Below are 72089 nucleotides of genomic sequence, written 5' to 3' on the forward strand. Positions count from 1 at the left end.
GGAGGGTATTGACAAGGAAATGTGTATAGTCGTCCGGATCGGACCAAAAAGCGAGGACCTGCCTCCAGGTTAGAAATAGGCCGTGGTGCAGCTGTCCGCGTAATCCCCCTCCCCATAAATAGGACACTTCATGTGTTTATCTTTTTGAATGCCCGTCTTCATTAACTCGGTTGGGTATATAATCCAATTTGTTTTTGTTTCGTTAAGGATTTAATATAATTTATTCAGTACTTCCGTTCAATTTGTTTATTATGAAGAGCTTTTATACACGTGTTTGGTTAAGCACGTTATCCAACTCACATGAGAATAGCTGCTACAGTGTTATACACGTGTTTCTTTAAAGACCTGATCCAATTATATTCAGCACGCCTGATGAAGTAACATATTGTGAAGAGCTTTCAGTCACTTGTTTCAGAAAGTCACTCTTGACAGGACATTCCCACAAGCTTCACGTCTCCTGAACAATTACCTTACTTTTAATTCAACCTTGACTATATCCCATTCAAACCTCGTGAATCGATCGATGTCTTCACTTATTGATACCGTACTTAATTATATTAATAATAAAACGTTTCTGAGATAAAAATCAGTCGATTGTCGTAAAGTACAAATTAATGTTGTTCTCATCTTTAAGATCAGTATCTTCTCTAGAAGTTTCAAGTGATTCTTCGTGTTCCTTTGTAGACAGTTTTCCTGTTTGTTATCTGTGTTTTTGTTCAATTGAAATGTGTTTATTCAACCACTGATATGTTTTATAGGTTAAATGGAATAGACAATGAAATGAACTGGGGTTTAATGTCCTACTTTTCTGCACCAACCGGGATAATGAAGACAGATTGTCCTATGGGAAAAACAAGCGCTACGAGCTCTTATTTCGAAATTCAAATGTCAACGATTAATTTAGATTCACGGTAACGCGTCCCATACAAACGACTATATAATGTTCCATGCCAGGCCATCCATCCTTGGGGGTTGTGTATTCTACTCGTGTGACGCGCTTTGTTGGTCGTGGAAGTTAAAGATCAATAAAAGGGGTTACATATGTAAGGGTTCGATAAGTAAATCTGTGTTTGAATAGCTGGGGACAAAGAGATGAATAGAGAGAGAGAGAGAGAGAGAGAGAGAGAGGGGGGGGTTAATGTTCACCTGAGATATTTGAACTGATTGTTATGATATACGATATCAATCTATTGATGTTAATCATATCTTGATGATTCACGATCAGCTATAAACCAGGACATTAACTGACCGGTCATAGACGACTGGAATGTCACCCACAACGACCTTATCACTCCATGGCTAAATATCACCCATCGTTCCCATCCCTATTATTGACAGACTTTATTTGTAAGACGCTGGCTCGCTAACCTGGAGGTCACGTGTTTGCCATCCCGACCACCAACGTTAAAAATGAAATGAGGTTTAACGTCCTACTGGGCTAATGAAGACGGGCATACGTCATACAGTGTGCTATGAGGAAAAATTTGCCCAGACAGCGGCACTACAGCCTACTCTTATATCGAATTCCAACTGTCAAGGGATCTTTTACGTGCACGTCAATGTGTATACATGACCTCGTTTTTTTCGTTCCATCCGAACGATTAGACAGCTGTCCTTATCAGGCCCTCTGTCCTGCATCACCCACATGGGGGAACCATGCCGGATGAACTTTCCCGGCCAATGCAGGGATCGAACACCCGACCTCCGGGCTAGCGAGCCAGCGTCTTACCCACTTGGCCAACGTTACAAATATTTGATACTAGAGGTCATCGCCACCAGACCTATGGTTCCCACCGGTCCGAGCTACCCCTATACACCAAATTATAATCTGGGGACAGCTCTAGTGTAGCCATAAACCCTAAACAAACAAACAGACGACGGTCACGGATGTTAGAATAGATTTGTGCCTTATAGGATTTGATTCATGTACATCAGCGGTCACCACGCCCCTGCAGCGACTACAGGAATATCATGCTGTACTTGATTGTTTTAACAGAGACGTTCGCACCAATAAATAAACCGACTTTAAATATGGTGTACTGGATGAACTGAACTAGAGGTTAGACGTTTTAACTCACACGACTGGAAGTACAATATAATGGTTCCAAAAAATGCCTGGATAACTATCAGTATACTTTCATTTACATTAAAACTTGTTTACTTGATGAGAGCTATTTAGTGACTTGTTAAATCTGTAATCATGGTTTGGCTGTGTACCCGGTTTGGCATGGTACCATATCATTCGTCACAGTTAAAAGATATATGCCCTTCAGCTTGACGTTTTTATATTAAAATAATAGGCGTGTATAACGTATTTACATAATGTGTACTAATAAGTAAAAAAAAAAAAAATGAAATGTTTTTTTAACAACCGAACTTTCTGTACCAATAAGATGGTGAAGACGAGTGTATGCTATAACGTATGCTAGGGCGGACATTTGGCCAAACAAGTGGTGCTCCCGCGTACTCTTCGTCAAGTGTACTTTTACGTGTAGTTCACTTCCCAAGCATCCTCCCAACTTCACTGAGTAAGGGGGGGGGGGCGCGAATGGTTAGCATGTGCTCGCAGTGTCATAAGATCTGCCATTGAGTCAACTGGCGTGGTTTCGATCCCGCGTTGTACGTGATAAGGATTAGGGTCGCCTGTCCAACCTCGTGGGTTTTCTCCGGGTCCTCCAGTTTCCTTCCACTGCTAAAGGCCCCTACAATGTGTTAGTCCCTAAATGAGCTAGTTTGTGTCGAGTGGACGTTAAACTCCATTGCGCTCTCGCTCACTCTCTCTCGCTCACTCTCTCTCTCTCTCTTATCCGGATCGAACCCGTGATCGACTGCTTAAGCAGTGGACACGTTAGCCGAATCGTTCGGCCGAATCAATCGGCGCCGAATTTTATTCGGCCGAATGGGTGGACACACTAGCCGAATGCTTCGCCCGATTCAACCTGTCGAATGCATCACCTTTCACGTCACATGATTAAACATGATGGCGTCTATGTCTTCAATCTATCACGTGACTTCTAGATATGAGTGGTGATTGGCTAATGAATTCTATATTCGGCCGAATGCTTCGTCGAAGCGGACACACCAGGCGAATATAATTCGGCCCAATATATCAAACCTGTTTGATTCGGGCGAATCATTCGGCCGAATGACTGTGGACACTCTAGGCGAATTTCGACGCCGATTGATTCGGCCGAACGATTCGGCCGATTCATTCGGCTAGTGTGTCCACCGCTTAAGTGATCTTGTTCCATACCCATCTGGCTACAATGGCCCCGCAACGAAACCCGATCAATATGAAATACAGTAACAAATTGTCGGCGATATCACTTGGGTGAAACCGGACGTTAAGTAATGCTAATTCACACATACGCAAATCAAAGTGTTAGACAAGATGGGCGGTTGAAAACAATATGGACAGTGATAAATCAATAAATCAATAAATAATAATTGTTGGCTGTTCTAAAATACGCACAACTACTCGCGTCTAATGAGTAAGAAGTCGGGCGATATACGCCATGTAAAGTCTAGTCGTTCGGAAAGGGGAAAAGGGTTTTAAAATAACACCAGGATGGATTTACATATTTATGAATAACATGTCGGCTACTATTAATCCCGAAAGGGTTTCCAAAATATAGCATTAAAATACACGCTTGTATCCAAGTACTGTTTGTTATATATTGTATTAAGATTATGTTATGTTGAGACAGTCTGTATACATATTCTGTTTGTTTTATGTTATGCTGAGACTGTCTTATGTTGAAGCTGTCTTTATTCGCGTACTGTTTGTTGTATGTTATGTTGGGGCTGTCTCTATTCACGTACTGGTTGTTTTATGTTGAAATTGTCTGTGCTGTATTCATGTACTGGTTGTTCTATGTTATGTTTAGATTGTCTGTGCTGTATTCATATACTATTTGTTCTATGTTATATTGAGGCAATCTGTATTCATGTAGTGTCTGTTCTATTTTATGTTGAAATTGTTATGTTTGTTCTATGTTATATTGTGATTGTCTGTTGTATCCATGTGCTATTTGTTCTATGTGATGTTGAGATTGTACTGCATAAAGTTTCATCATATTTATCGACGATACTCTAACTCACTCGCTCGTTTGGTGCTGACGATACAAGAACGTTTCATCATCTTTATAAACGATATACTAACTCACCCTCTGAGATAATGAAAACGGTAAATATTTTGGTGCTGACGATACCTAGGGTATATCATCTTCTGTATCGACGATATTCTAACTCACTCGTTTGGTGCTGACGATACAAGAACGTTTCATCATCTTTATAAACGATATACTAACTCACCCTCTGAGATAAAGAAAACGGTAAATATTTTGGTGCTGACGATACCTAGGGTATTCCATCATCTGTATCGACGATATTCTAACTCACTCGTTTGGTGCTGATGATACCAAGAACGTTTCATCATCTTTATAAACGATATACTAACTCACCCTCTGAGATAAAGAAAACGGTAAATATTTTGGTGCTGACGATACCTAGGGTATATCATCTTCTGTATCGACGATATTCTAACTCACTCGTTTGGTGCTGATGATACAAGAACGTTCCATCATCTTTATAAACGATATACTAACTCACCTTCTGAGATAATGAAAACGGTAAATATTTTGGTGCTGACGATACCTAGGGTATATCATCTTCTGTATCGACGATATTCTAACTCACTCGTTTGGTGCTGACGATACAAGAACGTTCCATCATCTTTATAAACGATATACTAACTCACCCTCTGAGATAATGAAAACGGTAAATATTTCGGTGCTGACGATACCTAGGGTATATCATCTTCTGTATCGACGATATTCTAACTCACTCGTTTGGTGCTGATGATACCAAGAACGTTTCATCATCTTTATAAACGATATACTAACTCACCTTCTGAGATAATGAAAACGGTAAATATTTTGGTGCTGACGATACCTAGGGTATATCATCTTCTGTATCGACGATATTCTAACTCACTCGTTTGGTGCTGACGATACAAGAACGTTTCATCATCCTTATAAACGATATACTAACTCACCCTCTGAGATAAAGAAAACGGTAAATATTTTGGTGCTGACGATACCTAGGGTATATCATCTTCTGTATCGACGATATTCTAACTCACTCGTTTGGTGCTGACGATACAAGAACGTTCCATCATCTTTATAAACGATATACTAACTCACCCTCTGAGATAAAGAAAACGGTAAATATTTTGGTGCTGACGATACCTAGGTTATATCATCTTCTGTATCGACGATATTCTAACTCACTCGTTTGGTGCTGATGATACCAAGAACGTTTCATCATCTTTAAAAACGATATTTCTAACTCATCCTCTGAGATAAAGAAAGGTAAATATTCTGGCGCTGACGATACCTAGGGCATTCGATATTCTAACTTATTCTTTTGGTGCTGACGATACCAAGAAAGTTTCATCATCTTTAAAAACGATATTTCTAACCCATCCTCTGAGATAAAGAAAGGTAAATATTCTGGCGCTGGCGATACCTAGGGCATTCGATATTCTAAATTATTCTGTTGGTGCTGACGATACCAAGAAAGTTTCATCATCTTTAAAAACGATATTTCTAACTCATCCTCTGAGATAAAGAAAGGTAAATATTCTGGCGCTGGCGATACCTAGGGCATTCGATATTCTAACTTATTCTTTTGGTGCTGACGATACCAAGAAAGTTTCATCATCTTTAAAAACGATATTTCTAACTCATCCTCTGGGATAAAGAAAGGTAAATATTTTGGCAAGTGTGTGTATGTCTCACCTGTCTGATAGGTACATGTTTTGGCGAGTAATCGTGACCTGGACTATCACTCTACTAGACAATCCACCTGTTTGTGTTGATCTAGACAATGTCTGAGATTTTTTTTGTAATTTCTTTTCTCTCATGTAACGTGTGATGTTTCCCATGGCACCTGTTGCTATGTAATTGCTTTTAATATCAGGTGTAAGTCTTCATATTGGCACTATCGTTACATGGAAGCCAATTGGCAGGTAAACTCAGAAATTAGGTCAGGTGTGAGTCTTTATATTAGTACCATCTTTACATGAAAGCCAATTGGCAGGTAAACTCAAAAATTAGGTCAGTTTTAGCCCCCGTCACAACTTTCTTCTTTTGTTGTACTTGGCAGAAATAGCTAAATGCGTTTTTTATATGACAAAAGAAATTGTAAATTTTCTAAATTTCCAAAACAAACGAGAAATAGTTTTAGATGTTTTTATTTACCTTTTGTTACTTATTCATTTATAGAATATTCTATTTTAGTATACCCGCCTTCATTAGCCCGGTCGGTGCAGAAACGAGGGAGGTTAAACGCCATTTCATTTCATTGTAGTAGGTGGCTTAATTGGTTAGGTTGGATGGTCGAATTGTTTACCAATCTGATTAAATACAGGGCCCTTTTTCACGAAAACTTAAACTAAGATACAATCGAAATTTTAAGAAATACTGCAATTCGATTGGCTGACCAGTAAAATCAATTTGCATATATCCAATGAAGTTGCAGTATTGCTTAAAATTTCGGTTGTAACTTAGTTTAAGTTTTCGTGAATAAGGGCCCAGATCTATATTTCGTTTCGTTTTCTATACTTTCGATGAACTACACTACATGAAGATCTGACCGATTGTAGTGGAAGGTCACATCAGAGGTAATACGAGCAGCCTTTGACCCTATGACGTCAGACATTTGATCAATCAATCAGCATTGATGTTTCTAGTGGATTACCCACAGTTCCGTTCACTACACGCCAAAAGCTCGCTGTAACAGACAGTTTTATTGGATAAACCCTCGCATCATCAAGAACACGTCAATGATCCTAGTGTAGTAAAAACAAGTAAAACGAAATTTTGAACTATAAAAAAACGAAACGAAACGAAACGGAATAAGATCTGTGTTTTAATCAAATTGATTACAGGGTACGTTTTCGATCATAATAGAGACTTTTGGCAAGCGGATTTTTCCCATCCGTATCCCGTATCCGTATCGTATACGTGATACGTTGCGTCAATGTAGTTTTAGAGTTTTGGCAGATTTTAGAAATTTTTGGTTTCACTAATGTATCATTTCAGAAAGTTTAGCCCGTAGATCAACCAGTATGCAGACAGGCGGGAAAAATATGAAAATTCCGAGAACAACCCATCAAAAATAATGATTAAATTCAGTCGTTATCACTGTTAAAATCACATCAAATATACACCTTCGTGTTCTAGGATACACATAGATTCATAAAAACGCTATGATGCAACATTTCAGCGTCTAAAAGTAGCAAAAACGACGGTAAAAAGACGACAGTGTTATACGGACCATTTCCGTATGAAAGCCGTTCCATACGTGCTGCCGTATCTGTGTGCCGTATCACGTATGAGAAATACACAGACATTGATGACGTCACACGCAAAATCCAAACGGATACGCGATACGGACCAGGAAATTACGCTTGCCAAAAGTCTCTAATGTCTTTTATTTACTTATTTGTTTCATCTAACTACCTGTGTAACTATATTGTCGCGATTTTAAACAGACTTGAACTGAAATGTTGTCAAATGAGGAATCGTATATAAATATTATCGCGGAATTACCAGTACGCGCGTACGCGCGTGCGCGCTGTATCATAAGGTCTGTCATTGAGTCAACTGGCGTTGTTTCGATTCCCCGGATGTACGTGACAAGTAGTAGGGTCGCCTGTCCAACCTCGGGGGTTTTCTCCGGGTCCTCCGGTTTCCTTGCACTGCTAAACACCTGTCTAGGTGCCATAGATTAAAGAATTATCTCCTGTAATGTTAAGCCTATTTATTAATACCAAGGTACATAATTATAATTACCAAGATATAAATTTAATGAGGAAATTATAATTCTTCTGACGTCAGTGGTATTAGATATTAATTTAATTGAAACATTAGTAAGCTATATTAAAAGCGAATTATTGAAATAAAATTAAACCATGTGTTAGTCTCGAAATGAACTAGATTTCCCCTCTCTCTCGCTCTCTCTCTCTCTCTCTCTCACACACACACACACACACACACCAGCCAGTACGCAATGGTCGATTACTGTAGGCCTACTGTTTTTCGTTACATCTGATAAACTGTACGTTGTTCCTTTCCAGGTTCTCCGCCTTCCACCAGGGTGGAACCAAGCCCGCAAACCCAGATGAACATTTTCGGACAATATAGGTATCAAACACGGGGCCTAAACGTCTTTTTTTTATCGTTTAAATATTTAATTCAAAAATACAAAATGGCTAAAAGGAACAAAACTCAACCTCAGTATATACTAGCACTGACTGGAACTCTGGACGTATAATGAAAGCACGTGGCTTCCCATGATCACTGTTTTTGAAATAGGGACTGGTTCTACACACTGTTCTTCGTCTTCTACCCGAGGCGAAACTCTTAAAAAAAAATTCCCACGATTCGGAAAATTCGAGTACGTTCGGCATGAAACGTAGCATGCTTGTTCTTTGTTTGAAATGACGTTACCATTCGAAGATGGCTGTGATGACGTCATCGGCGGTTACTGGTTCACATTGTTCGCTCATATGTCATGTTCTTCACTTAGAATAGTAATCAAGGATTGATTTTGGGACACAAGTTTTGTCGACATAATGTCAGTGGTTGGAGGTCAAGTTGAGCATGTCTAAAAGAGTTATCTCCCTGTAACCGACAGCATGTAGCACAAAATAACGACCTCTCCTGTTGTAAATGTATAATACACGTGTCTTAATGTATACTGAGAATTTGTGTGAAATGAATCTGATAAACAATGAATTACAGTGTTGCACTGTGTCTAGTTGTTCTGATGAGGCAAGAAAAATCCAGGTTGCGTTAACACATCGGCGTTTACGTAAAAGAACCATCAAAATAAGAGTAGGTCCTAGCGACGCTGTAAAAAAGGGTAAAAAGGGCTCATAACGCAATGTCTGTTTTCATTTGCTCAGATGGAGCAGACAAGTCGGAAGAAATACACATTATATTTGATTTCATGACCAACCAGTGACTAATCGCAGACGTAGGGTGATGACCAATAAAAACCAGCTAACAGACGTTTGCAGAAATATGTTGTTGGATTTTTAATATCACAAATACTACTTATTACTAAGTGATATCACAACTAGACTTCTATAATCTTTATCGAACAATGATTCTCTATTAATTAGATTGGATCATTTCCAGCAGTGGTCATGACAAGTACATTACATAATATTTTATATTATATCTAATATTTCTTAATTTTATCGCATGAATCATAATTATATATACATTTCATTGTGAAAGATGTAGGCCCACTGTGTTTGCCCCCAAGACTGTCAACAAATAACTTGACAGGTATACTGTAGATCGGTAAATATTGAACAAGTAAAGACCACTGGGGATTGTAATCACGATATGACGTCATATACACCAATATATCGATTACATACGTTTTGTTTATTACTTCCTTTGTCTGTGTATATTATGTGTTGTGTCCCCGGGTTTGCCTTTTTTATGTGTTTTATTTGTGTGTAGTGTTGTCATCCTATACTTGGTAGCCGTGGTGGCTCAGTGGGTAAGGCAATGTCCTCTATCCTGTTTTCCGGCCGTGGTTGCTCAGCAAGGTGATGCCGCTATCCTATTTTCCGGCCGTGGTAGCTCAGTGCGTACGGCGATGGCTCCTTATCCTATTTTCCGGCCGTGGTTGCTCAGTGAGTAAGGAGATGTCTCCCCCGCCTATTTTCTGGTGTTGTTTCCCCGTGACAGTGATGTAACACAAAGGGTAATGAAGGGACCTTTTTATTCGGATAGCAGAGCTACAGCCTACTGTTTCGAATGCCAACCGTCAAGTGTTCTTTTAGGTGCACCGTGTACTGTACCACGTCGGAAAACCCCTAAAGAACTTTCGCGATAAACACATGGATCGAACATCGGGGCTACCGGGTTAGTGAGCCAACGTCTTAATCACTGAATCCCCGCGGCTGTCTGGAGCTTGTAATTATGATGTGACGTCATTGTTACAAATAGATGGATTCGATATTTAATAAATTGATATAATGTGACGTCTCACGATGACAGAATACAGTGTAATTGAGATAATCAACAATCAACTGTCTAAAATTTTAACACCTTTTGAATTTATTATGATGAATTTCTCACATAAATAACATAACTTTTGTTTTAACAGTAAGTTTACTGCCGCCAATTTCTGACTTTTATGCACTGACAATAAAATGAAATGAAATGGAGCTTAATGTCTTACCTCTCTACACCCACTGGGCTAATGAATTGTTTCATATACAGGAATATACAGGTCACAAATCTATGGAATACAATTACTACTGACCAACCAGAGATACCATTAATTAGGCCCTTGGGTACTATACCGACATGCCTGCATCGCATTAAGAAAGTAAGATTGTTACAGACATGTAAGTATTTTCCTTCTGTTCTTCGTATCTGATCAATGAGTTTGACTACCACATCTCCATACTGATGTCTGTTAAACTGTTTCAATGGCATTTAGTAATTGAACTGGAATATACAGGTCACAATTCTATGAAATACAATTACTGCTTATTACTGAGCGACGTTTCGACTAGGCTTCTCTAGTTATTATTATCAAGCAATGATAAAATATTAAATATGACAAGACAATATATACGTGTAAAAAAACAAAATAATTGGGTAATGATGACCACCCAGAGACATCTCTGCATCGCATTAAGAAGGTACAGACAAGCAAAGGTCATGCTATGTCCTATGATGGAAATGTAATGAAATGGGCTTTAAAGTCCTACTGTTCTGCTCTGACTGGGCTAATGAAGATGGGCTTATGCCATACAGTGTGCTATGAGGGAAATTTTGCCCTGGCAGCGGCACTACGACCTACTCTTATATCGAATTCCATCCGCCAAGATCTTTTATGTGCACGCCAATGTGTACACGGGATAGCGGTTTTCGTCCCATCCGAACGACTAGAAAGCTGTAATTGTTAGGCCCCCGTCCTGCACCACTGACAAGTGGAAACCACGCCGGATAATCCCGATGAACTTTCTCGGACAATACCGGGGTCAAACCGGCGACCTCCTGGCTGGCAAGCCAGCGTCTTATCCACTTAGCCACGGCGCCTACGTCCTATGATGTACATTTTGTACGGGGAGTGGCTTTTTTGCCTACTCTTAACCGAATCTCAACTCTTAAATATGCTTTTATTTATGTTCATAGGTCGACGTATATTCCATGCGAGGCTCTATGTTCTACGCCATTGCCAAGGGAGAAAGCACGTTGGACATTACAAGGGTACTTTATCGCCCAGCAGCGTTACGATCTGGTCGCAGTAAGCTAAGTCACCGTACCTCCCCACTGGATTGGGATGGATATAAATGGGGTTTAGCGTCCACTCGACACAAACTAGACTATTTCGGGACTATTATATGGTTCAATTTTATTAAAATCGTTTGTGCGTAGGTGTATTTAGCTGTTTGGTGAAACCAGAGGACCCGGAGAAAACCCACAAGGTTGGACAGGCGACCCTACTCCTTGTCACGTACAACCCACGCCAGTTGACTCAATAACAGACCTTATGATCTAACTCGCACTCGTTAAGCCAAAACCCAAGCTTCAGTTGAAACAAAATAAAAAATTACAAGAGATATTTGATTATATTAATTTATTTATGTTATAATCATAATATAGGTATTCTATGTTGGATTTCTAGACTAAGTAAATAGAATAATGTGATGGTGTTTACACGTATTATAAATACTTTCCTGAACTCCAGATAAAATCATTAAAACAAGGGACTTAATCATGAAAACTTTAATTGACAGTCTATGATTGATTTACCTAGCCGTTGAAAGATTTATCTACCCTAGTACTTATTTTTAAACTGATCGGATACTGTAGAGTGAATGGTGGTGTGTTTGAAGTCTTAGGGATTTGAATAATTTTATTCTGAAGACAAACTGTACAGTGCCAGCTTGTGAGTGCGGGGGGGGGGGGGATTAAGAATTATTAAATGAACAGTAAGTGATACGGTTTTCCTTCTGAACAAATAGTTCCTCTTAATTTTTTTTTTAAAGATGGATAGGGAGAAATGGGGTTTAACGTCCACTCGGAAGACAATTTATTTGAAAACCCATTTCACATAACCATAATAATATATAGTATACGGCCGAATCAAAAGGGATATATAACAAGCCAAGATATACATACACTGTAAATAAATCAATCTAGATTGAGATACTGAGCAACCAAACACCTCCAAGATGTTCATGATTAAGGCCCTTGACTATTTAATTAGTTATTACCCTTTTCTCAAAGGTACGTCAAATAAATCTAGTTACATATACATAAATACCTGACAGTCTAGAAGGTATATTGAAACGGTGTATTACATCATTATACATAAAAAGGTATATAGTATTTATTGTACTGACTGGACAGTCCAGAAGGTATATATTGAAACATTGTATTACATTAGTTCATTATTATACATACAAAAGTATATAGTATTTATTGTACTGACAGGACAGTCTAGATGGTATATTGAAACAGTTTATTACATAGTATGTCCTCTACTGACAGCACCTGTTGCGTCATTCATGAAAGTCCCGATGCGCTATTTTGCATTTAATATCAAGAAAACAAATTCAATATAGATAATAGATAAAAGTTATGACAAAGTTCAAACTGTTTTTAAAACAACGGCCACAATTTTAAAAATGTATATAATTCGTCGATCATAAATCGACTATAAGATAACAAGAGATGATTATTATCTATAAAAGTTCATGTTGTAAATTGTTTGGCGATGAAAGAAATCGATTTATTAATAGATCGCCTGATTTGTAGTTTAAAGCCCGTCGGATATTTACGATTCGTTAGGCTGCAGACTAAGATACTATTTGATAAATTGTGAGATTCGGCTCTTGCGGAGAATTAAAGATGCATTATGTAAAAGCTAAAGCTGCCTATTGCAGATCTTTTTTGTGGTTTCAAACGTTATATAAACTGCTGTATTATTTAGACATTTATTCACATGCCAAGCCTATAAACAACTCTCTAGAGCATAGGATGACCGAGATTTAAATGGATTGAAACACGGTCCCCATTTAATAATTTAATTTAAAAATGGTGTATTAGTCTCGATTGTCAATTACCGTTGCTACGATAATAAACAATCTATGATACATCTTTAAGCAGCCATAACTTCAAACATAAATATCCATTTCTCATGATCTATTTTAGAAATAATAAATATTATAACAAGAACGTCCAGCTTTTTGTCTAAATCTTACATAATGCATCTTTAAATGTTAGATTTAAAGTTGCATTATGTAAGATTTAGGTACAAAGCTGGACAAATAAGCATAAACTGCCCCGGACACAACAACAGTCTATTCTCACATCTTCAACTTTTGCAAAGTTTTATAATTTTGTATTATTTAACATTTAAAGATGCATTATGTAAAATATTACAAAATTATAAAACGTTGCAAAAGTTGAAGATGTGAGAATAGACTGTGTTCGGGGCAGTTTATGCTTTGTGGTCCAGCTTTGTACCTAAATCTTACATAATGCAACTTTAAATCTTAAATTATTTATAATATATAACATTATTCTACTCAATTACAAAAAGTTATAAAAAGTTACAAAAGTTGAAGATGTGAGAATGGACAGTTGCTGTGTTCAGGGCAGTTTATGCTTATTCTCACTCGAACACAGGAATATATCACTAGTTATCTTTATAATTTCACATAGGTAATCGCAGTTTTAGTAAACATTCGGGTTACTTTAGGTCAATTATAATGTTAAAAACAAAAGGTCGGACAGTTGTGGTGCTCGAGACAAGATATGCTTAATCTCTCTTGAACACATAAATATAGCACTTCGTGTTTGATGAGTTCACACAGGTAACCAAAGTTTGTGGGTTAGGTTTTAGAATATTTCTACCACTCACACTAATAGTATTGACACGATAGTTTGAACATTCGGGTTATCTTGGGTACATTATAATGTTACAAACAAAATGGTGGGCAATATTATAACATGGTTTGATTAAACAAAATAATTGGTTGGGCTAAGTTTTAGAATCAATACAGATCTATATTTCGTTTCGTTTTTTTATGCTTTCAATGGCCTCTACTAAATAAAGATCTGTCCGGTTGTAGTTGACGTCAGACATTTGATTAACCAATCAGCGTTGATGTTTCTAGTGGGTTACACAAAGTACCGTATACCTCACGACGGAAACTCGCCGTAACAGACCTTTTTTATTGGCTAACCGCTCACATCATCCAGAATGCGTGTTATATAACAACTCTTCCAGATCCTAGTGTAGTATAGAGAAGTAAAATGAAATTTTGAACTATAAAAAACGAAACGAAATAGGATCTGTGTTTTAATCAGATTGAGAATCTGTTTACCACGTGCATGAACCGTATAGACACGGCACAGTGAACATCCGGGTTATCTTAAAGTAAATTGTACTGTTAACAACAATAGTGGACAGATTCTATGATCGTAATATTATAACATTGTCACCTTAAACAATATAAATCCTACAGATATTAATTGTGTCCTTCAATATATATTGCACATGTTGGGATGTTATCGACTTACGGTTTGCTACTAGGTGGGTTGCGGTATACGAGAATGGGAGCAGGGCACCCCGCTGTGTTATAAGACCACCCTTCTATACCGCGCGTGTTTACCGCGCTGAAGTCGAGCACCAGTCTAATAGAGAAGCTCAACTGTATAATATGCTAGTTTCGTTTTACACAAAGAAATAATTTACAAGCGTACGTTTAGTACCAGATTACATTTAATATCAAAACCAAGATGGTGGTATTGTTCGTGTTTATCGTCAATAGATAAATAGTTCTCAGTTATATACAATCGACAATATTTTAAAATCCCAAAAAGGTTCGTAAAAATAGCAAAATCAATTGTCTAATTATCTTTTATCCCGTGTTGACCCGATCATCAATGGTTACACATTGTTTAACATCAGTGGCGTATACATTCATGACGTCAAAGATCTGTGTTAAGATGGTGGCTGTTACGTCATATTCTTCGCCATTAAAGTAGTTCTCACTGGTGTATGAATATATATCGGCGTCCGTGCAGTCTGTGTATTCGTTAAATAAATCAGGAGACCACCTGAAAAAAATTAAAACAAATAATTATGAAAGTTTCATTCACATGACGGACTTAATTATATGTCAAAGAAAAAACTTCAAATCAATGGAAAGTCTCCCCCCTCTCTCTCTAAATCTTACACACGTGCAAATAAGATCATAAGATCTGTTATTGAGAATATTGGCGCGGTTTCAATGCCAGCTTGTTCGTGGGTTATCTCTGGGTTCTCCGGTTTCCTACCACTCGTAAAACCCCATTTGGGCAAACGAATTACTGCAATAAAATTGAACCATACGTTAGTAGCGAAATGAGCTAGTGTGTGTGAGAGTGTGTGTGTGTGTTTCGATATTTATAGATAACGGAAAGCGAGTAAAAACAGATACAGACTGAGAATGGACCATCCCTCAATAGAGTCGCGTGTCAAACAAGGGTGCTTATAATACATTAAAATACTTTTCGAAGGATTTAAAGCAAAATTTTGATATAAAAACAGTTTGAATATGTTTTTGGTGTGGAACAGTGGGAGCTTGTTTACCACGGTTGGTGGGTGTATAAAACAAACATCGTACGCTATATCAGGTATAACTGATGGGTGCATTCTCTACACTTGGAAGCAGGCCCGTAAATAGTTGGGGGGGCACAGGGGGGTCGAAGCCCCACTTTCTGCCAGAAGTTTAGCCTCCCCCTCCCCCCTGTGAAGAAATTATCGACCATAAAAAAATAGATGTAAATTGTCCGTCAATTTTACAGCACCCCTGAGAACACTTCCCCCACCCCTCGTTGCTCTGAGCTGGTTACGGCCCTACTTGGGTGACTCACAGTAATTTTAATCCGACTCAGTTCACTCCACTCTTCCTCATGAGTATATATCAATATTATTTATCTTCAAATCTTATACATCTCTTAACGAACGTAATAAAACATTAATGTTTTTTTATTTACTTCACGTCAGTCATCAATATTTCATATCTAAAAAAACACTTTTAAAAAAGAACAACGCCATTAAAATAAGAGTTATTTATAGGCTGTGTGTATCGTAACGGGAGATAACTCTGACCCTACCACCTCGCGCTTATCGTAGTGGGAGATAACTCTGACCTTGCCACCTCGCTCTTATCAGACTTCAGCAGTTATATTTAACAACTCGTATCAAGATCAGATAAAATTTACATCAATTTCCTCCAATTACTTCACTCGAAAATAATATCAAGTCGTTTAACAGATAAATTATATAAAAACAAACATCATTTAAAACAGAAATACATCGTACACGTGTTTTCATATTGACACAATTAAAATGAAACCGGGTTTGACTTTTCTGCACCAATCGTGATAACCCAAGACTGGTATAACCCAAATAAAAACTAATTTGTTTAAACAATATTATCTAGATTAGAAACACGTTGTTTTATTGACAGGGGGTGGGGGGTGGATGGTAGAATGGTTAGTGTGCGCGCGCTGTATCATAAAGTCTGTCATTGAGTCGACTGGCGTGGTTTCGAATCCCCGGTTGTACGTGACAAGGAGTAGGGTCGCCTGTCCAAACTCGTGGGTTTTCTCCGGGTCCTCCGGTTTCCTCGCACTACTAAAGACCCCTATGCGCAAGCGAATTATTGAAATAAAATTAAAACATATGTTAGTCCCGAAATGACCTAGTTTGTGTCGAGTGGACGTTAAACCCCATTTCTCTCTCTCTCTTTTATTGACAAGATACTCATTAAGTGTGGCGCGTATATGGATGGATTATTAAGCGCATCCCCTATATACACTATTATTATGCTTGTTCCTTGGATGTAGAGGTGCGTGTGTGTGTGTGTGTGTGTTTGGGGGGGGGGGGGGTGCCAGGAAAGGTGCGTTGCTACTGTCTCGTCGTTTAGAATTTCAACTGTCAAGGATTTTTTTACATGCTCGCCAAGAAGTACACGGGGACTTAACCACCTAGCCACAGTGGCTCCCCAATGACAAGGGAGCCCAAGCTGGGAAATCCCGTAGAACCTTTCGGGTTCTCCATTATCAACCAACTGATAAAACCTTTCGAGCTGGTCCATAAATAACCCAACTGTGTCATGTGAGTGTAAAGCACGACACGCCCCATCCGATAAAATCCTTTATTAATGAAAATAAGTGATATCTCTTTTAAAGTCACGTTCCCATAAAACGATTATAATGTTCTGTACTTATTTCATAATCTTCTTATCATATTACATGATTCACAGTTGTCTCCCGTTGACAAACTATCTCATCAATTTATAAACACTGTGTCTAAAATAGATACCACCAGATGGCGTCTTAAAACATTTCATATCAAATGGAATTAATCAATTTCAAATAGATTTAACAATCCCAGAAGCCGATCCTCTCTCGACAGGCAGTTTATCAAAATTACATAAAAATGACATTAAAACATACTTTGTATAATTTCTAATGAATTCATTTTTTTAAAAAATTAAATAAAAAGACATTAGTTTATCAGTTTAAAAGGAAACATGTAATTTAATAAACGAGATTATTGGATTTAAATCCAACTTTTACAAAATAATTTAGTATATTTTACTGAAATATTTGAGATTAAGATAAGATATTATTTGCAGGGTTCATTGCGTCTTTATTCTACACTCTATGGTATGTGTCAGTCTCCGTTATCCCAGGGGAACTACATACTAAACTTAGGCTGTCTGTCTACAGCTGGCTCCGCTTGAGAACAGACACTAAGCTAGTTCACCGACATTTTAAGTCCTAAATCGACGATTTTAGTCGAAAACACTAAGTATACTTCGAGAATTTTGAGAAGTATTTATTCTGCTTCCATTTAATGGAATTGAATAGGTTTATATAGTCTTTGTGTGTATGCCAGATGTGAAACTGAGTAGAACCACATTAAAAAGCAATATATATGGCGGCCATTCAGGACAGAGATTTATTCTCGAAGTATGAAGTAGGTGGATCCCTGTGTACAGAATGAGGGGAACTACATACTCCTCGCAGTGTTTCGTTTGATTAAACCTAATCCCACTCAACACTGCTGTGATGAAAGCAAACTTCTGTTCCAAATTATGACTGGTCAATAGTCCCGATTAACAACCAATACCTAACTGCGTTAAGACTATCATTCGGGTATAAACCGAGCTCCAAATATATTTACATAACGTTACGTCATGACTCGCAAAATTTATTGCAGAAAAACTAATTGCGTGACAAACTAGGCTATCAAAATGGCTACAATGTTAACAATACTGTTTGGAGACGAACAATACTTTCACCGTTTTAGGGAAGTTTTAGGGAAGATTCCAGATTAAACGAAGGGCTGTCATGTTGCTGTACTCCCCCAAAAACTCAAGTATCAGAAGTCAATCCAGCAAGGGCCAGTGAAGGATTTCTAAGGCCATTGCTTTAGGAATATGAGGAAACTACGGTATCTCAGTAAGGCAATGACTCGCTTACCAGCAGATAGAGAGAGACCAAGAGAGGGAGAGAGAGAGAGAGAGAGAGGGAGAGAGAGAGAAAGAGAGAGAGCGTCCATTCGACATTATTGTGAACGTGGAATCCCTCACATATTAAAAGACTCTTCAATTCTTTAATACTGGAAATGTATAATAATAATTATCTACATACACTTACAGAGCCGCGGATAACCCGCTAATACATGCTACACATTTGGATGGGCCTAAAAGACTAACGTATCAAGTACAATCACATATTTATATGGAATTACTTCTAATCACATGGCTAGACCAAGTATTGACATAAATAAGCATTGATGTAATAATTTACAATATAAGAAATAAAACAATGGTAAATAAAACAATAAATAGAATCATACGATTGCCATGTTCACGCGACAGGCCATATTGGCAATTACTTTCTATCTATAGGAATTATAATAAATTAATATGTCATTAGCATTACATAACATTTCATCCTTGGCTAGTCACCTTTTAATAGTACACACACAATTACTGTTTTGAAGGAATAGCATAGTTATTGTCCTAAGAGTTTAAATGAATTCAGTTTGAAGGCTTTCACTTTAAAAATTAAAAATGTATTATCAGAAATTTTCTAGATTTTAACTATAACATATATAACCTGCATGGTTATAATATTAATAGAATGTATACATTCCTAATTATATAATGTACATGCATATTTATATGTCAGTAAATCATATTAAAAGTGGATTTTTATACGCCCACATTTTCATGGGGGTGTAAATGTTGTCGTCGCCCCTGTCCGACCATCCGTTCGTCCACAATTTGTTTGTGGACACTCTACCTGTCACAATTCTTATCCGATTTTGACGAAACTTGAAATATAGGTTTATCTCCAAAATATATTAGTTTGTATCTGATCGAAACTTCATGGATTATTGCCCCTGTTGGTACGAAAAATGGAACTTAAATTATATGTTTATATTCTGAATTTTTCGGTTCCTGTAGATATTCACGCATAATGTCCTGGATTATAGCGCCTGATTGTACAAAAAAATCGCTTCTTTTTTTAGCCCGTTCTCTGTCCATCTCTTCCAAAATGTGGGCGTATCTTGCATAGCAACCGCCTGTTTTATATTCAAGAATTTTTTTGTGTTTTTATCTTTTTCATGCCTCCAGCATATACTTAATTAAATCAACTTGTCCATAATATCATAATTTTATTAATCGGACGTTAAAAGTATAATCAACAACACGTGAATCATATTTCAAAAACTACTGAAATGGCCACTATCCGCTGGTAAATTGGGGGGAAATGGATTCCCAAATTTAACAGTGTTATATATGGCGGGGGGATATCGCTTACACAATCAACTTCTTTGATTATATAAAACCTTTTAATAAATGGCTTCCCAAATTTAACAGTGTCATATATGGCGGGAGGAGATCGCTTACACAATTAACTTAAAACATTCATGTTTTCTTTGATTATATAAAACCTTTTAATAGATATTAGAAGAGTTTCAATTACAGTTTATTAAAACTTTTAATAAAGCTGACTAGTGTTTCAATTAAATTAATTTCTAATACCACTGACGTCAGAAGAATTATAATTTCCTCATTAAAATTTATATCTTGGTAATTATAATTATGTACCTTGGTATTAATAAATAGGCTTAATATTAAAGAAGCTAATTCTTTAATCTTTGGCACTTTGAAATTCTTTAGCAGTGGGAGGAAACCCGAGGACGCGGAGAAAACCCACGAGGTTGGACAGGCGACCCTACTCCTTGTCACGTACAACTGGGGACTCAATGTTAGACCTTATGATACAGCGCGCACGTGCTAACGATTCAGCCATCCACCCCCCCTAGAAATGGACACAGATGGGTTGCAAAGCATAGAATAATGTAATATGATTGGATATAAGCTGATTTACATTCAATCGTTTCTGTTCTTTACTGTAATTTCTAATCAGTTATGTTCAGTGACATTCAGCAAAACTGTTTCGACAGCCACGGTCAGGGGTTATATATATCAAAATGAAATGGGGTTTAACGTCCTACTGTTCTGCTCCTATTATATATATTCCAAACATGCATGAGTTTACACTACGACATCCACCAAAGACCATAACGGGAAGTTTGCTTATACATACATTATGCAAAAGCTAAATCTGCCTATTGCATGTATTTCTTTAGGCCTTAAATGTTATCTAAATTATTAATTAGACATTTATTAACTTATCAATAAGACACAAATCAACTCTCGATGTCATTGCTAGCTCCCGGTATTTAATGGATTTGAATACATTTTTTTATGGATGAAATAACCGTAAAAATGGATAATCGAGACATTGTTCATTATCGTAACAACGTTAGTAATGGCGATCAAGGCTTGCCTAAAATTGAATCGCTACTATTTTTGGTTCAGAGTGAAGCAATTTGACTGAAATTTTCAACATATTCTCTTTTAATTATCTATTTTCGAACTATTATAGCGATAACTGTCAGCTATTTATCTAATCTCATCTAATGTCCCTTTAACGAACTCCGGTGTATTAAAACTTTAGTTTGTGAACGGCATATTGCATCATACACCAGATGCCCATGGATGTCATGACTTTAATGCCTGGTGTTGTTTTAATTTTTTCGGTTTAAATTGCATGTCAAAGTTTGTTATTTTTAATAGCTTCATCTGGCCTTTATGTTTCTAATTCTTTGGAATTTATTTTTATTTTTAGATCTGTGTTGCTGAACTAGTAAAACAACTCGAAGTACATCAAACCACCAGATGTAAGATGCTGGGAAAAAACTATTAATTTAAAAAACTGAAAAAAATATGCATTTCGTCAGGCTAGACACAGCACAGGTGGCGAGGTTTTTTTTTTGTTTTTACTACCGAAAGGGCAATATCCACTATAAACAATCTAAAGTCTTAAAGCCAGAAATGCTAAATAATGAATCTGTATAAACAGACTTTAAATATATCGATAATATATACAGTGTGCTATGAGGGAAATTTTGCCCGGGCAGCGGCACTATTGCCTATTTTCATATCGAAATCCAACTGTCAAGGGATCTTTTACGTGCATGCCAATGTATACACCTGACCTCGGTTTTTCGTCCCATCTGTCCTGCACCACTGACAAGGGGAAAGCACGTCGGTAAATTCCGATGAACACCCGACCTCCAGGTTAGCGAGCCAGCGTCCTACCCACTTAGTCACCGTGGCTCATACTCGGCAGAGAGTGCAATCTTTCAGAAATTACCATACTATTACATAAAAAATGTGCTTTGTGTTCGCGTGTATGCTGATACTAATATCTAAGCATAAAGTGTTATGAATCTTATTCAGACCCGGTATAGAATACAGAGAGAGAGAGAGAGAAATGGGGTTTAACGTCCACTCGACACAAACTAGGTCATTTCGGGACTAACACATGGTTTAATTTTATTTACATAATTCCCTTGTGCGTAGGGGTCTTTAGCAGTGGGAGGAAACCGGAGGTCCCGGAGAAAACCCACGAGGTTGGACAGGCAACCCTACTCCTTGCCACGTACAACCGGGGATTCGAAACCACGCCAGTCGACTCAATGACAGACTTTATGATACAGCGCGCGCACGCTAACCATTCAGCCATCCAACCCCCCCGGTATAGAATACAACATTTAAAAACTTTAATTGATAAATCTCGTCCCGTTTGTAATAGATACCCGTCATGAAATTTAAAAACTCACAGGCATGAATGGAGGGTGGATGCAAAAGTTAAACTTGATGTAATCAAATTACACCGTTTAGACTTTTATGAATCAAGTATTTCTTTTTATTTCAAACGCATTAACAAAAGAAAGGAGAGGTCGCATAAGTTCGACAATGCTCTCATCAAATTACGCACTTTCAGCTTTTTTTCGGAAAAACATTTCCATGATGTCAGTATCACAGGCACTTGAAGGGATTAAAATAAAACTTCTTACTACTGCTTGACTGTAAATTATAGTATATAAAAGGTATTTCAGCCGCCATCTTTGTTTTCACGTCTTCAAGACATTTCGCCTGCTATCATCTCACAATACTCACTAGTTCTAACACTTCCCGTCGTTTTTATTGCCAACGAGGCCTTATTTGATCATTATTCAGATTCCGATGTAATTAAATTGGTCATTTTACAGCGTTATAGTCAAGCAGTAGTAAGAAATTTTATTTTAATCCCTTCAAGTGCCTGTGGTCAGTATCTATAAATGTTAAACATACATTCAATCTGATTAAAACACAGATCCTATTTCATTTCAAAATTTCGTTTTAACTGTCTTCACAATACTAGGGTCTGGACGGGTTGTTATATAACAGGCGTTCTAGTTGATGTGAGGAATTAGCCAATGAAACGGTCTGTTACGGCGAGTTATGGGCGTGCTCTGCACTCAAGAGTGGGTAAACCCTCAACGCGGATTGATTAATCAATGTCTGGCGTCGTAGGGTCAAAAGCAGCTCGTATGACCCCCGATGCGACCTCCCAGTACAACTGGTCAGATCTGCATTTAATGAAGGCCATCGAAAGTATAAACAAAAGAAACAAAATATAGATCTGTGTTTGAATCAGATTGACATACATTATGACGTCACATTAATAATGACGTCATTGTATTAATCATATTAAACATACATTATGCAAGAGCTAAATCTGCCTATTGCAGGTTTTTCTTTAGGCCCGAAATGTTATCTAAATTATCAATTAAACATTAGTTAACGTATCTAGACCATAATCAACTCTCGATGTTTACTGGATTTGAATACATTGTTGATGGATGATTTAACGTCAAAGTAGATAAGCGAGACTTGTTTTTTTATCGTACCGAGGCAGGCCTAAAATTCAAACCGGTTCATAGTGGACCAATTTGACTGAAATTTTCAGCATATTCTCGTTACGTTATCTATTTTTTAACTATTATAGCGAGAACTGTCATCTCTTTGTCTTATCTTCCATAATGGCCCTTTAAAATGGTATTATACTTGAAGGTAGGTACCCAGACAATAAAACAATAAGCCGACAGCGGTTAAATTTTCTCAGTTTTCCCTAAAGGTTGTTATATTGTGTTTATGTGGGTAAATATATACATCGTGGCAATATCTTTAAACTGTCACGTACAAGCGCGGTTTCAAAACTGTGTCACTTGACTTCTGATTCATAGCGGACGTCAGACCATTTGGCCGCACAACTTTAGACATTCTAGTAATTATAGTTCAAAGTACACCAGAATGCGAGAGAGAGAGAGAGAGAGAGAGAGGGAGAGAGATAGAGAGAGAGAGAGAGAGAGAGAGGAGGTTTAACGTCCACTCGACAAAACTAGGTCATTTCGGGACTAACATATGGTTGTTTTTTATTTCAATAATTCCCTTGCGCGTAAGTGTTTTTAGCAGTGGGAAGAAACCGGAGGACCCGGAGAAAACCCACGAGGTTGGACAGGCTACCCTATCCCTTGTCAAGTACATCCGGGAATCGAAACCACGCCAGTTGACTCAATGACAGGCGCTAACAATTCGGCCTTCCACCACCACCACCCTACGAAGTAAACCAGGGCTCTAATTCTAGAAGCGATTCACGGAAATCCGATATGGTTTCTTTCTTAACTCCATAATCTGGACAATACATACATATCTTATGCACAACGAATCATATATTGTGTTACAAGGGCGTTCAAAAACATTCAAGAGTTCAATAGGCGTAAAAACACAAAATAAAAAAAAAACATGTATAAATTTTTGAAAAGATCGGGAGATAAATTTTATTATAGTCTGTAGAAACTGTTCACGGCAGACGGACGGACAATAACGACAGAAAAAAAAAATCACATTTTAATAAAAAGAATAGTGTTCATTACTTTGAATGGCTTTTTAAGATATAATCTTAAATGAAAAAAAAATGTAATTATTATTATTATGTAAATATATTAAGCAGAGCTTAAACAATTTTGTAACATTACCATTTTTTTGTATGTTAAATCTGAATCGAATTATCTCCTAAGCTGTTACATTCAGAGTTAATTACGCATCAAATGACGTGTTAGTTTGGGTTGAATAATAAGTTAATTTGCATAGATCAAAACCGCTCCCCCCTGAAAACCACCAGCAGTGAATTATTTAAAGATTATAAACACCATTGAGTTTTAATACGGAGATTTACATTTTTTTTCAGATATAAATTAACTGCAGCTGTTGGGAGAAAAGAGGATGAGGGATAGGTTAGAGCACAGGTCAGGATCTCTGCTTCGCTGGAATTTACATAATACATATATTGTCACGTGTTGTAATTGTAAAGTTTCCATGTTACGTGGCGTAAGGCGATTAATAAACTACAACAGGCTGTAAACAGGGTCTTAACATTTCATTAAATTTGATTTTATGCTTTAACGGCTTTTAGAGCATATTTTAGGACTACACTATATGGAAGACCAAACAGCTCTTTATTCTTAGTTCTTAGTTCTTAATTCATAGTCCTTAATTTTTATTTCTTCATCTGTTGTCGTATTTCGACATATGTACACTAAAATTAACATTTGTATCTTAAAATCAATATTTGTTTCACAATCAGACATTTTTCATATCAGATTGGTAAAATTTATTGTTGTTTAATTTAATTGTATTTTAATATAAAGATAAAATTTATTTTAGTAAATTAAAAAAAAAAATCTGCATTTACATTTCATCATAGACATACAACGAAAAACAAATCTCGAACAACAAATTTCCAAATACAAATCTCCAAATACAAATCTTGCAAAATATTTCTCCAAAAACAGTTCTTCAAAAAAAAAAACCCCACTAAATAAAGAGCTTTTTTTTCTTCCATACACCACACAGCTTACATGTGGTATGGTGATATTGCGATTGTATCCAGGGTTTTAGCTGCTCTTAACATTTCATTAAATCTAATTTTATGGTTTAACGGTTTTTAGAGCATATTTTAGGCCAAACCACCACGTGCTAGATTATATATTTAAATTTTCTAGAAGTCGATTAAACGGCTGTTATTTGTCAAAAGAGCTCAGCACTACAACAAGTATTTCAAACAAAATAGCAAAAGCATGGCGTATCAATAATCAAAATGGCGTGAAAACCCCGAAAAGGTTACAATGAATGTAATTTTACGCTATTTAACTTTTATAACATTTTTTTTTTAGCATCTGTATGTAAAATATTCACCAAGCCATGTCATGTATGATAGACTGCTAAGATATTTTGAAAGATTCGTGCCACATGGGATTCGAACCGGGCCATTCTATTGGTAATGCTAGATTCCGACTAACACGATTCGCGCTAGGATTGAAATCGTGGTTTTAATGTGGAGTAATCGTAGTGATCCTATCAGGTCTTATCATATATTGAGGTCTGTCGTAGCAATCGTGTTGATCGGATCGAAACGTATCCGAACGTATCTGCACGTACCAGATCGTGCACTCAATAGGGACAATCCTATCGTTACGCATCCCACCACAGTGGTAACCTAGTATACGTGCGGGGGGGGGGATGGCTGAATGGTTAGCGTGTGCGCGCTGTATCATAAAGTATGTCATTGAGTCAACTGGCGTGGTGTCGAATCCCCGGTTGTACGTGACAAGGCGTAGGGTCGCCTGTCCAACCTCGTAGGTTTTCTCCAGGTCGTCCGGTTTCCTCCCACTACTAAAGACCCCCACGCGCAAGCGAATTATTGAAATAAAAAATTAAACCATATGTTAGTCTCGAAATTACCTAGTTTGTGTCGAGTGGACGTTATACCCCATTCTCTCTCTCTCTCTCTCTCTCTCTCTAGTAATCTTGCGGACAAAAGGACATAGATTACACAGACAGATTAAGTGAATGGATCCGCGGGCCAACCGTAAGCGTCCACTGCGCTGTACACTCCCGGGCCTGTAATGATATACTTGACTCAAATTGAAAAACAAACAGAGAAAAACTTAGCAATGATGCGATTGGTCTTGACAGTTGTCTGTAACTTGAATGGCATAAGTCGACGGCGATAGTCTGTCAGTTGACGTTACAATAAAAAATAATATATTTGACCGATAATAAGGACGATAATTCGGATTGATTTTCTGAAAACGCTAAAAATTAACAATTTCTTTCACTCCATGCCGAGACAACCTTATTTTGAATCTTTGTAGCCTCGATTGTCATTGTTCGTGTTGTCACGATGAGTAACAAAGTCTCGATTATCCATTTTTGCGTTAAATCATGAACGGACGTTGAACAGATCAGATTCAAATACATTGAAAATCGGACAGATAAGATTGCATCGGGAGATGGTTAAGGTATTTTCATGTTAATAAATATCTAATTAATAGTTTATATAACATTTCAGGCCTAACATAATGTAATGTTCTTGCATAATGTATGTCTAATACAAAAGTAATAAAATATGTCTCCGATTTTTGCTATAATTAAATAAGATAATTAACTATATTTTAGTAGATAATCGTTTACGTAGTAATTCAATTATAATCTAATTTAAAATTCTGTTGAAGTTTTTATTTTTTATGTTAGATAATATTTTACTTAGTGAGTCAATATGAGTGAACTTCATTACTGAATGGCTTCTCAAGATATAATCTTAAATGAAAAAAAAATGTAATTATTATTATTATGTAAATACATTAAGCAGCGCTTAACCAATTTTGTAATATTACCATTTTTTTCTTTTGTTTTTTTATATTAAATTTGAATCAAATTATCTCCTAAGTTGTTACACTGAGAGTTAATTACGCATCAAATGACGTGATATGTCAATATGAGTGAACTTCACTCAGTGAAGATATGGAACCATCGGTCGTTACTGATATCAGTGACACGCAGACACGCACCTGTACGGCTGGTATTCCTCTTATATAAATACTTATATAAATCCTGTTTATTTTCATCTGACGACCACCGGGAGAGAGATGGTTTAACGTCCACTCGACACAAACTAGGTCATTTTGGGTCTAAGTTATGTTTGAATTTTATTTCAAAAATTCGCTAGCGCGTAAGGGTCTTTAGCAGTGAGGGGAAATCGGACGAAAACCTACGAGGTTGGACAGGGGAACCTACTCCTTGTCACGTACAACCAGGGAATCGAAACCACGCCAGTTGGCTCAATGCAAAACCTTATGATACAATGCGCGCTAACAAATCGGACAAATGCCAATGGCGCATCCCTGCTTTAACCGTACCATTAAATGACACCCTACAGTTATAGTTATAGTCCAAGAGCCAGTGACGAAATAACTGCCTCATAAGTAATAGAAGGTTTGACCATATTAATTGGCTGCTATTGATAGGGCAGATTCAAAACACCCAGTCTTACGAGGTTCCAGTGGGGCATTTGGCTGGGAGGGGCAGATAAAAAGGGTCAAAAAGGGCTAAAATTTGCCTCATAAGTAATAGGATCAGAATTATTTCTAAAATGTTGCCATACAATGTACGAATATAAAAAATATAAATCTGAACGGAAAAAGTGGGGCCATGCCCTTTTCTGACTGCCTTAAGAAGTGTCGACGGGGGGCCAAAATTTACTACAGTTATAGTTAGAGTTACGGATCCCGCGGTGGCTCAGTGAATAGTCTAACACGTGCGCTATAAAATATAAGGTTTGTCATTAAGACAAGTGACGTGGTTTCGATTTCCAGCTTAAATATGATGAGCCATATGGTTAACGCGTGCGCTTGGCATCATAAGTTTTGTCATAAGTTTTGTCATTGAATAAAGTGGTGTGGTTTCGATTCTCCGCTTGTACGTGACATGGAGTAGGGTCGACTGCTCAACCTCCTCGTGGGTTTTCTCCGGGTTCTCCGGTTTCCTCCCACTGGTAAAGACCCATACGCGCAAACGAATTATTGAAATAAAATTGAACCATATTTTAGTCCCAAAATGACCTAGTTTGAGTCGAGTGGACGTTAAAGCCATCTCTCTCCCTCCCCCTCTCTCTCTCTCTCTCTCTCTCTCTCTCTCTCTCTCTCACTTTGAAGAATATTATAGAAAAGTTTAGGGAGATCTAAGGAAGAGTATAGTTTCAGGCGCATTGGGGATGTTCAAGGATATACCCTCAAACCCCGCCCGAGATCTGTCGCTCTCTCCAGATAACAATCTAAAATTAAACTCGACTAGTTGTTTTTTGGGGGGATGTAAACATTTCAACATGTCCAGTTTCAAAAGATAAAAACAACAAACAGAGAGATTCTCTCTCTCTTTCTCTCTCTCCCTCTCCAGATAACAATCTAAAATTAAACTCGACTAGTTGTTTTTTTGGGGGATGTAAACATTTCAACATGTCCAGTTTCAAAAGATAAAAACAACAAACAGAAAGACTCTCTCTCTCTCTCTCTCTTTCTCTCTCCAGATAACAATCTAAAATTAAACTCGACTAGTTGTTTTTTTGGGGGGGATGTAAACATTTCAACATGTCCAGTTTCAAAAGATAAAAACCACAAACAGGGAGATTATGTCTGGAATCTTGTCGTCGTTAGAGACCGTTATTACAACACTCAAATACCTTGTTAAAAAAACATTTCAACATTTCATTAAATTAACTCAAACGCTTTGTGGAATTTTAAAACTCTTGTAAAAAGCGAGAAACCTGGTAAAAGAACTCGCTAGATATCTGTCTGTTAAAACTGTTAGCTGTGCAAGTGGGTGTTTGCGGTAATTAAAATCATGTGGAAGTCTCCTGGGGTCTTGGCGGTAGACATGCCTGTCTGGATTTACGTTTCGGTAATAAACATTCTAAAACAGAAATTAATTGTTTAAGTTGCCGATAGTGATGCTGTATTAAATTTGAAATTTTGTGGGCAACTCGGCAGGGTAATAGTATGGAAGCCTATAGGGATCAATAGATCGATAGATATCGCAATATTAAGTTGGTAATATATCAACATATTGTGATTGTTCTGATGATTTTATCTCTGAAAAGACAATTTTTGCCGAATTAATTGAGTCAACGCGCTATGTTATATGTCCCCATTTCGTTTTAAATGTGCAAGTTTGCGTAAAGATATTGCTATTCTGAAGCTTTGTCAACATATTCCAGAAAATATCGCCTTGCGCTATGTCGACGTGTGCATTTAAAACGAAATGACGACATACAACATAAACTTATTCAATTAACTCGGTAAAACTTGTCTGTTGGCTCTAAATCATCTCAATTATCGCAATATGTTGACATATATCTCGGTATTGACCGTTATACGCTTGTTGGCTAACTGTTCAACTAACATATGGTTTAATTTTATTTCAATAATTCGCTTGTGCGTAGGGGTCTTTAGCAGTGGGAGGAAACCGGAGGATCCAGAGAAAACACACGAGGTTGGTGAATACAACAGAGCACAAACCGAATTAAGGCGATAAACATGTGAGTAACCTAAAGACACCAGGGGGAGTCACGTGGCTAGCCTGGAGGTCGGGTGTTCGATCCCTGCATTGGCCGAGAAAGTTCATTCAGATTTTCCGGCGTGGTTCCCCCTTGCCTGTGATTCATGTCATTGGGCCTGACAAGGACAGCTGTCTAGTCGTTCGGATGGGACGAAAAACCGTGGTCCCGTGTGCACGTTGGCGTGCACGTAAAAGATCCCTTGACAGTTGGAATTAGGTATAAGAGTAGGCCGTAGTGCCGCTGTCCGGGAAAAATTTCCCTCATAGCACACTGTATGGCGTATGCCCGTCTTCATTAGCCCAGTTCGGAGCAGAACAGTAGGACGTTAACCCCCATTTCATTTCATTTCACCTAAAGACAACAACAGAACTCTGTACTAGGTTCCCACTGTTGAGCGATAAGTTACGATAGGATTGTCCGCGGTCTTGTCCTGCAGATACGATCGAAACGATTACTACGACTGACCACAATATATGATAGGATCACCGCGATTAATACCATGACTTCAATCGTAGCGCGAATCGTGATAGTGGGAACCTATCAATACATATTAACTCTAAAATCCACGATGGCGCAATGAGAAAGAGCGTCAACTTGGTTTGTTGAGAAAGGAATTGACGTTGGCTGAACGAGTTAGTCACTGGCTCGCTAACCGGGCAATCATGGTTCGATTCAGGTATTCCCAGTCAGATTTCTCCGTGTGGAGGCGGAGGGTCCGGCAAGGAACAACGTCTAGTCGGATGTGAAGAAGTCTGCAGCCGAGTGTACATGTTGTCGTTCACATAAAAGAAACCTTGGCAGTAGGCATGATGTATATCTATTTTCATTAGACCGGTTGGAGAAAAAAGTAGGACGTTAAACCCCATTTCATTTCATGAACACGCTGGCTTTTAACCCTTTCTCTGTACCCGAATTGATGTAAAAATAGTAACCGTAATGTTCATAAGACAACGTTCTCAGTGACGTCACATGACGTCAATATTGTCTCAATACATAAAGGGTATATACGCCTCATTTTAATAGCTAATATTTCATAACATATTTCTCATAATATTTAATAGCTAACATTTCATAACATATTACTCATAATTTTATGACAACTGTCTGATTTTCTTCCTTTATTATCTAGTTACAGTTGGACACAATACTGTGGTTATTTTCACTCTAACAAAGGTCATACTGCTGGGGTTATTTTCATTCTTAAAGAGGTTATACTATGGTTATTTTCACTCTTAAAGAGATAATACGGTGGTTATTTTCACCCTAAAAGAGACCATACTGTTGGGATTATTTTTACTCTTAAAAAGACAATATTGTGGTTATTTTCATTCTTACAGAGACGATACTGCTGTGGTTATTTTCAATCTTAAAGAGATAATACTTTGGTTATTTTCACTCTAAAATAAATAATACGGTGGTTAGTTCCACTCTAAAAGATATAATACGGTAGTTATTTTTATTCTAAATAAAGTAATATTGTGGTTATCTCTAAAAGAGACCATACTGTTGGGATTATTTTCACTCTAAAAGAGACCAAACTGCTGTGGTTATTTTCACTCTTAAAGAAATAATATGGTATTTATTTTAACTCTAAAAGAGATAATACTGTGGTTATTTTCACTCTAAAAGAGACCAAACTGCTGTGGTTAAAGAGGGAGGCCTAACAAGGACAGCTGCCTAGTCGTTCGGGTGGAACGAAAAACCGAGGTCCTGTGTACACATTGGCGTGCACGTAAAAGATCCCTTGACAGTTGGAATTCGATATAAAAGTAGATCGTAGTGCCGCTGTCCGGGCAAAATTTCCCTCATAGCACACTGTATGGCGTATGCCGGTCATCATTATTGCAGTTCTGAGCAGAACAGTAGGACGTTAACCCCCATTTCATTTTGTAGAAGAAAGGTCAAAATAAAATAATCATAAAGATAAACGCACTAAGAAAGACAAATTTAGAAAATAACCTGTCTTAGTGTTTCCTAGCTGTCTTATTTTTCAGGAAGAAAGAATAAGACAAAGTGTAATACTATAGAGGTTATTTTGGTACTATGAAAGGTGCTCTGTTTAAAATATTGAAGTGGTTAAACAAATGGGTGACAGCGAGAAATCGGCTAAGTAGGTATTTTGCAAGATTCAACTTCTTTAGACTAACTCACAGACAGACCCTGGCATCATCAATTGCTGAAAGTAGGTTACTAACGTCCAGAAGTCTGGTGCGCAGATTAGTACAATTAAATAGAATAATGTTGACGTACTTGCCCCGCCCTAATAGCTGACATACTTTCTAAAATATTAAGAAAGAGCGAGGTTAAATTTCCCTTTAGATACCATTCGGAGTTCCTGGGGAAACATCATACCCACAGTCTCCTCGGCTTAGGGGCCAGGGTCAAGACACTATTTAGACATCCTAGGAGAGACATCATTCGGAGTTCCCGGGGAAAATCATACCCACAGCCTCCTCGGTTTAAGAGGCTAGGGTCAAGACACCATTTAGACATCCTAGGAGAGACATCATTCGGAGTTCCCGAGGAAAATCATACCCACAGCCTCCTCGGCTTAGAGGCCGGAATGGCTCTCGCCACAGAACACGCGCTAAGTGATAGAGAACTTATATTTAGCTTATATTTAATGTCATAGCTATGTGTGTGTAGTTCCCTGTATATAAACGTTGTATTATGGATGTTATAAGGATATAAAAAACATAGTTAAATGAAACAAAGTGTTCCAGAGTCAAACAGTTTGATACACAACGTGACGTCAAAGTTAGTTCCTAATTGATCACAGCGTAAAGTCCTACCCAGACACAGCATAGTGTCACAAAAGTTGGTCACAGTAGACTAACATACGATAAACTTGTGGTTACGTGCCATCTAAACACTACCACTGAATTTCAATTTTAAAAACTCGTGCGCAACCTTCTATTTCATATCAATATAAAAAACATTTCAAAGCATTCTGGACTTTTAACTCTGGTGATAACCTTTTGTTAACTGTATTACAGCCTTTTGTTGGGATAAAGTCTAAAATTAGATATATGTTATACTGGCACGCGCGGGATAATTGGTTACAAAAATATATAATTATCAGTTTCCGGCAAGTTGCTTTAATGTTGACTGAGGTTTGCGGTAGCTGTTATAATTTTTGAAGTTTTATCTTTAAGTGGTTTAATCCTCGAGTGCCCATTACACAAAATTGTCATTAGGAAGCATTTCGAAGGAAGATATTTAAATATGAAATTAAAGAAGAAAAAACCCACACAAAAATGTGTGTATGAAGAATATATGATCCGTGTAATGTAATACAGGGTTTCAAATGTCATTTTTGTGGAGAAAAAAAACCAAACTTTTTTCTGGCTGAGAGGCAAAAAACAAAATGTATAAGTCGCTGGGACTTATATTCCCACAATGACGCACATTATGTTTATATAAAAATAGTATTTGATGACACCAGGGCCCTATTTAGAGTCCCTATTATAGTGCCCCATTATGTATGTAAAATTCAACATAAAAAATGCTTTCAAATGTAATTTTCTGAAGACATAAGCGTCATTTTGCTGAGAAAAAACAACAAACGGTATTTTTTCTGGTCGGAATTCAACATAAAAACGGCTTTTCAAATGTAATTTTTCTGGTTGGAATTCAACATAAAAGCGGCTTTTCAAAGAAATAATCCTAGCCAAACGTCATTTTGCGGAGAAAAAAAACAACAAAATGTATTTTTTTTCTGGTTGGAAGAGTAAAATAACCAAACTGTACAAGGCGCTAGAAAATACATCCCCTTTTAGAATAACTCACAACATAAGTATATGAAATAAGATATCTGATGCCTGCTACCAGGGCCCAACTTAGAGTCCCTAAAAACTAAACAGATTGCAGTTCTCCAATATATATATACGTATGTGTCATTCAGTATAAAAATGGCGTTTTAAACGTCATTGTTCTAAAGAAAATATCCAACGAAGTGACATTTTGCGTAGAAAAGACCCAACCAAGTGTCATGTTTCTGGTTGGAAGGGTAACAACACGCAAATTGTATAACGATTATAAATTGCAACATGATCGAATGCTTGATGACGACAGGACCGGATTAAAACCATCATAGGCTATAAACACTGAACAGATTATGGTGTCACACGATATTAAACCGAAAAATAAATGTTCATATTTCGAAATGAAACAATAGATTTATTATTGAGCATCTCTTTGTTGACTCGTTGACTCTGATACTGTTGTACCAGTGATCCACGACCAGTTCGGATCTAGATACACTCCTTCTATTGGTTCCCCCACCCCTTTTATTGGTTCCCCAAAAAGGTACCTTTTTTTTCTTTTGTCTTAGTGGTTAATCCATACAGATCGACAGCCCAACCCCTCGGTTCAATAAAAACAGCCGGTTCAGTAAGAACAGCCTGACCAATAAGAACAACCGGTTCAATAGTAACATGTGATGAATGTGATATTATACTGTTTTAAAATACAGATGTGCCGTCATCTTTGATGTTGGCGTACCATTATTTCAAGCGTACAATATTTATACTAGTTTAAAAATTGGACCCGCGTATTTCATTGAAAAGCACGTGCCGGATAGTGTCTGTATTTGAAGTTGTTTAATGGTCTCGTGCAAGACATGGCGTAATATAAATATAGCACTCATGACATATCAATATATTACTTAATGCCGCGCACTCGACCATTAAATTACACTTAATAAATATCTTTCATAAAATAATATTTACCTGTCTCGTGCTGGTTGTGTGTACCTGTCTTCACGTGATCTGTGTTCGCCCACAATGGCGTCTGTTTCACTGGGTTCTGGCCAATACATTTTTTTTCTGTTATCTTGCTTGAACTTTTAAAGTTAAAAAGGTTTTCTGAAAATAACAACGGATCATTAAACTTGTGTTTTACACGGCACCAGAATCAAAATCGTTCTTCACAGGTACCCTTTCTAAAAACATTTTTGGAGGAAAAAGAATATTATTATAACCCCCGCCCCCTATCCACACACACCCACAACTTCCCAACCCATAACGGTCGCAGTGAGTATGGATTTCTCAACGTTTCAACTAGATACACAATTCAAAAAAGATCAACAATGAAGATCAATGACCTACTAATGATATAAGCAATCGACCGGGATGATCTGATTCCTTGCTGGAGGGAAAGGATGCGCCGGAGATCGTGTCTCTGCTCGCTCCATTCACACTCTCAAGTGGGTTGAATTTTACAGTTGTTATTATAATTCGACATTCAGTTGTCCTTGGCCAGACAAAAACAAAAGAAGCCTGTATATATATTTGACGAGGTAATTGAGTTCGCCTCATGTTTAAATAAATATATTTCAAATATGTCTGAATGATTGTCTGTAGGAATTAATGCAACAGGATGCAATGAATTATATGACGAGAGAAAGACAGGCGATATTTAAAGAGGAGATTCAAACCATTAACAACGAATATAAATATTTGTAAAGTCTCTGTGAGTCATATCAAATTTCCCACGTCTTAATCCTCCATGCCAAAATATTCTCAAATTCTGTATTTTTAAATAATTAAATCAAATTAAACCCCGTGTAACCTGAAATATGTCGGCAATGTCAGATCGACGGCAACCCTATTTTGTTGGAGAGATATAAATTTATTTTGCAGATCTTCAATGCCTAGTATTACTTTAAAATCTCCACAAGCCTATTAATACTTTACGATCTACAAATGGGTAGTAATACTTTATGATCTTCAAACTACTAGTATTACTTTAAGATCTTCAAAAGGCTAGTAATACTCTAAGTCTTCAAATGACCAACTGACTAGTATTACTTTACGATCGCCAAACTACTAGAATAACTTTAAGAACTTCAAATGACTAGTATTACTTTAAGATCTCCAAACAACTAAAATGACTAGCATTACTTTAAGATCTTCAAATGGCCGTATGACTAGTATTGCTTTAAGATCTTCGAATGACTAGTATTACTTTAAGATCTTCAAACGACCAAAATGACTAGTATTACTTTAAGACTTGAAATGACCAAAATTACTAGTATTACTTTAAGATCTGCAAACGGCCAAATGACTAGTATTACATTAAGACTTGAAATGACAGAATGACTGGTATTACTTTGAGATCTTCAAATGACTAATATCACTTTAAGATCTCCAAACTACCAGTATTGCTTTAAGCTCGTCAAACGACCAAATAACTAGTATTATTTTAAGATCGTCAAACGACCAAATGACTAGTATTACTTGAAGATCTTCAAATGTTCAAATGACTAGTATTGCTTTAAGATCTTCAAATGACCTAATGACTACTATTACTTTAAGATCTTCAAATGACCAAATGACTACTATTACTTTAAAATCTTCAAATGACCAAATGACTACTATTACTTTAAGATTTGACATGACCAAATGACTACTATTACTTTAAAATCTTCAAATGACCAAATGACTAGTAATACTTTAAGATCTTCAAATGACCAAATGACTAGTATTACTTTAAGACTTGAAATGACCAAAATGACTAGTATTACTTTAAGATCTTCAAACGACCAAATGACTGGTATTACTTTGAGATCTTCAAATGACTAATATCACTTTAAGATCTTCAAAAGGCTAGTATTACTTTAAGGCTTCAAATGACCAAATGACTGGTATTACTTTTAAGATCTCCAAACTACTAGTATTACTCTAAGATCTTCAAATGACTAATATTACTTTAACATTATTTATCTCAGTGAATTTTATTTTTAAAAAGTGATAATTTAAGACAGTGGGCGTATAAACATGATTTATATATTCAGTAATAAAACATGTCACACCTTGTCAACCTTTCAATGTTTCCCTCTCAGTCTTCCAGTATAACACCATCATTAACAATTCAAGAGACAAAATAATCAAGCAGATAGACTAGGATTTGGTGGAATAAATGAATGAATAAATCCGATCACTTAAAAAAATCGCTCTTACATATAGGGACTATTTTTTATGATATTATATAGATGGAATAAATGAATCGGTCGTGAATATAAGGACTATGTTTTGATCCAATATGGGTGGAATAATTTAATAAAACAAACCCAAACATTAGAAAATGGCGCTTGAATATAGGGACTATTTTGATAACATTAATTTGTGGAATAAATGAATATGAACAATTTCGTGCATTAAAGGGCAATATTGGTGCCAGTCATTATCACATATGTTATAGAACTGCTTAAACACGTTCCAAATATAATCTTAACACAGAGATCATTGGTACGATAGATGCGTAATGAAGATTTCAGGAAAGGGAAGTGACGAACGCAAAAGGAAAACGCGAGTTATCCTTAAATATAACTGACTGAAGTGGCGAGTGATAACAGATACCCGGCCGAATTTCTACTAACTAATAATTCCTTCGAAGACCAAAAGTTGAGTCAAATGGCGCGATTTCGATCCCAACCTTCTGTGGGACAAGGAGTAGGATCACTTGTGCAATGTCGTGGGTTTCTTCCCTCTGTTAAATACCCCTACGCACCAGAGAATTATTAAAATAGAATCGTAATATATATCTATAGTCTGTCAGTACAAATAATACAATCGTTTTATAAATCATTAACCGATAGGTGGGTTATCAACACAATTAGGAGATAAACACGTTCCTGTTTCGAATTTATCGGAGGTTTATTGTCCATTTATCCTCGCTTGAATATTTAGAACTCTAGAAGCGGTAGTTTTGATCCGATTTTCACGACATTCGAACTTCACTAACATTACGGTGTAACAGTGATATATTGGAACTTTTTGTTTTAATTCGGATAATAATTGTGACCTCTAGGGGCACCACTAGCTACAATGGCCATACTTCAGGGAGTTATGATCCGATATGTGCGAATATCGACAAGTACCAAGATCTTTGGGTAATAAACATGCATTTCAAGCTTCATCAAATTCAGATGGAAATTGTGATCTCTAGAGTGTACACAAGCTAAAAACGTGATTTTTCGTACAACCAGGGGCCATAATCCATAAAGCTATGATCCGATACATGCCAATATCGACAGGAAGCGATATATTATTTGTGAGATAAACCTATGTTTTAAGTTGGAGATTTTTTTTGAACTATTTTCATGTTTACACACTTTTCAAAAAGTCGTAATTTGGATACATGCTGCCGATCACTTTTCAAAAAATATTCTCATAGTGTCAATAGATTTAGACCGTCCTCGCTTTCTTGCAAATTTTAAAATGAAGTCGCTGGTAAGTGAATTATGAACGAAAGACTTATTCAGATATCGCCAATAAAATATTTTTAACGTTTCAAGATTTTTAAAATAATTGGTATAGTCTCATTGCGATGTTTTAGATTGGCAATGTCAGTCGTGATTGAAATAGTTGCGGCCTGCTAACCGAGACTAAAGAGGTAATTCTCGGTAGCAAAGATGGTTTCGCTTCCAAAGTTTCGTATAACAATGGTGAATTTGTAGCCTTTATTTGCAGAACGTCAACACAATTATGTTGCTAATTCTTGTCCAGACAAGAACAGTTCGTCCTTACATCCCCCGAAAAAAACTATAAAACTATGCGATGGCTAGGGTTCTGGCAGTTTCTATGTATAGGCCTACCGTTCTGACCTGTTGTCAATCAATGTTATTTTTGGCCTAATTCCCGTTTATTTCAGTTGCTATTTTCGCTTCCCTTATTTTATTGTAAAGTGATTTCGTTTTGACTAATGACTTATTATTAGGCAGATCATAGTAGTCGGAATATGATCAACCTGTGATTTAAATCTTCCACTTTATTAAGTAAACATTGTTGAGTGAGGCAAGAGAAAACAAACTGCCTAATTGCTACTAAAAATGTAAGATGCCTTAAAACGGTTTTAATTCATTTATAACTGATTTTCTACTGTTTTATGTATTTCAAGGATTTTTTTTAAAACAATATTTTCATTCAGGGTGTCCGAATTGGATTGGGGAACAGACTCGACCTATGTAAAACTCCTTTCCCTAGATAAGATAATAAACACATAATATTAATATAAAGGAGAGAGAGAGAGAGAGAGAGAAAGGGGGGGGGGGGGTAATGTTCACTCGACACAAACTAGGTCCTTTCGGCACTAACATAAGGTTCAATTTTATTTCAATAATTCGCTTCCGCGTAGGGGTCTTTAGCATTTGGGTGGGGGGGGGGCCGGACAAAACACACGAAGTTGGACAGGCGACCCTACTACACTCCTTGTCACGTACAATCGGGAAATGGAACCACGCCAGTTGACTGAATGAAATAACTTATGATACAACGCGCACGCGTTAACCATTCGGCCATCTATCCCCCCCCCCCTGCTTAATATAAAGGAACAAATAGGTGTATATACTCTGTTAAAATGGCAAACACTTACATATACATATATAATAAAATGGATGAAAATATAAAAATGTACAGTATATATTATAGGTACAATCATACATACGTTTAATTAGCCCTAATCCCAATCAACACTGCCGAAATAAAAGCACATTTCGGTTCCAAATTATGACTGGTCAATAGTCCGATTAACAACCAATACCTAGCTGCGTAACAATATCATTCGGGTTTAAACAGAGCTCCAGATCTGTTTACATAACGTTACTTCATGACTCACGAAATTTATTACGCCCAAATAAACAGTGCATAGCAGAATATTGCAGAAAAACTAATTGCGTGACAAACAAGGCTATCAAAAATGGTTACAATGTAAACAATACTGTATGGAGACGAACAGTACTTTCACCGTTTTTTATACCTTAAATCACTGTCCAAAGTTTTAGGGAAGACCCCAGATTAAACGAAGGGCTGTCATGTGGCTGTACTTAGGATAGATATGATTGAACAGGAAGAATAGACACACTCCCTCAAAAGCTCAAGTATCAGAAGTCAATCCAGCAATGGCCAGAAAAGGATTTCTCGGGGCATTGCTTCGGGAATATTGAGATAACGCACGTGTTGCTCGCCTCTAGAGATATCCTATATATATATTTATAATGAGGTGTAAAAGGGCACCGTAGATATATTATTCTAACAGTAACACAGTATATAGTAAATTACTTACAAGACCAGGTTACTAACAATGAATCATCCATAACACGTGAGTTCAGGTGCGAGAGAGAGAGAAAGAGAGAGAGAGACAGAGGGAGAGAGATATATATATTTAAGGGTGGGATTTAACGTCCACTTGACACAAACTAGGCTATTTCTAGACTAACACATGGTTCAATTTTATTTCGCGTAGGGGTCTTTAGTAGTGGGAGGGACCCGGGCAAAACCCACGAGGTTAGACAGGCGAACAACCAGGAATTCGAAACCCCGTCAGTTGACTGAATGACAGACCTTATGATACAGCGCGCACGTGCCAACCATTCGACCCTCCAACTCCCCCAAAGATCGGTGCAGTAAGGAAGAAATGAATGAAATGGGGTTTAATGTCCTACCTTTCTGCTCCGAGTGGGCTAATGAAGACGTACATACACCAAACAGTGTGCTACAAAGGACACTTCGCTAAACATCGGCCACCGTTGCCGCCCCCCCCACCCGCACACACACACACACACACACCCACACACACACACACACGGGTGCAGTAAGGAAGACATGAATTCATGAATTCACTATTTAACATGCAATCGACAGAGGACGCTCACTTGACGTAGACTAATTAACGTATATACGACATGGTACCTTTACTTAAAGGAGCTAAATCGCTAATATTTGGGACCTAGAAATTGACACAAATAGGACGCAACGCATATAATAATGTAATATGAATGTATATAAACTGATTTACATTCAATCGTTTCTGTTTTTACTGTAATTTCTAATCAGTTATGTTCGGCCAAATGCGCCAAAGTCTCAATTAAATGTCAATCTTTAGCGTCTGGTTATTCCAGTTTACACCGATAGTATTTAATGCGCATGCTCTCCAGATAAGAATATAACGTCACCATTTGATATGATTTGTGGATTATGTCTAGCCTCGTTTTTGGAGTCCATTGTTCCAAATGGCACTGAAACGCCCTATGGTACACGATTCGTGTACCAATGGTAAAATGTTTATTTTGTCTTGAATATTGGATATCAGAAGCCCATCTTTTCCCTGTAAGATCACAAGACCAATGTTGATTGGAATTCACAAATAATTCGTGTTTTCATTGTCGAAGGTTTTTGATGATATTGAGTTATAGAGACTTGGCTACTTTAACATAGACTAAATTAAACGTACACAAGACAGTGGGCGCTTACCTGGCGTAGACTAATTAACGTATATACGACAGGGTACGTTTACTAGACGTAGACTAATTGACGTACACACGACATGGTACGTTTACTTAACATCGATTGTTTAACATGCACACGATAGGGTACGCGTAAACGTTGATTATTTTAAAAAAATACGACACCCACTACCCTTACCTAACATCGATTATTTAACAAGCACATTGTGTATGCCGTCTTCATTAGCCTAGTCGTAGCAGATGTGTATGCCGTCTTCATTAGCCTAGTCGTAGCAGATGTGTATGCCGTCTTCATTAGCCTAGTCGTAGCAGATGTGACCATGTAGAACGTTAAACCCCATTCTAATTCACTTAGGTACAATTAAATAAAGAGCTGACAGTTTTGGGTATAATAGAATTAAATAAAGAGCTGACAGTTTTGAGTATAATACAATTAAATAAAGAGCTGACAGTTTTGAGTATAATACAATTAAATAAAGAGCTGACAGTTTTGGGTATAATAGAATTAAATAAAGAGCTGACAGTTTTGAGTATAATAGTTTAACAATTAGACAATGAAAAAAGATTATGCTGAAAATTTCATTCAAATCACTTCACTCTGAACAGAGATATCAGCGATTCAATTTGATACGATAATAAACCTGTTAAACAGTCTCGATTATCCCTTTTTACGTTAAATCATCAATCACAAAACGTATTCACAGGCTAACGACGACATCGAAAGTTAATTATGGTCTTGATAAGTTAATTAATGTTTAATTAATAATATAGATAACATTTTAAAGCCTAAGGAAATAACCCGATTTAACTAAACGTTGCTCGTTTAACATACACGCGAGATTATGGTCTTGATAAGTTAATTAATGTCTAATTAATAATAATATAGATAACATTTAAAGCCTATGGAAATAACCCGATTTATCTCTTGCATAATGATTAATTGGCGTTGCTCGTTTAACATGCAGGCGACAGAGACCGTTTACTAAACTTTGACTATTTCTCTCACCTACCTTGACTTTAGATTTACACACACGTGTGGTCTTCAGCTCACCAGCGAATATAATAAAGCACGACTTGACGCTCTCACACTTTTTCTTCATTTGCGCCTACTCTTGTAATAATGGATATGCTTTTAAGTGTTAAACGGAGGTATGCTCTTGAATAACACTTGATCTAACCACCTACCAAGTAGCACTAATACAATATCATAAAATAAAGGTGTCGGGTTTCGCGATTTTAAATTTATTTAATTAAGAGAGTTGAATAAAATGTATTTTTAGAACCATTAATTAAAGTATTTCACATAGTAACCTACTAACATAGCCATTATATAATGACACATATCTGTATGTGAAGTTTAGTCAGGCTAGAACAGCGGTGTGAATATTGCATGGTATGGGAAAAAGAGGGAGATGGGTGTGGGGGGGGGGGTGATCGAGAGAGGAAAAAAACCCACGAGGTTGGACAGGCGATTCTACTCCACGCCATTGTCTGACAGACCTTCTGATCTAAAGCGCACGCATTATACCATTGTGCCACCCAATCCACTTTGCAGCCAAGAATTTGGTTGAAACAATATTCATTCTTTAAAGTTGTAACAGTACAATAATTAATGATATGGGTACAAAAAAACACAAAACCATAATATTACTATGTATTCGTGCTATTTAAATCTGTATATTTATTACGGTTTGTAGTTAAAATATTTTAATTAATCAATGGTGGTCGTGCTGCTCGTCGGGAAATGGCCTCGGGATTTTCCAGCATGGAATTCATTTCTCACTGGTGCAGGGCGGAGGACCGGACAAAGAATCAACGTCTAGACGTTCGGGTGTCACTAAACACCGAGGTTCCGTGTATACGTTGGTTTACACATAAAATTTGATAATTAGTATTGTCGCTGCCCGGGCCAAATTGCCTAAGTACCACACTACGGGGCATATTCTCGCCTTCATTAGCTCGGTTTGTTTAGAAAAGTAGGCCGTTAAACACATTTTAATTTCACTTTATTTCGAATAACAAATGTAGTCTTTCTGAACAACACACGTATGGTACAACGTACCGGCGGAGGGCATGGGCAACCGAGAGACCGAAAGGAATAACAACAATAGAAAAGCGTAATAGAAAGAGATGCCAGGTGTGCAATTGTCATTTGAGATGTAGCACGCAATACACAAGTTTCTGTTAAGTGGCTTGAATATCAGAATGGTTAAAACTAGAAGCATGTGTTGATGGTGAATTAGTGAAGGGTTTTAGATAACTTGCAGACATACGGTATGGGTTTAATATGGTTTGAATTCTGTCTACGAGTTGAACATGGTTTGAATATTCTCAACGTGATAGCAAGTCGTTATACCATCATATTATATGCAATAAATAAAATATTAAATACGTATCTCTGATTTCAAAAAATTTGGTCTAAACTATATATCGCACCGTTTAGTTAGTAGAAATATCGCATAAGCTGTGTGAATAGAGGCTACATCACGCCGCCCCCCCCCCCCCCCACACCGAAAAAAAATAAATATTATGTTTTAACACTGGTGCAGAGGCATTACCCCCGCTCCAACCCCCACACACCCAGACCCCACAATCCGCCCAGACCCCACCCCAAAAAAACTGGCCCAAAGATATGTTGGGGTTTTGTTTTCGAGAATAGGCGGGGATGGAGATGGATGACAATCCCCAGCCCCCAAATTGGTCCGAAGATATGTTTTAGTGATATTAGCGGGAGTGGGGAGCGCTGTTTTCATATATTCGTCATGGAATCCAACTATTGGAGATTCTAATACGTGCACGGCAATATGTAGGCGGTTAAACTTCGAGTTTATATTTTATCCGAACAACTAGGGGAGCCACGCTGCAGTCACTAAAGCCAGAGAATAAACCGGTCAGTAACTCTTGCATATGCGTGTGTACAATTCCAATAAGTTACAGACCAACGTACCTCTTTCTTGTATTAGAACACAATTCAGTTTAAATTCCATCTTCTCTTCGACAGATTATCTCACCCACGAGCGTAGATCTTGCCTACTAATGACTACAGCCTGATTAATAATAATTTTAACTGACTACAAAACATTGTGTATATAAACTGACGACTCTATTTGTGTCGTATCTTTTTATTTATAAACGTTATTTGTTGCTTAGTCAATGATATCAACTTTTCAGTTCAGGTATAACATCTGTTACCTACGAACCCGGTTTATAGACCAAGCGTTGATCGCCAGGCCACCATAAACCTTTAGGAGTTCGAGGAAAGTGTATAGCTCCGTGGACGTCTTTGCTACGCACAACCCACAACGCATCACAAGGGCGTACTTTTAGGATTCGCCAACTCTGACAAAACAAGGATTTCCCCTTGCAGTCTAGCAACCATTCAGATGTTCAGAAGATTGTGGCAAACGGCAACGCAGCGCTTTAACACCGGATCATCGTTGACATTTCCAATAAACATATTGTAACCTAAAAACTACCCAAGGAGATAATGGTATAGCCATCACAATTAATGCTTTACATCAGTGAAATAGAGTGAGGGAGAGAGAGAAAGAGAGAGAGAGAGAGATGGGGTTTAACGTCCAGTCGATACAAACTAGGTCATTTTGGGACTAGCATGGTTCAATTTTATTTCAATAATTCGCTTGCGCGTAGGGGTCTTTAACAGTGGGAGGAAACCGGAGGACACGGAGAAAACCCAAGAGGTTGGACAGGCGACCCTACTCCTTGTCACGTACAACCGGGGAATCGACCCCCCTCCCCCAGTTGACTCAATGACAGACCGTAAGATAAGATAAGATAAGATAAGATAAGATTTTATTGTATCTTTGCATCCACCAAGGACAGCATACACAGTATAAACAAAAGTTGATGATACAATTATAACATAACATCTGGGGTGATCCTTTATGGATGTACAATGTGATATAACAAGTCTATAAGCATTAAAAGATGGTCGGTATGATACAGTGCGCGCGTGCTAACCATTCGGCCATCCCCCCCCCCCCCTCAGTGAAATAGAATCGCAATGTGATAGTATTGATTCATAATAAAAATTGACGTCAAACGGGGTGTTGGATTTCTCTCTTTAAGAAGCCCAGTGTGTATGTATGCCTACGTAATTTGGAGGCGATGATTGCATCATGCATTGTTAACTGTCAACTTTCCTTAACAGGAACCTGGCAAACCCTCTCCTGCAAAAATTCCTGGATCCGCCCCTGGTATTAAACGGTAGTAGAGTCGGTCTTTCAAATCAAAAGATAGGAAATGAAATGGGGTTTAACGTTTTACTGATCTGCTCCGACTGGGCTAATGGAGACGGTTGAAAACTTGAGATCGCATTAGAGAGAAGAACAGCATGAAAATACAGCCACCACACAGCTCAGTAGGTACAGAACAGAAGGACGCTTAAACACTATTTCCTTTTATTTCATTTCAGATGAAAAGATATGGAACTTGAGATCGCAGTGGAGAGACGAACCGCATAACAAGACAGCCACCACACTGCTGCAAATCTAGGCGTAAGCTGCTTTTCATTAGCCCAGTAGGTGCAGGCAAAACAGTAGGACGTTAAACTCCGAGGGAGGGGGTTCGAATGGTTAACGCGTGCGCGTTGCATCATTAGGTCTGTCATTGAGTCAAGTGGCATGGGTTCGATTCTCCCCTTGTACGTGACAAGAGGTCGGGTCTACTGTCCAATCTCGTGGATTTTTCCTAGGTTCCTCCCACTGGTAAAGACCCCCTAAACGCAAGCGAATTAAGGACATATAATTGAACCACATGTTAGTCTTGAAATGACTAACCCTCTCTCTCCCTCTCTCTCTCTCTCTCTCTCTCACACACACACAGACACACACCCACACATACACGCTAAACACCGTTTCATTTAAACCGAAAAGATAAAAGATATTGAACTGGAGATCGCAGTTGAGAGACGACGAACACACTGCTACACATAATTATAGAGAGACGATTCACTCGGTATCCACGGCACTGCTACACATGTAGAGGTGACTGGCCTGTGATCGTTACGTGATCAAACCCTCATACTCGTACCGACAATGTTTTATAGATTAACAATAAATAACAACTGATAGTTTGATGTAATAAATAACTATTATAAACTGTGCAGTTTAACATGTAAAAGGCGAGACGATTAAAATGAGGTTATCTAGATGTCACGGTAAGGTTAGTAATTCTAACACCCTGTCACTGGTTATAATAACTAGTAATGTTACACCAACACACAGGGGTTATAAAATATATATTTTATAACTTCTATAAGGAGTTAAGCCTCTAACTCAGTATTACCCATGCTATTTTATAACTTATATAAAGGGGGGGGGGGGGTGAAAGAGAGAGAGAGAGAGAAAGAGAGAGATTGGGTTTAACGTCCACTCGACGCAAACTATGTCATTTCGGGACTAACATATAGTTCAATTTCAATAATTCGCTTGCGCGTAGGAGTCTTTAGCAGTGGGGAGAAACCGGGGGACCCGGAGAAAACCCACGAGGTTGGACAGGCGACCCTACTCCTTGTCACGTACATGTACAACCGGGGAATCGAAACCACGCCAGTTGACTCAATGACACACCTTATGACACAACGTGCATGTGATAACCATTCGGCCATCCAACCACCCCGCTTCCATAAAGAAGCTAAACCTCTAACTTAATATTACCCATAGTATTGGAAATTAAAAACACGTATTACAATTCAATATTGGTCCATTTGAATCAATTTCATCTTAGCGTGAAAATATCCAATATTTAAGTCCCAATGAATATTTTAAAATCACTACACGGGTCGTGTATTGTATGGACATAATGATTCCAAGCGCCATTTGTAATCACCAACGAAAAAAATAGCACAGAAGACAATGCGGATGTAATTAAAAATGGCTGATTCACAAACGACAGAAAAAAAGAATAAAATAATATAAAAGAAAACAAAGCAAAATGTATAGAACGAACTAAACCGGCGCAATTTCGCGTTTTTCACCGAACATAATTGATTAGAAATTTCAATTAAATATTGGATATAAATCACTTTATATACATGCCTCTTATATTAATGAGTTCATGTAGAACCATTTTCGACTAGTTCTTTAAACAATAGAGATATTCGCCCTTTAAAGATGCATTATGTAAGTGCTAAATCTGTCTATTGCAACCTTTTTTTCTGGCGTCAAATGTGGTAGAAATTATATAAACCGACTCTGTAGACGGTCGACTGGTTGAGATATTAAATCGATTAGACAAGGTCCGTAATATCTGTCTAACCTTGTGGGTTTTCTATGGGTCCTCCTGTTTCCTCCCGCTGCTAAAGACCCCTTCACGCAACTGAATAATTTAAATAAAATTGAAATATCTCTCTCTCTCTCTCTCTCCCTCTCTCTCTCGCATCACATTGAAATTGTAGAATCAGACTAAAGAATTTGTCTGCACGTCTGAATTCACATAAACGTGACAGGACTTATAGAGATTAAATATTTAGTTGAAGTAAACAGTCTACATGGCTCTACACACATATTTTCCTTCAATATATTTCAGTTCTTAAGGCGTTTCATTTTACAAAGAATGTATTGTCATTACCTCAGAAATTAATGTGATTTAGGGGAGAAAAACAGCAAAGAAAAAAAAATACAAATAAATTATCCCCTCGCACTCTTCTGCCATTGGGGTATTTTACTAAACTTTGCATCTCATGAATTAATATCTTAAAATGTCGCCGAGTGTTATGTACGAGCCAAAGTGCTACAATATATAATGTCACGTATGGCCCGTCATGTAGTTAGCATAGCTATCAATATTCGTCATGCTCTTTAATATAAATGATTATATAGTATCATGTACGAGGCAGAGTATACATCGAGCCACGGCGGCTGAGTAGGTTAGACGCTAGCGCGCTAGCCTGAAGGTCGCATGTTCAATCCCTGCTTTGGCTAAGAAAGTTCATCGGGATTTTCCCACGTGGTTTCCCCTTGTTAGTTGTTCAGCACGGAGGGCCTGACAAAAAAAGATGTCTAGTAATTCGGATTGGACCAAAAACCGAGGAAGCGTGTATAGATTGGCGTGTACGTCAAAGATCCCTTGGCAGTCGGAATTCGATATAAGAGTAGGCCATAGTGCCGCTGTCCGGGCAAAGGTTCCCTCATAGCACACGAAATGGCGTATGCCCGTCTTCATTAGCCCAGTCGGTACAGAACAGTAGGACGTTAAATGCCATTTCATTTCATTTCAAAGTAAACATACCTGGTTCAAAACAACTAATGTCATTTATACCCATATATCTAGTTTGCATTTGCATCACTATCCGCAATACTCTTATATACAAATAATTATATATATAACAACATATGTCATTATATTTCTGGCTAGCTAAGTATATAAATTAAAATTATTTACCAGTGATGAAGATTTTATCCAATAAGATAATTAATCCGGAATCAGTAATCCTTTGATTATATGGATAATCCGAGCAAAGTCAAATATTGTTAAAAGTGTTAAAGCGGTCTATGCGTGTTGTGGCTGATTTCACTAGAGGTACAACGCGTGGAGTAGAAGAGAGAGAAGCCTAATAATAACGCTATCAAATCTTCCCACACTGTGTTTAAATACACACTCTAACCGCCAGTCGATTCGGCTAAACGAACACACAATCGAATCAAATGAAATGGGGTTTAACGCCCTACTGTTCTGCTCCAACTGCGATAATACGGCATACAGTGTGCTATGAGGGGAATTTTGCCCGGTCAGCGGTATACGGACTACTTTTATATCGAATTCCTACTGCCAATGGATCTTTTACGCGCACGCCAGTATGAACATGAGAGGAACACAAAATAGATATGTTCTTTCTTATTTCTTCGAAAAAAATACTTTTACTTTAACAAAATATTTGGTTGTGCTGTTGAAAAGCTTTTAGTTCTACAGTTTTAAATTTAAACAACACACCTTTCACGTGATTCAAGTGGTTATTTATATACCAAGATGCCCCAGAGAACTGAAAATTAAAGTGGGGAGAGAGAGAGAGAGAGAGAGAGATGGGGTTTAACGTCCACTCGACACAGACTAGATCATTTCGGGACTAACATATGGTTTAGTTTTATTTAAATAATTCGCTTGCGCGTAGGGGTCTTTAGCAGTGGGAGGAAACCGGAGGACCCGGAGAAAACCCACGGGGTTGGACAGGGATTCGAAACCACACCCGTTGACTCAATGACAGGCCTTATGATACAGCAAGCACGTGCTAACCATTCGGCCATCCAATCCCCCCCCCCCCGAAATTAAAGTAGCTAAGTCTCTTACTCAATATCATCTAGACATTGAAAACACGAATTATTTGTCAATTTAAATTAACATTGATGTTGTGGTCTTACCGGGAAAAGATTGGCTTCTGATATCCAATATTTAATACAAAAAAAACATTTTACCATTGCTACACGAATCGTGTACTATAATGCGTTTCAAGGGACTCGAAGTCATGTCAAACGGTGACGTCCTATTCTTACCTTGAGAGCATGTGTAATAAATACTATGTAGACTAGAATTAAAAAACGCTAGAGATTACCATTCGATGGAGACTTCTGGCGTATTTTGCCTGTCATAACAGATTTGAAATTAAGAGTAAATCAGTTTATATATATTTAATTACATTATTATATGCGTTGCAACCAATTTGTGTCAATTTCTAGGTACCAAATATTAGCGATTTAGCTCCTTTAAGGGGGATCACGTGGCTAAGTGGGTAAGGCGCTGGCTCGCTAGCCTGGAGGTCGGGTGTTCGATCCCTGCATTGGCCGAGAAAGTTCATCCAGATTTTCCGGCGTGGTTTCCCCTTGTCAGTGATGCAGGATGGAGGGCTTGACAAGGACAGCTGTCTAGTCAGCGTGCACGTAAAAGATCCCTTGGCAGTTAGAATTCGATATAAGAGTAGGCGATAGTGCCGCTGCCCGGGCAAAATTTCCCTCATTATCCCAGGTTAGGAGCAGAACAGTAGGACGTTAAACCCCATTTCATTTCATTTTTCATTTCTCTCTTCCTTTAAGTTGTTCGTCCTAACGGTGTCTACTTACAGTCAATGTTTTCGGCTAAACGAGCACATAATGAATATCCATTAAATATATATTTAACATGCTAACAACACTTATTGTAATAGCATAACCGACGTTTAAAGCATGCAATAAATACTTCAACACTTTATTACCAATACCATTTACCATTTTATTCAAGTTTTTAAGGGGTGTTTGGTCTTATCGTATGTTTGCAACAATTCAACGAGGTCTAAAGAAACAAACATACAATTTATAAACGATGAGAGAGAGAGAGAGAGAGAGAGAGAGAGGGGGGAGGTATACAAAAATTAAACATACAAACGATGTGTGTGTGTGTGTGTGCGTGTGTGTGTGTGAGAGAGAGAGAGAGAGAGAGAGAGAGGGGGAAGGGAGAGATTTTGCCAGAAAATACAGAAATACAGACACTAATTAAAAACCACATAGAATATTATTTTTACGGTTAGAATTTTTTTTATTAAAGTCAAAAGGTACGACTACTGGTATGTAAATTCACCAACTGAAACTAAATCGTTTTTAACCCACCGTGTTCCTTTTTGTGCAAATAATAACACGCTTTATGATCACCGTCATCATAATCCCGGTTGATGTCTACAGGTAGTGTTATGTTATTACAGATTCTAACATAGTTCTCACCCACTGTATCTCTGATCATATAGTCTTATACTATTACAGGGGGGTCACCGTGGCTAAGTGAGTAGGACGCTGGCTCGCTAGCCTGGAGGTCGGGTGTTCGATCCCTGCATTGGCCGAGAAAGTTCATCCAGATTTTTCGGCGTGGTTCTCCCTTGTCAGTGATACAAGGACAGCTGTCTAGTCGTTCGGGTGGGACGAAACACCGAGGTTCCGTGTACACATTCGCGTGTACGTAAAAGATTCCTTGACAGTTGGAATTCGATATAAGAGTAGGCTGTTGTCTGGGCAAAATTTCCCTCATAGCACACTGTATGGCATATGCCCGTCTTCATTAGCCCAGTTCGGAGTAGAACAGTAGGACGTTAAACTCCATTTCACTTCATTTCATATTACATATTGTAAACACATCTCTAGTCTTAGTGTTATGCTATTACATAATCTTAATATGACCCACTTTATGTTATACAGAACTATTATTCCATTTGTTTTTCTCTGACTTTCATTATTTATATTTCTTTTGTTCTTGTGTTAATTTGGCTAACAAAATAGCCTACGTTGAATAGCTCGAGGTATATGCATATTTATGCTCTGTAACACAAAGTGCTCAAGTAGGACGATAAAATGAAAAACCATAAAATACCTCGCTGTTGGACAAGCGACCTCACATGTTGTCAACAACAATAAAAAGGGGTTGAAGAAGGCGTTAAAACATATATATTACTAATCTGGTGAAACTAAATACATGCATTAATGTGTATATCAAATATCTATAGTGGTGAAGATATGTTTATACCGGCTATAAAAAATTGTATCGGCTACTGAAATGAAAAGAGGTTTAACATCAAACAAACTTATAAAGACGGGAATTGTCTAGTCCTATAATATGAGTTACAGTTTGTCTGGACAGCGGAAGTTCGGTCTACTCCAAGTCGTATTCTAACCATAAAGAGTTCTTCTTGTAAGTGCACGATACACTCTTGTTTCGATGTACAAATTTCAAGGGTTCTTTAACGTTCATGTCAATGTGTGCACGGGACCTCGTACGCTCGTCCTGCACCACTGACAAGGGGGAACCATGCTAGAAAATTTCCGAGAACTTCCACGGCTGGTTAGTGAGATCGCGCCGCTCTCACTAATCGAGAGAGAAAGAGAGAGAATGGGTTTAACGTCCAGTCGACACAAACTAGGTCATTTTGGGACTAACATATGGTTCAAATTTATTTCAACAATTCGCTAGCGTGTAGGGGTCTTTAGCGGTGGGAGGAAACCGGAGGACCGGGAGAAAACCCACTAGAGTGGACAGGCAAACCTACTCCTTGTCACATACAAGCGGGGATTCGAAACCACGCCGCTTGACTCAATGACAGACAAGTGATCAAACGTGCACGCGTTAACCATTCCGATACCCAACACCCAACACCCCTCACTAAGCCAATGATAAAAGGTAAACAAGGTTAAATTCCAGGTAAACACGAGAATGAGGAAGCGAAACAAAAATGTACTCTATTTGTAATTAAATTCCATTAATAATTCCAATGACAAATATTTTAATGACCATTGTGAATTTTAAAGATTAAATTTTGTCAGTTATTCAAATGACAAATATTTTAACGACTATAGTGAATTTTAAAGATACATTCCCATGACCGTATTTATCGGGTAGTTATTTCCAATAAATGTATGGCAATTTTGGTATGAATGGGAATTTGAGACCCAGTCTTAATAGAAATATACTGGATTCCTTGAAAAACACATGTGGGCTGCGCGCAAGACAAAATTGTATCCAAGTCCTTAACTGACAGCCTGTCAGCTTGAGTGGTGTAAGGAGCGCTTCTTATGTGTTGATCTAATGGCTTATGGTTGTGGGAACAATGAAATGAAATGTTGTTTAACGTCCCACTGTTCTGCTCCTATGCTGGGCTAATGAAGACGGGCCTACGCCATACAGTGTGCTATGAGGGACATTTTGCCAGGGCAGCGGCATTATCGCCTACGCTTATATCAAATTCCAACTGCCAAGGGATCTTTTACGTGCATTCCAATGTATACACGGGACCTCGGTTTTCGTCTCATCCGAAGGACTAGACAGCTGTCCTTGTCAGGCCCTCCGCCCTGCATCACCGACAAGGGGGAACCACGCCGGAAAATCTGGATGAACTTTCTCGGCCAATGCAGGGATCGAACACCCGACCTCCAGGCTAGCGAGCCAGCGTCTTACCCACTTAGCCACGCGATCCCCGTTGTGGGAACACTGAGGTTGTTAAGTGTCCAGTAGACTCTGCGATTAAACGACAGAACAAGAAGTTGTCAGAGGATAATCCAAGAATTTACTTAGGCTTTGATATTTATGGCAAATGGACTGCGGTCTAACGGCTAATGCAAACCAAAATGGATTGATTCTCCCCTAGTCAAGTCACGTGACACACGCGATTGCTTCTTCCGATTAAAATGATGTAAGAGGGACCTAAAGCAAACTTTTGATGGATAAATTAGTTTCAATATGTTTTTAGTTCAAATATATCATTAAATCACATTTAAGAGAGAGGGAGAGAGAGAAATGGGGTTTAACGTCCACTCGACAGAAACTAGGTCATTTCGGGACTAACATATGGTCTAATTTTATTTCAATAATTCGCTTGCGCGTAGGGGTCTTTAGCAGTGGAAGGAAACCGGAGGACCCGGAGAAAACCCACGAGGTTGGACAGGCGACCCTACTCCTTGTCACGTACACCCGGGGATTCGAAACCACCCCAGTTGATATTAGACTAGGTATAATACAACAACCAAGTGATTTTATCAAGAATACACGAATTTTTTTACTTTGTAAATTTGATTTCAAAATATGAATGTATAGTGTCAACTTCAACAACATCTGGATAACCGAGGTTATCTTCAACCCTCATGAATAACTAGTTCAACTCTCATGAAAAACCAACTCTTACTGAATTACGGATAGGTAATTTTTTTTTAAGATTGCAATGGCAGCATACGTCTTGACAAATTGACAATGTCATTGGAATATAGAACAATAATTTGACCGGTGACCACTGCGATTAACCGCCGGATATTGTGTTCTGTGAGAGGCCATTGAATTGTCCGTATCATTTTAACATATCGTCGGTTTTCTGGCGAACCGACGAATCTGAAATATTTAAGTATTGAGAATTAAGTTGATTACCTTATATTAGCGACAGTGTTCTACATCTGTATAAGATCTGTGTTAATTAATTTATGATATAAATGAATGTGTTTTATTTATTGTCCACATGTAACCAATGAACCTTTATTGATATATGGCAGGGAATTACCATTAGTCCAGACTGTAAAACAAACCTATAACATAATCCCTAACAATTAAAAGTACACAGAGTCTGACATTGTTGGAATTATTGGCACTCACAGCATTCTCAGGATGGATAATTAAAACTATTAGACGTGTTTACTGCCCACCTTATGTATGTATGTTTAAACTGAAGGTATATATTAGACAAATCGCAGTTATGGCAATATTGGCGCACCTTGAACAGCCCAATGGGGCCGTGTTGGCTCAGTGAGTAAGACGCTGGTTCGCTAGCCTAGAGGTCTCGGGTTCGCTCCCGGTGTTGGTCGAGAAAGTTTCTCGGAATTTTCAGCGGCAAAGGACGGAGAGTCTGACAAGCTGTCCATGTAATACTATAGGGGTTATTTTAGTTCATTGAAGGTGCTCTGTTTAATATGTTGAAGTTGTTAAACAAATGGGTGACAACGAGAAATCGGCTAAGTAGGTATTTTGTAAGAATCAAGTTTCTTACTCTAACTCACAGACATTTTCTGCCACGATCAATGGCTTAAAGTAGTGTACTATCGTCCAGTCATCTCGTGCACAGATTAATCCAATCAAATAAAATAATGTTGACGTAAAACGGTGCTCATGCGAAACACTTACCCAACAATGGTAACTGTCCCGCCCTAATTGCTGACACATCTATACTTTCTATATAAGAAAGAGCGAGGTTAACATCATACCCACAGCCACTTCGGCTTAGAAGCTGGGATAGAGACAATATGTAATGTTTCAGCCGTTAAGTCTGAGTTTTAGGCTTGTTAAACTCAGACTGTAGATATCATAATATTATAATAATTCATAATGTACCATCACAGATGTTGTAGTTTCCTGTATTTGATATAATACATGGTTTTAACAACACAGTGTTCCAGAGTTCGAGGAGTAGAAGTACTCGGGGTCTGAAAGCATTTCATTTACCCTTTCTAGATCTCCTCATCTAGCTATAGAACATCTTATGTCACTTCTTATTTATTCGAGATGTTCAACTAGATAAAATAAACTTTGTTAACCTACACATTTCAATTTGCAAAACTATCAGAAATCATTGACATTGTTGCGTACTGACATTTAACAAATTAACGTAACACGCCACGAATATTTTACTTCTTGCGGCGATAATTTGATAAAATATTGAAACATAAAGGTCATTGTGAAGGTCATTGTGAATGTCATTAAATAAACACATTTTTTATCTCTGTGTTCTAATAATTGTATGGTCCCCGGCGTGAATTTGAGTAATGTGACAAAAGGAAGTGTTTTATTCTCTGGCCGGGAGCCGTAGTTCCTCAGTGTGTCAGACGTTGCTGTAACATGTTCCCGTGTTCCATCACGGAGTTGACCCATGGAGAAAGTTAATCAGGATGTTCCGGCGTGGTTCCCGCTTGTCAGTGGTGCAGGACGGTGGGCTTGGTAAGGGACAATGTATTGTCGTTCGGATGTTGCGAATAGCTGAGGTGGCGTGTACACATTGGCGTGCACATAAAAGAACCCTTGACAGTTGGAATTCGATATAAGAGTAGGCCATAGTGCCGCTGTCCGGGCACGTTTCCCCCATAGCACACTACATGACGTATGTCCGTCTTCATTAGTCCAGTAGGTGCAGAACAGCAGGACGTTAAACCCCATTTCATTTCATTTTATTCTCTACATTATCACATTTAAAGATACATTATGTACGAGCTAAATCTGTCTATTGCAAGTCTCACTTTCAGCCTCGAATGTTATATAAACTATTATTTAGACATTTATTCACATTCATATTTATTTGGATGGTCGCGATTTTTAGTGGATTGAAACACGGTCGCCATTTAATACTTTAATTTAAAAAGTGGATAATGGAGACTTTGTTGATTATCGTAACAATGGAGTAACAGTGAAAATCGAGACTACGCTATTCTTATGAAAACTTCCAACATTCGTAACTTCGCTCAGAATATAGTAATTTGGGTGCAATTTTCAATATATTCCTTTGTCATGCCTGTTTGAAGCTATTATAGCAATAACGACCAGCTCTTTGTCTAAATCGTGCATGATGCATCTTTAAAAAGTTTGATTTATCGGATGGGCGAAACACAAGGTCCGATGTCCACGGTGCCGTGCACATAAAGGCACATAAAGCACCCCTTGGCATCTGGATTACCACTCATACATAGCACACTGCATGACCTATGTCCACAGTGGCTCAGTGAACAAGGGCGTGGATTTGTCATAACTTTTGTAGGGGGGGGGGGGCGGACGAACCCTGCAACCTTTCATTACCAAACGAAATTAATAATTACGAACAGTTTACCAGTGTTATTTCGATGAAAGCTGTAACAAGGGGTAATATGATGACGATATGGTAAAATTGACTACCTACAATTAAGGAGGATGATATCGTGAAGATGAATTACTGTGGCGAGACCCAAGGCAGTGGTTAGATAGCCTTCAGAACGGGACATTCATGTGGATATAAACATGAAAATCTGTCCTGGCGATCAAAATCTTGGGGGGGGGGACAGAACCCCCCGTCCCCCCTAAATCCACGCCCATGTCAGTGAATAAGACGTTGACACGCTAACCCGGAGGTCCCGTGTTCGATCCCTGTGTTCGCTCAAAATGTCCCTCATAGCACACTGTATGGTGTATTCCCGTCGGACGTTAAGCCCGATTTCATTTCATTTCATTTCCGTCTTCATTCACTCACCAGGTACAACACAACAGGAAGTTTCTTTTCAAGACTTGTTGGTCGAGACTAAATCTTTCAGAGCGCTAAAATAGATTATCACAATTTTTTCTTATTTTAACTTGAAAATTCTAGAAAAGTAAAATAAGACAAAGTTCAAGGCTAAGTGACGTCAATAGAGTAATTTATAGAATTATAAATTTTAATAAAAAAAGAAAAAGAAAAAGAAACAACCCATAAAAACATGTTTTTAATATGAACCATGAATGAAACCATTTGTTCAGAGAGATGAGTGAGAAAACTAAACAGATAACTTTGAGCACGTGCAAGGTCACGTGGTTGCATTAATTCTTTTAAACTTACCGTGTTGTAACATCGGGGGGAAACAAACATCACATACAGATTTAGCAACATTCGGAACAACAGTAGCTCGCTGAGTAAAACGTTGACTCGCTAGCCTGGAGGTCTCGGGTTGCCGCCCGGTGTTCACCGAGAAAGTTCTGACTTGGTATCCACTTATCAGTGGTACAGCAGAGAAAGAGACAAACTAGATTCAGCTTTATTTCAATAATTCTTTAGCAGTGGGAGGAAGCTGGAAAACCCCGAGAAAACCCACGAGGTTGGATATTATAGCAGGAACGGTCGGCTCTTTCTCCAAATTTTATATAATGCATCTTTATTATAACTATTATAGCAAGAACGACCAGTAATGATCGTTTATAACCGAAAAGGATTAGACATAACCCATAGACATATGAAAAATCAACGGACAGTTCTTTATCTGTATCTTATATAATGCATCTAATGCAAGAACGACCAGCTCTTTATCTTAAGGGGGATGGCTGAATGGTTAGCGTGCGCGCGCTGTATCATAAAGTCTGTCATTGAGTCGACTGGCGTGGTTTCGAATACCTGGCTGTAGGTGACAAGGAGTAGGGTCACCTGTCCAACCTCGTGGGTTTTCTTCGGGTCTTCCGGTTTCCTCCCACTGCGAAAGAACCCTACGTGCAAGCAAATTATTGTATTAAAATTAAACCAGATGTTAGTCCCGAAATGATTTAGTATGTGTCTAGTGGACGTTAAACCCCATTTCTCGCTCTCTCCGTTTATAACTGTAAACGAATAGACATAAATAATAGACATTTTAAAAAATTAAACATAACGCCCTAGGTACTGGTATATAAACATCTTCTGAAAAACACAATCTGTTATCGTAATGACCAATTGGACTGGGAAAATGAAAATAGAAAAATTCTCAGACATTAAAGAAATGATTCCATTCACACGTATAGTTAGATTTAGAGATTTTATTTTTTTTTCTAATTTAGTATGCTAGTTTGATTTTCTAAATCAGTCTTTAAAGGGACAATAACACTCTTGCTGGCTTCACAGCTCCAGAAAATAAAAAATAGCCTTATTCTAAGTACTAGATGTGTTAGTGTCTTACCTGTTGTGTAAATTATCCATTAAATGCTATTTTACTTGTCCAAAGGGTTCAAAAATATTTTTAAATCCAAGTCACATTTGAAAAGCTTTACGTCAGGCTTTTCAAATAATTTAGTTGAATTTTTCCAATTTTTTAAATTAGGTGTGTTAAGATTAAATTTGAATCATCAATTAATTGGAATATTGTAAAATAGTACAATTTGTTGACCAGAATAAAGATTGGAACATATTATTCAGTTACAAGAGTGGTATTGAGCCTTTAAAGAAATATTTTTATTCACAAGTAAATTTTAGATTTAGAGATTTTAAAGATTTTTTTCTAATTTAGTAGCTAGTTTTATTTTCTAAAGAAATATTTTTATTCACAAATTATTTTTTTATTACGATATTTCTTAAAAAGAGATTTGTTTTTTGTATGTTGGTATGATGTTTTTATCTTTACATCAGATACTGATGGGAATCCCAGTGTGATACTTTAACTTTTTTATATTTGAATGAAACAGACACTGAATGAAAACAAGATGTTATTAGAGTTTCTGATAATTCTACACAAATTGATAATTGAGCATTTAATTAAGAAACCGAGATCAAAATATCAACGCTCGATTATCTAGGAAATTGGATTAAATGGCTCTTTTTTAACCTTAAATTAGACGGAAATCGATCTAAAAGCGAGGAGAGAGGGGGGGGAGAGGGGAGAGAGAGAGAGAGAGAGAGAGAATTTAACGTCCACTCGCCACTAACTAGGTCATTTCGGGACTAACATATGGTTCAATTTTTTTTCAATAATTCGCTTACGAGTAGGAGTCTTTAGCAATCCGGGGTGGGGGGGGTGCTGGAAGACCCGGAGAAACCCCACGAGGTTGGACAGGCGACCCTACTCCTTGTCACGTAAAACCGGGGAATCGAAACCACGCCAGTTGACTCAATGACAGACCTTATGATACAGCGCACACGCGATAACCATTCGGCCATGTATCTGATATTGTTACGGGGATCACGGTGGCTAAGTGGTAAGGCGCTGGCTCGCTAGTCTGGAGGTCGGGTGTTCGATCCCTGCATTGGCCGATGAAGTTCATCCAGATTTTCCGGCGTGGTTCCTTCCCCTTGTCAGTGATGCAGGACGTGGGGCCTGACAAGGACAGCTGTCTAGTCATTCGGATGAGACGAAAAACCGAGGTCCCGTGTACACATTGGCGTGCACGTAAAAGATCCCTTGACAGTTGAAATTCGATATAAGAGTAGGCCGTAGCGCCGCTGCCCGAGCAAAATTTCCTCATAGCACAGTGTATGGCGTATGCCCGTCTTCATTAGCCCAGGTTAGGAGCAGAACAGTAGGACGTTAAACCCCATTTCATTTCATTTCATTTCATCTCATATTGTTACGACAACAATATTGATTGTAATGGACCAATAATTAATTCTGATTCTATCTTGCTGTTGAAAGGGGCATTATGCAGGTCTTTCTTTGGGCCTTAGACATTTTTATTAACATGACAAGATCATAATCTAGTCTCGATGCCATCGGATGGCTCCCATTCTACGTAGATTAGAATGATTCGACCGTTTAATGATTTAATTTAAAACTGGAGAAGCGAGACGAAGCCCCGAATAACCAGCACCGTGGTTACGATAATAAACAATCAATGCATACATCTTGTCATTGATAACTACTAATATTGAAAACGTCGCTCAAAATAAAGTAATTTTAATAAAATTTTTAACATATTCATTTTACATTATCTATTTTTGAACTAGTATAAGCAAGAACGGTCAGCTCTTTACCTAAATCTTTCATAATATATCTTCAATTTAGAACATTATGAAACATATTGAGTTAGAATTTCAGCGCCTTTAATCCAAGCTAAAATGAACTCAAATAAGGATCATAGATTTTAATACTTGAGAAAAAATGGACTTAACACACAATTAAACAGCTGATGTTTGATATATATATACAGTATGCACCGGGATGTTTAAAAACAACATGGCAGACTTGTAACATGAGCTCTAATATTTTTAACATCTTGTATGCATGACCAGATTATATTCAATTTTTACGGTTCGAATTACCTTTTGATAGTGAAATGTATTATTTACTTTAGACATATAATATATCATTTGAAGACGTTTATCATTCGATGTTTAAAGCTGGATTATTCTTGCTATACAGGAGAAATTTGAAGACGTTTATCATTCAGTGTTTAAAGCTGAATTATTCTTGATATACCCGGGAATCTCATTACATATATATATATAGAGAGAAATGGGGTTTAACGTCCACTCGACACAAACTAGGTCATTTCGGGACTAACATATGGTTTAATTTTATTTCAATAATTCGCTTGCGCGTTGGGGTCTTTAGCAGTGGGAGGAAACCGGAGGACCCGGAGAAAACCCACGAGGTTGGACAGGCGACCCTTCTCCTTGCAACGTACAACCGGGGATTCGAAACCACGCCAGTTGACACAATGACAGACCTTATGGTACAGCACGCACGTGCTAACCATTCGGCCATCCAACCCCACCTCATTACATATAACAATCAGATAGAAACCCAGAGAGAGAGAGAGAGAGGGAGAGAGAGAGAGAGGGAGAGAGAGAGAGAGAGAGTTAACATCCACTCGACACAAACTAGGTCATTTCGGGACAAACTTACGGACATGAAACATAATATAATAACTGACAGCTTTATGGATAACATTCACCGGGTTTATTAACTGCAACGTTTCAGAGAGAGAGAGAGAGAGGGGGGGGGGGTGTAACATCCACTCAACACAAACTAGGTCATTTGGGGACAAACCCACGGACATGAAACATAATATAATAACTGACAGCTTTATGGATAACATTCACCGGGTTTATTAACTGCAACGTTTCAGAGAGAGAGAGAGAGAGAGAGAGAGAGAGAGAGAGGGGGGTGTAACATCCACTCGACACAAACTAGGTCATTTGGGGACAAACCCACGGACATGAAACTTAATATAATAACAGACAGCTTTATGAAATGAAATGAAATGAAATGGGGTTTAACGTCCTACTGTTTTGCTCCGAACCGGGCTAATGAATACGGGCATACGCCATACAGTGTGCCTACTCTTATATCGAATTCCAACTGTCAAGGGATCTTTTACGTGCACGCCAATGTGTACACGGGACCTCGGTTTTTTTGTCTCATCCGAATGACTAGACATAGCTGTCCTTGTCAGACAGCTTTATGGATAACATTCACTGGGTTTATTAACTGCAACGTTTCAGTGCGGGTATACCACAAATAAAATCAGGTTTAACAAACTGTATGTTTACGTCTAATTCAAACTGTTACGTTTGTACCATGCGAAGGACTATACGACGTTCCTAGCCAGACCACCCGTCCTACACCAGTGAGAAATAAAACGCCCAGGAACTTTCTTGGCCAACGCTGGAATATAAATTGTAACCTCCCAGTAAATGAGTCAGCGGCACACCCACTGAGCCACCTCGGCTCCCAACATTATTGGTCACGTGCATGGTTACTATGACACCCCCTTTTGGAACCAGGGATTGGTTGTATGCGCTTGATACTCTTCTTCGTCTTTTCGAAGATCGTCGCCCCAATGAAATGAGGTTTAAGGTTCTACTGTTCTGCCCCGACTGGGCTAACCCCAAGACGAACATACGTCCTGCAGTGTGCTATGAGGGAAATTTGGTCAGGACAGCGGCGCTACGACCTACTCTTATATCAAATTCCAACTGCCAATGGGTCTTTTACGTGCACGTTAATGTGTACACGAGAGTGCCTGACCCAAAAACAGGACTATTATACCATTTTATAAGGGTGGGTAATCTAGCTGCTGCCTACTCTTATATCGAATTCCAGCTGTACACGAGAGTACCTGGCTCACAAACCTAAGACTATTATATACTATTTTATAAGAGAGGGTAATCTAGCTTTAATTCTGCGTTCAGGTAATCTAAGATGACGGTTATTGAATTAAGGTGTCAGAACGTCGGTGCATGCGTGTCGATATTACAGATACGGTTACTTTCTATTGCACGGATAGTCGCATATCAACTTTAATTTCTTTTTAATACGAGATATTTAAACAAAATATGACACCATCTTGTAAATATTTAAGTAAACAAACCTGTAACCTGTGATGAACTGATAAACATAGCAACCTCTACACGTGTTTATTATAGTTATATAATAATTATACTGAGTCATGGTAGCTTAGTGAGTAAGGCGCTCGACTCTCTATTAAGGGGCGTGGGGGAGGGGCGGGGCACAGGTGTTTATACAGTTATATAATAATAATACTGACTCATGGTAGCTCAGTAACTAAGGTGCTCGACTCTCTATTAAAGGGGTGGGGTGGTTAGCACGTGCGCGCTGTATCATAAGGCCTGTCATTGAGTCAATTGGCGTGGTTTCGAATCCCCGGTTGTACGTGACAAGGAGTAGGGTCGCCTGTCCAACCTCGTGGGGTTTTCTCTGGATCCTCCGGTGTCCTCTCTCTATTAGTGCGGGCTGTATCATAAGGCCTGTCATTGAGTCAACTGGCGTGGTTTCGAATCCCCGGTTGTATGCGGCAAGGAGTAGGGTCGCCTGTCCAGCCTCGTGGGTTTTCTCCGGGTCCTCCGGTGTCCTCCCACTGCTAAAGACTCCTACGCACAAGCGAATTATTGAAATAAAATTAAACCATATGTTAGTCCCGAAATGACCTAGTTTGTGTCGAGTAGGCCATATTGCCGCAGCCAGGGCAAAGTTTCCCTGATAGCACACTGTATGGCGTATGCCCACCTCCAATAGCCCAATCGGAGCAGAACAGTAGGACGTTAAACCCCATGTCATGTCATGTCATTTCATTCTATTTCTATTTGAATGTTGTTATGTGTAATGAGCTTCTTCGGTATAATAATAAGAGAAAGAGAAAGAGAGAGAGAGAGAGAGAGAGAGGGGGGGGGGGTCAACGTACACTCGACACAGACCAGGTCATTTCGTCGGGACTAATATTCGGTTCAATTCTATTTCAATGATTCGCTTCCGCTTAGGGGTATGACCCTCTAACCCCCACACACCCACCCACCCGAGCGATTTAAGACTCTCTTGCAAACCACAATGTCGTGAAACGTGGATCTATAAAAGGTATATCAGATCAAAAATGGCCTCCATTATATTTCATAATATTTCATTTCATGTAGGCTAGCATAACATATTTTATGACCAGTGTGGTTTACTCTCTTGCAAAACACAATGTAATGAAACGTCAATCTGATTAAAATACAGATCTATATTTCGTTTCGTTTTTTTATACTTTCGATGGCCTACACTACATGAAGATCTGACAAGTTATAGCGATAGGTCACGTCACGGGCCAAAAGACCGACTTATGACCCTATGACGTCAGACATTTGATTAACCAATCAGCATTGATGTTACTAGTGGATTACCCACAGTTCCGTGAAAAACACGCCCAAAGCTCGCCGTAAGAGACCGTTTCATTGGCTTATCCCCGACAGCATTCAGAAAACGAGTTAAATAACAACTCTTCCAGATCCAAGTGTAGTAAAGACAAGTAAAACGAAATTTTGAACTATAAAAACGAAACGAAATAGGATCTGTGTTTTAACCAGATTGGTGAAACTTGGATCTATAAAAGGATTATTAGAACAAATATGGTCTCCATTACATTTCATTATATTTCATTTCATGTAGGCTAGCTTTACACATTTTATGGCCACTGTGGTTGAGTGCGTAGTTCGATTCCCGTGTTGGCTGAGACAGTCCCTTTGATTCTCCAGAGAGGATTCCAATTTTCAGTGGTACAAAGCAGGACGTTGTCCGGACAAATTTTCCATCATAGCACACAACATCTCGAAAGTCCGTCTTCATTACCCTGGTCGGTGCAGAAATGTAACTGGTTGAACCCCATATCAATTAAATTCGAATAGTTTTTAACATTTTGCGGCTGCAATTTTCTAGAAATCCTATTATTATATCCCTACCAGACATATACCATGCTGGGATGTTATCGGATTTAACACATGCTTCAACCATGAAAAACTAATCAATTCAGTAATTTAGTTATCAAACCGAACAAACGATGTAATATTATTTGTAAGATCGTGTGAAGGGAATCCTGGAAATGCAATGATATAAGTATGTATTTGCATACTCAGCATATATGAGAATGTCTAAGAGACGTATGGGTCGTATTTGTGTGTGTTTAAATAATTAATCACTGTTTATCAAATGTCTAGACGTCTGTTATTTAACAGTTGTTCCAATTCTAAATTACATTAGCGATGATTTAACTTCCCAATCTGATTAAAACACAGATTCTATTTCGTTTCGTTTTTTATAGGTCTAAATTTCGTTTTACTTGTCTTTACTACACTAGGATCTGGAAGAGTTCTGACGTGTTCTGAACGATGTGAGCGATTAGCCAACTGGGATAATGTGGAAGAAAATTAGCCCATGCAGTGTGCAATCAGGGAAATTTTGCCTGGGCTGTGGGCTTTCGCCTATTATTCTTGGACTTCCTACAAGAGATCCTTTACTTGCACACCACCTTGTAATCCTCGGTTAAACGTCCTATCCTAAAGTCAAGATCATATTTTTTTTTCAGGCTTTTTAACAAAAAAAACCTGCGCTTGTAAATTCCACAAACGTTCTCGGCTAATACATGACATATCGAACCCAAAGTGTTAAATTTCGCGAACTATCTCGGCTTACACGCGTATCGAACCCAGTTCTCGCTGAGATACACTGGTAAATTTCGCGAGCTATCTCGGCTAACACGCGTATCGAACCCAGTTCTCGCTGAGATACACTGGTAAATTTCGCGAACTATCTCGGCTTACACGCGTATCGAACCCAGTTCTCGCTGAGATACACTGGTAAATTTCGCGAGCTATCTCGGCTAACACGCGTATCGAACCCAGTTCTCGCTGAGATACACTGGTAAATTCCACGAACTATCTCGGCTAACACGCGTATCGAGCCCAGTTCTCGCTGAGATACACTGGTAAATTCCACAAACTATCTCGGCTAACACGCGTATCGAGCCCAGGACCCGGTCCGTTCTCACTGAGGTACACTGGTAAATTTCGCGAACTATCTCGGCTAACACACGTACCCAGGACCCGGTCAATTCTCACTGAGGTACACTGGCTCGCACACAACGATTAATTTACGAATCTAGTTCATTGGAGCATGGAGATGGGGCGAAGGAGGCATCTTTTTAAGGGGACATCCAATCACAGAGTGGAATTAAAATTAAGTTTTTAGAAATTTGAAATTATCGTTGTTAACTTTTATTCCATCCGTTTTACATATTTAAAATATCTTCCGTTTTCCATATTTAACTCTTAGAACCCGAAATGCCGCAAAACCGGCTTTGACGTTGTAGCGCATATACCCGAAATGTCCGTTTTGGGCTTGTGGGCGTGTCTTCCGCTTGTTTTACATCTTTACTGTCTTTATTGGCCCAGTCGGATCAGAACAGTAGGACGTTAAGCTCCATTTCATATTCCGTTTTACATATTTAAAATGTCATCCGTTTTACATATTTAAAATGCCTTACTTATATCACATTTGTGAGTGCTAGCTATCTCCGTTAGTACTTGAATCTTGGTGACGTACAATCAAGGAGTTGGCCTTATACTTGTATCTTGGGGACATACAATGAAGAAGTTGACCCTATACTTGTATCGTGGGACATACAATCAAGACCTTGGAACTATACTTGAATCTTGGTGACGTACTATCAAGGAGTTGGCCATATAGGTGTATCTTGGGGACATACATTCAAGGAGTTGACCCTATACTTGTATATTGTGGGTATACACTCACGGAGTTGACCCTATACTTGTATCTTGGGGATATACACTCAAGGAGTTGTCCTATACTTGAATCTTGGGGATATACAATCAAAGAGTTGGCCCCCGGGTATCACCAAACCTCTGCTCACAACTAAATAACAAAAGTAAAATAACGGGTTCAACTTCTGTATGAATCAGAATTAGTTATCGTATATTGAGGTAACGTGTCAGCCATTACCAGTTGTTACCATGGGTTACCATCGACTAACACCACCCTCTTATTTTCATTATGATACCCCAATTATATATAAATGTCGAATAAGATGATATACATCAGCCGATTAATCATCGTTATCATGTCGGAGGTCACGGTACCTAAGTGGGTAAGATGCTGGCTCGTTAGCCTGGAGGTTGGGTGTTCGATCCCTGCATTGGCCGAGAAAGTTCATCCAGATTTTCCGGCGTGCCCCTCACCCCTTGTCAGTGATGTAGGAGTGAAGGTCCCTGCATTGGCCGAGGAAGTTCATCCAGATTTTCCACCGTGGTCCCTTCCCCCTTGTCAGTGATGCAGGACGGAGGGCCTGACAAGGACAGCTGTCTAGTCGTTCGGATGGGACGAAACAACAAGGCCCCGTGTACACATTGGCATGCACGTAAAGGATCCATTTACAGTTGGAATTCGAATAAGAATAGGCCGTAGTTCCGCTGTCCGCGCAAAATTTCCCTCATAGCACACTGTATGGCGTAATGCCCGTCTTCATTAGCCCAGTGCGGAGCTGAACAGTAGGACGTTAAACCCCATTTCATTTCGTTATCATGTCTATAAAACATCATCTGAAATATAACACCCGGCTGATATAAAACAAAGTAATAGAGACATATTCTCAAATAAAACATCCCTCATCGCTTGTTATCATAAATCTATGAGATAAAACCAAAAAAGTGAAAACTGAATAATTTGGGGAATTGCAAAACATTAAACATACATTATTGAAGAGCTAAATCTGCCTATTGCAAGTCTTTCTTCAGGCCTGAAATGTTATCTAAATTATTAATTAGACATTAATTAACTTACACAGACCATAATCAACTCTCGATGGCATCGATAGCCTGCGATGTTTATTGGATTAGATTTCGATTTGCTGTTCGACTTCCATTCATAATTAAATCATGAAATTGATAATCGAGACTATGTTTTGTATCCTACCGACTTTAGTAATGATGATCGAGGCTAGGCCGAAAATTCAATCGCTGAAATCCCGATTCACAGTAGATCAATTTGACTGAAATTTCAGCAAATTCCCATTAAAATAGTTAGTTTTTAACTAGTATGGTGAGAATTGCCAACTCTTTGTCTAATCTCCCATAATGTATCTTTAATAAAGCTAACTTCAGAAATTTGTTAAGGACATATTATTGGGCTAACTGCATTAAAGTTACATACCGAAATACTTGTTATTAGTATGGCCCCTATAATACATGACCCTTAAAATACATGGTCCTTATATTACATGGACCTTATATTACACGGACCTTATATAACATGGACCTTATATTACATGGACCTTGTATTGCATAGTCTTATATTACATGGACCTCATATTAAACCGACCTTATAATGCATGGTCTTATATTACACTGACCTTATAATACATGGACCTTATAATACATGCCCCCTTTAATGAACGGACTATATAATACATGTATGGACCTTATAATACATGGTCTTGTATTACATGGACCTTATAATGCATGGTCTTATATTGCATGGCCATTATAATATGTGGACCTTAAAATATATCGACTTTAAATAATCTTCAGTTTTATTTATCATGATGTGTTACGATACAGAAGCCGATAAGTTCATATCTTCGCGTTAAGTAAATACAAAGGAGAGAGAGAGAGAGCACACTGTATGGCGTATGCCCACCCCCAATAGCCCAATCGGAGCAGAACAGTAGGACGTTAAACCCCATGTCATGTCATGTCATTTCATTCTATTTCTATTTGAATGTTGTTATGTGTAATGAGCTTCTTCGGTATAATAATAAGAGAAAGAGACACAAACTAGGTCAGTGGGAGGAAACCAGAGAACCCACAAAAAACCACGAGGTTGGATGGGCGACCCTTTTACTTGAAACGTACAAGCGGCGAATCGAAATCACTCCACTTGACGCAATGACAGACCTTGGAATTCATCGCGCACGCGGCCTCAATAAATAGCTCACGTAAAGGAGAAGCCAAGAATCCGCGACTAATGGTACAAATTGCCCGTCACTGCTTCGCTTTATGGCGAAACGAAGGCAAGATCAGGGCAAAACATCTTGCACCGTCGAGGATTCGGTTCCCGAAGGCACGAAATGAACATTGCGAATCCGTGGCGGGTGAGCGAGATTAGCTGCATTTGCCATTTGCCGGGAAGACAAGAAGTAGATGGGTACTTATCGGTTTCCATAGATACGGTAGTTTTAAATCTACTTCCCATCTTCAGTCATGTTCCGTAAGCCACGGAAGCTCAGTGAGTAAGACGCTGGCTCGGTCACCAGGAGGTCCCGGTCTACATCTCAGTCATAATAGACACTGTATAGCACACTGTATGGCATATGTTTCCCCACACAGATGTTTCCCTCACAGCACACGGTGTGGCGTATGTTTCCCCCACAGCACACAATGTGGCGTATGTTTCCCTCATAGCACCCGGGGGTTGGATGGCCGAATGGTTAGCACATGCGCGCTGTATCATAAAGCATGTCATTGAGTCAACTGGCGTGGTTTCGAATCCCCGGTTGTACGTGACAAGGAGTAGGGTCGCCTGTCCAACCTCGTGGGTTTTCTTCCGGTCCTCCGGTTTCCTTCCACTGCTAAAGACAACTACGCACAAGCGAATTATTGAAATAAAATTGAACCATATTATGTTAATCCCGAAATGACCTAGTTTGTGTCGAGTGGACGTGAAACCCCATTTCTCTCTCTCCATAATCATGGTTGAGTTCGAATAGCCTGATAAAAAGACCTTAACTTTTGGCATTATGCCCCTTTTCCCCAAAAACATTTTCATTTCAATACAGGTTATTTTATTAACATACATTTTTTCAAATTTAGCTAAAAGCAATGGGGTCACGAGAGGACGAATCCTACTGATAATCAGCCATCCGGAGCATTTTGTTCCAGAGTTAATCCCGCTTACCCGAAAATTTTATGAAGTCACAGCGGTTAACAGATGTGGTGTAAAGCATTCGATTCATGAGATTTATCCCCTTTGCCGAATTCTTAAACCTGAGAGACTCCAGTATTTTCTTTCTTTATTTTAAAATGTGGCGTGTAGCATTGGAGTCATGAAAGGACTAACCCTCTCCATATTTAGCTATATATGCGATATGAACAGACCCCCCCCCCCCCACACACCCACACACACTTCCGAAAAACCTTGTTTTTAACATATTTTTCTAGATCTAGTCGTTCAGATGGGAAAAAACCCTGGGTCCTGTGTACACGATGCCGTGCACGTAAAAGATCCATTGGCAGTTGGAATTCGATATAAGAGTAGGTCATAGTGCCGCTGTCCGGTCAAGATTTTCCTCATAGCACACTGCATGCCCGTTTTCATTAGCCCAGTCGCAGCAAAACAGTAGGACGTTAAACCCCATTTCATTTCATTTCATTTCCAATTCATAAGGCCACACAAAAAGATATGTCCCGACTAGGACCCGACTTGGATGAGTTGGATAATCCAAAAGTTTCAATTATTCTGTTCAGGAAAATCGAGAGAGATAGAGAGAACGAGAGAGAGAAAGAGATGGGTTTACGTCCACTCGACACAAACTAGGTCATTTCGGGACTAACATATGGTTCAATTTTATTTCACTAATTGGCTTGCGCATAGGGGTCTTTGGCAGTGGGAGGGAATCGGAGAACTCGGAGAAAAATCCACGAGGTTGGACATGCGACTCTACTCCTTGTCACCGCGGAGTAGACTCAATGACAAACATTTTGATACAGCGCACACGGGCTAAACATTCGGCCATCCAACACCCCCCCCCCCCCCCTACGCCCCCCATCCCCGGGCAATGCTAAAAATTAATAACAAACAATGTTTAATCATGCAGAACTAATTAATCTAAAAATATTATATACTAGTATATATATATATATATATATAATAAAATACACGTGTTTAGCTCATGCCTTGAAACGTTGCCGGTCCGTCATCAAATCCAGTCCTTAGATTGGTGGCTGTAACTTCTTATTTCCCTGAAAAATATATTTAGTCAATCGGATTAAAACACATATACTATTTCGTTTCGTTTTATATAGTTCAAACTTTCGTTTTACTTGTCTTTACTACACTAGGATCTGGAAGAGTTGTTGAAGGGATGGATAAGCCAATGAAACAGTCTGTTAAGGCGACTTCTTAGCGTGTCATGCACGGAACTGTGGGTTAACCACTAGAAAAACCAAGGCTGGTTGATTAATCAATGTCGTACGACCGCTGACGCGACCTTCGAGTACAAATTGTCAGATCTTCATGTAGTGTAGGCCATGGGAAATATAAAAGCGATTGATATTTAGTCTTCATAAATGGTTTTAAAATCGAAAAAGGCAGTTATTTGACCGAATCTCTGATACATCCAGGGTGTCCATTGATATTGAAAACATGGGAATAGATACACTATTTCATGTTCGAAATGTCGTAGAATAGACGAGGGGTGGGGGTTGTATTTTAGTTGAGTGCGTCAAAAATTGTGATAGTGTTCAACGGCATTCTGATATATGTTTACAAACCATGCGATCGAACTATGATTCGCAGTATAACGATTTAAATAATTTGACAAAACCTGACCGAATACTCGCTTCGTTATTTTCGTGGGCCTATCAGCGCATATACATTATGACAATTAATACAAGAACTGAAAATGAAATGGGGTTTAACGTCCTACTGTTCTGCTCTTAACTGGGCTTATGAAGACGGGCTTATGCCGTACAGTGTGCTATGAGGGAAATTTGCCCGGGCAGCGGCGCTGCGGCCTAGTCTACTCGAATTCCAGCTGTCAAGGGATATTTTACGTGCACATCCGAACGACTAGACATCTGTCCTTGTCAGGCTCTCGGTCCTACCTCACTGACAAGGGGAGACCACGCCGGAAAATCTTGATGAACTTTCTCGGCGAATGCACGGATCGACGCTAGCGAGCCCTTGTCTTACCCACTTAGCCACCGTGGCCCATTAAAACAAGAATTATCTTGAAATTGTCAAGACGATACTTGACGAAACATCGTGCTTTTAGAATAAAACTAGTAATTGTTACCTATCAAGATTGTGTTCTGTTAATGTGTTTCCCGATCGCTAAATGCCACTCAAAGATTATGTCATAATGGGGTCAATAACTTTCACAATCAAATATACAAAGATGTTTTGAAACTTACCATACATTTTACCCATTCCTCCGAGGCCATATCCCTTCATCATACCCATTCCATATCCCATGCCGCCGAGACCATATCCCATGCCGCCGAGACCATATCCCATTCCGCCCATACCATATCCCATTCCGCCCATACCATATCCCATGCCGCCGAGGCCATAACCCATGCCACCGAGACCATATCCCATGCCACCGAGACCATATCCCATGCCACCGAGACCATATCCCATGCCACCGAGACCATATCCCATGCCACCTAGACCATATCCCATGCCACCTAGACCATATCCCATGCCGCCCATACCATATCCCATACCTCCCATCATTCCTAGACCACCGTAAGGAATGGTGGCAGCAGCAACGGAAACAAGGGCGAGAACGGCAAGGACGCTGGATACCATTTTGAGAATTCTGAAAGAAACACATTTACATTGATAAAAAGACATGATTATGGACGATTACAAAACTGAAATCCACGATAAAACACAAACACTCAA

General features: G+C 38.5%; 1 long non-coding RNA gene across 4 annotated transcripts; it reads right to left on the bottom strand.

Annotated features, from left to right (window-relative positions):
- Window positions 1-11660: 11660 nt before the first annotated feature.
- Window positions 11661-48875, bottom strand: LOC126812163 (uncharacterized). 4 transcript variants are annotated; one of them, XR_007675822.2, is made up of 4 exons: window positions 48625-48875; window positions 34706-34840; window positions 13575-15173; window positions 11661-13298 (listed from the first exon to the last, which is right to left on the bottom strand). It is a non-coding gene; the product is annotated as an uncharacterized LOC126812163 (long non-coding RNA). The 4 variants fall into 4 exon arrangements; XR_007675821.2 differs by having other exon boundaries at window positions 11661-15173; window positions 48625-48838; XR_007675823.1 differs by lacking the exon at window positions 48625-48875 and adding an exon at window positions 42231-42322 and having other exon boundaries at window positions 11661-15173.
- Between the last annotated feature and the right edge of the window lie 23214 nt (window positions 48876-72089).

The sequence above is a fragment of the Patella vulgata genome, chromosome 2 (genome assembly GCF_932274485.2).
Source record: "Patella vulgata chromosome 2, xgPatVulg1.2, whole genome shotgun sequence".
NCBI lineage: Eukaryota > Metazoa > Mollusca > Gastropoda > Patellidae > Patella > Patella vulgata.